The 72,089-nt window shown below is 40.0% G+C and overlaps 1 long non-coding RNA gene across 1 annotated transcript; it reads right to left on the bottom strand.

Annotated features, from left to right (window-relative positions):
* Positions 1–38,859: 38,859 nt before the first annotated feature.
* On the bottom strand, positions 38,860–71,371 carry LOC149919374 (uncharacterized). The gene is made up of 4 exons (XR_016463550.1): positions 71,284–71,371; positions 55,481–55,577; positions 53,444–53,515; positions 38,860–39,700 (listed from the first exon to the last, which is right to left on the bottom strand). It is a non-coding gene; the product is annotated as an uncharacterized LOC149919374 (long non-coding RNA).
* Between the last annotated feature and the right edge of the window lie 718 nt (positions 71,372–72,089).

Here is a 72,089-nt window from a genome sequence, read left to right as displayed (position 1 = left end):
GAGTGAGGTCTTGGGCCAGGTACCACACATCCTTGACTGGTGAGCTAGTTTCATTAGTTGCCTGCATTTAATTGATGTAGCAAAGATGTCACTGTCACACGACAGTCACTCCTATATGCGTCCTAACCCACGTACTTCTGTCTTATGTCTGAGTAGAAGTTACCATTGGGTTCTGGTACAGATTGTGCCAAAGGAGTAAGAACTCTTGGGTAGTGAAAAGATATTGATTTTTCCTTCCTAGTCTGCATTTTGGCTTCATAAACTTGAACACAACCAAAACAAAGCAAAATATATCTTTGAAACTTGGTGGAAGAAGAAATGAAATTCAGTGTTCACCCAAGCATTTCTGCATGGGTCTGGACTGATTCACTCATCTTTTCATCCATGAAGGCTTATGGATGAGAGAAGACACCCTTCTAAAGAAATATCTCAAAGCAAACACGGCAACAGTCTCCCATAATCATGTCCTAAAACTCATAGCCATTTCCAACCAAAATCATTAAATCAAGTGTAATTGCAAGTAAGTAAACAGTTATCTCAGGACCCTTAATCTCAGGGGAGAGTGCAAACTGCCAAATAGATGTCACCTCCAAAGCGGGAATCTTTTCTCCAGCAAGTGTAACCTTACAGAATGTTACTTCAGTTTGAAGATATACTAATTTGTACTCACACTGCCCACTACCAGGGCCTTATTTTAGTATCTCACCTCTTAACATGTATAAGGTCAAGAGACTGATGAGCAAGCTAGACCACTTACCACTGTCAGACCCTCAGTCTTCCTACTGTCAGTGGAGACAAATAGTCACATCTCAGTCAAACAGGCTGTAGGTAATTATTGATAAGGAAGGCCTCCAGACTATGGTGTCCTACACCTGGCCCATAGATATTATCAATCTGAGCCAGATTCCAGTCCTTCTAGCTCAATAACCCTCTCAAGCCAAATCCCAAGCCACAAGACGGGGACATCATGAGGAAGAAATGAAAATCTTCACAGTACAGTAGTCACCAGTGAAATATTCTACAATTCCTGCCTTGCTTCCCCACACGTTTTCCTTTTTTTGTAAAAGATGAAAGAAATAATTCTTTATTAGATCTTTTTACTACACAGAAGAACAAGTTTTGACTCACCAAATGATTTTGGGAAACTGCTTACTTTCATCAAATCATTCCAACAAGACACAAAAAAAGTCAAATGAAATGAATAGAAAAATAAATCAATGCTTTTTTCTTTTCTTTTTTTTTTTTTTTTTTTTGGTAGTGCATGTGAAGTGACCCAGAAAATCAATTATTTGCTGCAATATAGTACTATAATCCTCTCTAGCAGCTAGAATTTAGCTTAAGCTCTGAAGTACAAGGTTTAATATGCTTTCCAACAGTTTTATTGTCTTTAAGTATGGTTTGTATTGTTATCTTTGATATCTGTTTAAATAGCCAACCCTTTCTTCATCTGATTTCTTTAGAGGATGGAGTTCATAAGATGACACTGTCTGTGCTTTAGTGCCTCTCTACCCACAAAGGATTCAGAAAATACAGATTTACTGAATACATTCTTTGCTTCATTCTTCATTTCTGAAATCAGTTCTCTGGAACCCCAGACCCTGAAGATCAGAGAGAAAGTCCAGAAAATGGAAGACTTTCCCTTGGTGGAAGAATCCTCAGTTAGAAATTTGGGCAAGCTTAACCACAGCTCATGGGTCCCAATGGAATGCTGAGGGAAATGGCAGATGTTACTACTAGGCCATTCTCCATCATCTTTGAGAGGACATGGAGAACAGGAAAGGTGCTTGAATACTGGAAGAAGGCCAATTTCACTCCAACCTTCTAAAAGGGCTAAAAGGAGAACTCAGGAAACCATAGGCCTATCAGCATCACCTCCATCCCAGGAAAGGTGATGAAACAACTCAGCCTGGAGAAAATTTCTAAGCATGTGGAGGACAAGAAGGTGTGACTGGGGACAGCTGACATGGTTTCACCAAGGGGAAATCATGATTAGCCAATGCCTTCTATGACAGAATGACTGGCTGGATAGGTGAAGGGAGAGCAGCAGATGTCATTTGCCTTGACTTCAGCAAGGCTTTAGACACTGTCTCCCGTAACATCCTCATAGATAAGTTCAGAAACTGTGGGTTAGATGAGTGAACAGTAAGATGGATTGAGAACTGGCTGAATGGCAGGGCTTGGAGTGTTTGTGATCAGCAGTACTGAGTCTGGTTGGAGGCCTATAGCTACCAGTATCCCCAAGGGGTCTGTACTGGGCCCAGCCTTGTTGAGCTTATTCATCATTGACATGGATGAAGGCACAGAATGCACCCTCAGCAAGTTAGCTGATGATACTAAATTGGGCAGAGTGGCACATACATCAGAGGACTGCACTGCATTCAGAGAGACCTCAACAGGCTGGACAAGTAGGCAGAGAAGGACATCATGAATTTCAACAAGTGAGGAGGAATACCCTTATGTGCTAATACATGTTAGGGGAGATCTACTGGAGAGCAGCCCTGAAGAGAAGCACCTGGGAGTCCTGGTGGACTGAGAGCTGACCACGAGCCAGTAGTGCATCCCTGTGGCCAAGAAGGCAAATCCCGAGGTGCATTAGAAAGAGTGTTTACAGCAGGTTGAGGAAGGTTCTTCTCTCCCTCTACCCAGCCCTGGGGAGGATACATCTGGAGTACTATATCCAGTTCAGGAATCTCCAGTTCAAGAAAGACAGGGAGTTCCTAGAGTGAGTCCAGCAATGAGCTAAAAAGCTGATTAAGGGGCTGGATTAAGGGGCCTCTCTTTTGAGAGCTGGGCCTGTTTAGCCTAGAGAAGACTGAGAGGGGATCTTATTAATGTGTACAATTATCTTAAAGGAAGGTATCAACAGATTGGGGCCAGGCCCCAGACTGTTTTCTTTGGTGCCTGGGAACAGGAGAAGAGGAAATGGTCTTGAACTGAAACACACGAAGTTCCATCTGCATGTGAGAAAAATCTCTGTTGTGATGAGGGTAACAGAACTGGAACAGGTTCACCAGAGAGGATGTGGAGTCTCCTTCTCTGGAGATTTCAAAACATTCCTGGATGCTTTATTTAGATGATGGAAACATCAGGAAAACTGAGGCATTTATGGATAGATGCATCTATATCATATGCTCATTTGAAACCTGATTCAGACCTTGCATGTTTTCTTGCATGCATCCATTCACACTGTCTATTTTAAAATACAACACACATTTATTAAGTCCATGAGTAGCTTCAAGGGAAGTTAATTTCAACAACATTCATTCACATTGGTGGTCTCCCTTTCAAATACCTTCCAGACCTTAATTTGTATGACTTACCGTCATTAATGCCTAAGGTACAGAAACACTGAGAACCTGCTGAACTGTAATGATTCAGTTATTGCACTATGATGATTAATGCCACAAGTTCAAAAAAAAGAGTTTAAGTGAACATTAAATACACGCTTAAGCCTTAATTGTGATAATAACACTTCCAATTGTATACCTGTAAGATAGTAGAGGAAACACAGATTACCTAATATAATCATATATTTTTATCCTCAATTACATTGCAATGAATGATGAAATAAGATGAGATGAGATGATGATGAGATGAGATGATAATGAGATGAGATGATAATGAGATGAGACGAAACAGACTTATCCCATCCTCTGTAAGTTTTCAGCAGTAACCACAAGATACTGTTTCTAATTCTTACATTTAAAATCTAATACTAAAAATCTGATTTGATTTCTTGTACTATCCCATCCAGTTAGGCCTATATCTAGTCCAGCAACTTGTGTTGAAGTAACATATTTCTTCTTGGAAGGTGACTCAATTTAAATCATGTAGTATGCATCAGGAAATGTAAACTCCATCACCCCTTTCTGTAGTTTCTTAATTAGCCTCATTGTTAAAAAGATATGTTACTTACTTCTAAGATTAACATATCTAGCTTTCATTTCTATGTCCCTTGCTGTCTTTTTTCTGACAGATTAAACTATCCGTACATTCTCTGTGTGTATACTCTGTAATCAAAGCTTTTCTCAGGCTTCTTTCTGACAGTCTAAATAAATTGACTTCTTCATTTCTTACACTGTCAGGCATTTTTCCCAGCCTTCCTATCCTTTCAGTGTCCCTCTTCTGTGTCTCATGTGCATCTAATCACCCAACTCAAAGCATGAGCCCCACAGCACAAACACAGACCTCCTGGTCAAGCATTCTTTCAAAGGATTCTTTTAGTTTAGCCTAATTATGGTGGTGTTTTGGGGATGCTTTTTGTTTTGTTTTGTTTTGTTAGTTTTTTGTTTGTTTGTTTGTTTGGAGACAAAACTTATAAGATCAAATATATTGAGCAGAACAATGGTAAAAATCAATGATAGTTGCCCAAGGTGTGAGGAGCAACAGCCACACAGCTCAGCTACAGCCAGCATGGTCCATCTGATCGTGCCATCATCTGCTCCATAAGGGCAGCTCACCTGAGGAACTTTTGGGCTGGTCAGATATTGTAAATTACTAGTTAAAATTAAGCTAATTAAGCTTTGATTTACAGATGTCATTTTACATAGTCATTTTATACTTGATAGAATGTGGTTTGATTACCCCTTTCTATTGCCTTATCTTCAATAGCTACAAATGCTATTAGCAATTGTGCAGTAACTTATTCATTTTTAACAATATAACAATAAAGTCTATAGCATGGTTAACCATGCAGGAAATGTCACTTGCAAATTATCATTTCCAATTATTCAGTATTAATTTAAGGGACACAGTTATCAGTCCAGCTACAATTCTTTTCTTTATATGACCTTTCATTCAATAACTAAAGATTTCTTTTTCTTTTCTTTTCTTTTCTTTTCTTTTCTTTTCTTTTCTTTTCTTTTCTTTTCTTTTCTTTTCTTTTCTTTTCTTTTCTTTTCTTTTCTTTCCTTTCCTTTCCTTTCCTTTCCTTTCCTTTCCTTTCCTTTCCTTTCCTTTCCTTTTCCTTTTCCTTTTCCTTTTCCTTTTCCTTTTCCTTTTCCTTTTCCTTTTCCTTTTCCTTTTCCTTTTCCTTTCCTTTTTTCTTCTTTTTATTTCCTTTTCTTCTTCTCTTTATTTTCTTTATTGTCCTTATTTCCCTTCCCTCTTTAGAATCAGAAATATTGTCCATGTTTCTCAGAAAAAAGAATCTTTGTTTCTCTTGTCTAAATGGCAAACATGAAATCATATAAGTCAAGTTCATTTTACATTTAAAGAAGGCTTCTAAATTAGGGAAGGCTGAAAAGCTATTTTCATGTTGTATGAAACTACAACAATTGATTTAACCATCCAAATATGACTGAGAAACTAAGTGAAGTATCATGTTTGGTTGGGTTTTTTTGTTTGTTTGTTTGTTTTTATGTATTTGGGTTTTTTTTTTAAGAGTAATAAATACTAATCCCAAACGCAATCTATTTGGGCAGCTTTGTGTCCAACATTCTAAAAGTTCTGACAGCTTATGCAGGATCTCCAGAGCATCAGTAATGGCTGAGAAAGATCCTGCTGCTAAAAACCATCTCCAGTGGCCTTCTCTCTTCTGAAGTAGTTGTGAGCACTTAACTTGGAGACACACAGTTTCTCCTGTCTACACTAATTCAGGAGTGTCCCACATTGGTCCCTATACCTTCAGGTCTCTGCCACCATTTCCAAAGTTATCTGTGGTCAATTTGGTAGCATATCTTTACCCAGCAGAACTGTAAAGTATCTAGGTCACATTTCTAGGAAGGATAAAACCAGGCTCTCTCAGGGCTGAACAGAAAGCTTTCACTTCCTAAATGACTGTTCAAACCAGTAGGCTATTAAGAAAGGAGGATACTGTGACACTGGCTGGGTTTTGAAGGCAAAGCAGCTAAAATGGTACTTTGTGAGGGTCCTGATCGTATTAGAGTATTTTAGGCAAACTCAGAGGACATCCACACAGTCAGAAAGTCAAAGTGTTTCTCTATCTAACCTTGCATTCCAGCAGTGGGTCTTAAGCAAAGGGCAACTCTGTCACTGCTAAAATAAATGGGTACCAAAAAAAAAATAAAAGGATATTAACTATCTGGAATTGCCTACCTTCTTCCACTGAATGCAGAGGGAGCCTGAACAACTGGTTTACACCAAATGCTCAAGTGCATAAAATTAAATGATATACACCACCTTTTTGAGTCTCAGTTCCCTATTTATAAAATGAAAATACTAAGATTACTTCCTTCCGTCATGGGTTATTATTAGGATAAACATTAGTGAGAGTTACTTTCAGACTCTTGGAATGGACTTATAAAGTATTGAGAACCAGTAATGCCTCTAGGAAAAGCTTTGTTTTAGCAAAGAAGAATATGAGGGTCTTTCTTCTTTGTTTTGTTTTAACCCAAATGTTTTGCTTTCCTCTTTTCAGGCTCATCTTGTTTCTCAAAGACAGAGATCAGAGATGTAGCAAAGTTGGAATACTTCCTTCTCCTTCCCTTTCTGCTAGAAAATTAGAGGACATTACTTGCCTCCATTACAGGAACAGGAATCTTTCTTTGTCTACACACAAGGAAGAGCCAAAGAGGACTCTGGCTGGAGATTAAGATGAAGCAGAGCTACAGGACAAGCTCCTACGCGCCTGCAGAAATCTGGAAAAATCAAGAGCATCTCAGGCTTATGCAAGAGCAGACTCAAGTAGGGTGTGCAGCAAGAAATTTTGTTAACCCATCAGCAAAGGTTGGCAGGTCCTCTCTGCACTTTCTCAGGAAGTTTTGTATAAACATAAGCTCATTTGTGGTCACTGAGTTTGAAACGATTATTCCCACAAACAGACCAACAGAAAGCAGAAATAGATTGAATTTGTATTTTTCAGTTTGTGGTCTCCCCTGGGTTTAAATAAAAAGAGAGAGCTAACAAAATGAATGACAACATTACACCTGAAGATGATTAGGAAGCAAGATAAGCCACCCCTGTGTTTATCTTTGACAGCCATTACAACATAATGAAGCCAATATATAGTTCAATCAGTTCTGATGACACTTTCTTTCTCTTTTTATGATAAGAACCGTTAGGTTTAAACCTTGCCAAGTAAAACACGCTTAGATATTGGTGGCAGTGATAAGAGTAGCTCTGCCTTTGAGCTAATAATAGTTGATATACCTAGTGGCCATACAGCATTTTGCAAATGTTAAAGATTTTGATTATCATTTTCTTCTAATTTACAAAGATACTTATTGAGGTCTTTATGCAACTAAATGGGACACTAGGCACTAATGTTTTTTTAAGAAGTCCTGTAGGCATTTAGCTGCCATTGTGAGTCAAGAGAGCACTTTAATCCATCTACAAATCCTGCTAGGCAGCTACCAACTAATATGAGGTCATTCATTACTTAGAGACTTCTGCAGCATGCAAGTGAAGGTAATAATGTGCTTCACACTGCCCTAAAATACAATGAGCTTCTAGTCTGACTACAGGGTAGTAGATAGCAAGGAAGCTCCCAGGACTAATGAGACAGCTTTGGCCAGCATGAAATGTGGTGTCTCCACGGAGCAGTTGTCTCCCTTGTGCAATTAGCTCTACATCAGTTAGTGTGGAATTAATTTCACATAGTTTGGCCATCAAAGACTGTTGTTCCTATATAGAATCACAGAATGGCTTGTCTTGGAAGGGACCTCAAAGATAATCTAGTTCCAACTCCACTGCTGCAGTTAGGGCTGCCAGCCACTAGTTTAAGCACTAGATCAGGCTGCCCACAGAGTAAACACATGAGGAGCTAAATACAAATTAACAAGTTCTTTTACCAGATTTACCTCAAATTTTCAATTAACTTCAGACTGGAGGGGAGAATAGGAGCACTGGTTAATGAACAAAGAAAAGCAGCAAACTGTACTTCTCTCCTTAAGCCTGAATGATTTCAGGCTCCCACAGACATCAGCATTAGTACAACTGGAGTGCAAAAGCCTTTCTGGAAGCTTCCTATGGCTACGTCAAGGAGCTAGGATGTTTTTTGGACAATATCCAAAGAGTTAAAAATGATTTTTATTACTAGAATACAAGTTAGAGAAAACTTAATGTAGGAGTTCCCTCCTTTTTTCCACCAAATAAGACAGAGCAGGACTGATGGAGAAGCTGCAATCTGAACTGTGCAGTACGTTACACACACTTCAGTAAATGTTCCTCAGATAATCAGATAATCATAACCCTATTTTTGACCATTTATGTGCCATTTTAGGAAATTGCCAGGATGTTTACTGAGTAGCTAAGACTAGAGAGCATATATTTTTTATAAAGAACATGGGAAAGAAGCTTATGTGTTCAGTTACTTTGAATTCGGAGGTAATTTGCCGTTCTCATTGCTATGTATTGAAAGAAGAGGCAAATACAGAAACTGCCATTTATTCCACTAATGGAATTCAAAATGAATGTAGTGAGAGCAGTAATCAATGCCTTGTTCATAGTGATGGAGTATGACTTAGCTAAACTATGTGACCTTTAATTGTCTGCAAATGTAATTTCCCAAAGTCTCCCATGTACTGTACAGTCACTGTCTCTCTCTGAGCCTCCTTGGGCAGTGCAGCTCTACTGCTTTCAATTCAAAATCACCATTCCATAGCAATGTGACGCTGTCAGGAATGTGCTATGCTACCATACCTGGGCACTCAACAGTGCTGCTCCTTCAGCTCTTGTTCACAAGGAACGTGGCCAGGTACTTACATATCCGGAGGAAGTGCAAACTAAGCTATCTGACAGCAGCGGAGGAAGGGAGGACTGCCCCATGCACTTCATGTGGCAACTGTGTGAAGTTGCACACAAAGGGCTTTGTGTAAACATGTATGCAGGTACTTGACTCCCACAGAGGTGTTAAGACAGATGTCATCAGCATATCCTCCCATACCTAAGACCCTGCTCCACTGTTTAGTTGTCAAACCTCACCCAGTAAGGCTTCACTCAGCTACATGGAGGCAACCATAGCTGACTGTCATGGTGAGTATGAAAATTTAATGCTAAACAAAGCATTGCAAGGGGTTTTTCCCCATGAACCTAAATAAATGTCCACATATTTGTTTCTCCTTCATTATAAGTTTCCATATGAAACTTTTCATTATAGGAGTGATCAAGGTGTTTTTGCTTGAATCTATGAAAAAATAGCCCAAGAGCTATGTTCTGAGCATGGGTCTGGTGTGAATATTCCAAATTGGCCCCAGTCAAATTAGTATGACTTCTGATCCTAACTGGATAAACTTACTTCCTCTGCAGATATACCAGGTTCAGGCATTGCTATAGACAAGGTCCTATTCATGAAATATTTAACTTTACTCACATTGAGTGAATAGAGACAAGAAGATGGCTTACTGGCTCACTGACACCTCCAAATGTAGAGTTTAACCAAGGCTTTTGGAATGGCTTGGCTGTTTGTTGCACATTTATAATATTGAGCTCATCCATCTTACGAGAAAAGCCTCAGCGGATCTTTTCCCCAGTGTGGCTGTTCACATTTCTGAAGCTGTAGATGTGCTAATTCTGAGAGCTCAACTTCTTGGATAAACTTGGGTAACAGGAGATGTTGAGGAGAGAGGGACTGAAGGATACAGATGGGCACGCAAGGGGAGTGAATACGTGGAAATTTCTGATAGTAATAATAAGGAATTTAGAAAGTACTAAAAAAATGAAAACACCTAAAAAGACACAAGCCTTCAATCATCTTTTTGTTTTTGAAGGAAGAGATGAGCTAGCCTCTAAAACAAGAACTCGCAGACCTGCTGTGAAAGACCAAGGAGATGCAATAAAATGAGTTTGATGAAGAAGGTGCTGCTCATTCCATCTCTTTCTGAATAGAAAACAGCAAAAATCATGTAATCTGCCACCTCACCAATGGCCTTGCAGAGGTGCTAATATTAGTGCTCATAAAAGTCATTTATGTATCTAACAGCCCAGAAAAAAGTCACTGAGAAGGAACTTGGCTTTACTTTTTTTGTATGCTCCTAGTTCGTTCTCCACTTCATTACTTCTACTTTCTGGGTGGTTACTTGCAATCCCATGAAGTCTCCAAAATTAAGTACTTAGATTGTCTGCCTTGTAGATGTTGGAATCTGGCTGCTTTCTTTACATTGAGACAATCCTCATTTTTAAAGTTGGAATGCCTCAGATGCTTCTGCCAGTTGAAATTAATACCTTTTCACTTCTGGGCTTGGCCAGAGAGAGTTAACACTGGAGTCTTGGCAACTGGTCATTCCATGTGTGCTAGTACATTTGGCCAAAGGAAACAACCTTCTGATGTTTTCTTACTTTTTGAATTTGTATGGATTAACAGCTAGACAGTTTAAAATACTCTGTAGTAGACACAACCATAAGCAGAGAAAGTCCCCAGCCTCAGTCCCCCTAAAAAATAGAGAGATAGAGAGATAGAGAGAAGAAGAAGGAGAATTTATTTTCTGCCATGGAGTTGGTATGCAAGACAAAGTCCATAAGTCCATACTTACAAAGCTAATAAAGCCTACAATTACTCTTTCAGCTTCCTATGTGCATGGCTCCAGAAGTTAGTATGGGCATTAGGAACTGAATTCAGATCTTGTGGATCTCTGCCCTTCCCCCAGAATGATATGCCACCTCAATATTCCTTCTGAAGTGCTTATTACAGACCACACGAAACCTTTTACAAATAAAAAAATGCACGGTCATGGAAACCAGGTTTTTCCAGCATCTTGGAAACTGCAGTTATTACTTCTGTCATTCACAGCACCAACTAGAGAAATATTAGAATCCTTATAAATAAGAAGAAAGACTTTTGGGAGATACAGGATGGTGAAAAAGCATAAGCTCAGAAATTCAGGCAAGAAATAGCTGCTCCTAGATCAAGATTTCTACCACCATTTTTGGAAGTCTCAAAGCCAATCAATACCATAGATACAATTAAGAGGTTCCTTTGCCACTTATACTCCCTTCTTAGTTTCAAGACCTTATCCCAGGTGGCTTTGCAGCACCACTCCTGAATTAGATAAAAGCAAGTCAGAGGCAATTCAAGCCAAATGTTTCACTGGGATGATCAACATTATTCTTTCAGAAATATGTGAATTCATTTCATTAATATTTTCCAAAATTAGTTCTCTCTATATATAGATATATAGGTATGCCTATATATATATAATTATGATTAAAAAAAAAAAATTTGCAATGGGTATTTTTTCCATATTTAAAACATTCCTACTTTAGTCCAGAATTAGATTATACATCAAAACAGACAAGAAAAATCAGCGATATCGAAAGAAATTGTCAATTCCATTTATCCCTAAACATAATTTGACTATTTTGGCTAGATAGACGTAAAAATTCCTGTATTTTTTGCCAATGGGAGAGAGAAAAAAAATCATTATTTGTAATCTGCCATGATGTAAAAAATCTTGATTCGCCTCTGATTGTTCTACACTTGCACAATTTTCAATTCAAAAAATTAAAAAAAAAAAAAAAATGGAATGTATCAGCTAAATTCTTGTTCCTACAGGTAAGGATAGCGACTTTCCTAAATTTATCTTTTGGGGCCATATACAGAAACATAATTATTCAGCATACTTTCAAGTCCCTAAGCTACTTTCAGGTCTTTTAACAAACTTCAGTTCCCTCCCTGAATTCACATCTATCTCATAGTACAGAGAAAACTTCATCTGATAATGGATAGGAAGATGTTGAGCCAACGCTGCTGATACAATACAGAAAAGAATTGGTGCACACAGTTAATCTGTGTTTATTATTTTTTTATCAAGTCCTTTCCTCTATGCTTTCGGAGCAAAGAACACAAGTATACATTAAAGTGGGAGCAGATTAGAAGAGTCATTTGACTTTGGGAGACTACACGCTCCTTAAGTCAAACACAAATCTAAAATTGAAATTAATAGAATCCAGATAGATTCTTAAAAGTTTTAAATGCCTAAAGATGCAAATAATGTAATCTTTTAATCTATGTTTTAAGTGCATGAGTACTGAGAAGACTGGTTGAGTCAAACTTCTGCATTGTATTCGGGTAGGTAATACAGCAGAATGAACTTAAACGTTGTAGATGTGTCGGTCTCACTTCCCTCTCTCTTCCTCCTCCCTCACTTCTACCAAAGTTTTTTCACCACTACAGCTCAATCTGCTCCTGTGGGACCTCAGATCCCTTTCTGAACTGGCAGAAAAATAACATGGCAAGAAATATGAGTGATTTTCAGCCCTTTGCAGAACAACAGTAACTCAGCACTGATGGGCATGGTTTAATGGGCATGGTGGTGATGAGGTGACAATTGGACTGGATGATATTAATGTTCTTTTCCAACCTTAATGATTTTATGATTCTATGATTTTATTAAAAGATACAGCAAGTTTCAGTAAGCATAGGGAATGGGTTATTTGATGTTGTCTGGGGGTATGAGAAAGGAAGCAAAGGGAGAGAAGGAAAGAGAGAATACCATTGCCATTTCTGCTGACACTGAGCCGTTAGATAAGCAAGCTGTAGCATTGCACCATGCAAAGAGCCATGTAATTGTTACTCACACCCAAGTTTCGGAGTAGAATTCAACCTGAAGCTTTGTCTTTTGACAAAAATAACCACAAAGTTCAAAAGGGTATCTTTTAATGTTTTTAGAAGATGGTGCTGAATAATAGATGTGGCTTCATGTTTGAAACTTTGCCTGTTTAAACATGATATGACCACAATCTTGTTTTTGCACTTGTAATTCAGTTAGAGAAAGGAACATTCTAAGAAAAATAAATCTTGAAATGTTCATTAGTAGCTATGTAAACAATGAAGTCTTTCTATGTGCAATCGTTTTTTGCAAATATTCAGTATGACACATGATATCAAGTGATTACTGCAGAGCCCAAATAATTCTGGATAGATAACTTATCATCACTCTCTGGGAATTCACAGCCAACCTCAGCAATCTATACGTTAGCAATAAATATTTCAGTTGCATCTGATGCATGATGTTTAATTCATTTTGGCCCACTCACCACTCTCAAAAACTGGTGGAAAAAATAATTTCTTCCTATTAGAAGAATACTTAGCTGTTACACAATTTAATACAATGAAGTATGGTACAGGAAAGTCATCATTTGATTTTGAAAGCCTTATAACAAAAGTTTTCTGGCACTTTCCTTGTCCTTCAAAGGGGTTTCAGAATTATGGAAGAGATTTCATTTTGTCTTTCCTCGGTGGATGCTGACAAATGTTCTTACAAAGTGAGAAGTGAGTCGATTGTTAAATGTCTTCCAGGCTTTCAAAGTCAATTTTGTGTTTATAAATTTATATTTCCTTTTTTTCTTTTACAGTTTAAAGATGACAACCAAACCCCATTGAACTCAATAGTCTGTGTCTCAATAGTTCAATGGATGCTCAGCCCTTGAAGATGTTCAGGGTCAAGCTGAATGGGGATCTGAGCAATCTGATTGAGCTGTAGCTGTCCCTGTTTATTGCTGGGTAGTTGTACTAGGTGACCTCTATAGGTGCCTTCCAACTCAAACAATTCTATGATTCTATAATAGCCAGTGAAGGCTGCATCTCTCTACAGCTCCCAGAGGTCTTTACGAAGGACTTAATAGAGGGCAGGAAACTGAGCACCCTCCTACCTTCACTGCAGCTGCACCTAGTCCTGTTTTTCTTTGGTTGTTTGGTTTTATTTATTTATTTATTTACACCAATCATTTGATCTGCCTTCTGAAACCAAGTTTCAGAAGTAAAGCTTCCAGATGAAACTATGCCAAAGGGAAAGAGGAGGGGTTACATTTTTCAAGCAGGAAAATTTACTTCTTAATGTTCAGTCCGTATGTAACCCTTGAACAATGGGCTGACTTTTTTCCCTGCTCTGGCAATTGAATCGTGTTTTACTGTAAATAATGTGCTACAGTGCAGCCCTCCCCCTTCATAACGAAAGAGAAAAAGGAATAATGCGAACTTCTCAAATAGCTGGCTATGTTGACATTATTACTCATTAGCTGCATCAGCACATGTCTATATTAGACACTCGTTAAAATTCCTGCCAAGAGAAAATTTTAATATTCACCAATTTACTTTTTGTAGAGCAGCTGGGAAATCCAGTGATGGGATGAGTGGAGACCTGGAGCTTCGAGAGGAAAACCAATTTTGCAAAAAGTTCATCAGGTTCTCTCTACCTATAAGTGAAATTTCTCCTTGGAATCTAACCTTTACTCAAGAACAGCACCTTCTTCCCAGGACTCTTATACTCTGTCTACTTCCAAACAAAAAAAGCCCAGCTAAAATCCATGCTGAATTTGGCTCTCCCACCTACCATGGTGGCAGAGGTGAAAGAGGTGGTGAATGGCTCAGATCATTTCTTGCTAAGTGTTTTTGTAGTGTCAATGATCTTGAATTCATCACCGTGTCCTTCCCCTAACTTGCTGACTTTGAGGATGAGTTAGCAGCACAGGATCTCTTCATTCTCAGAAGAGAACACTGGAACGCTAAATAGTTAGTCAGCCCATGTATTTCAGCCATTTCATTTAGAATGTCATATATCACTCCTGAGAAGTATCTGTTAAACCCCAATGGATACAAAAAAAAGCAGAGTGTGTCACTCAGAAGCAAGATTTCATGTTGCCAAGAGATTGTGGCAAAACCATTGTTTTTCTCCCCAGTCACGAACAAAAACAGCTATTCAAGGCGATGCAAAAGCACTGCCCTTCATGAACTCTCTTTTTGACTAAGAATATTTCAACTTCTAGGCTGAGTAAAAACCAAAACACATGTTTGCTGGGTTTCCTACTACTACTCTTTAGGTGAGTTCTCCAGCACCTAATATCACTGATGAGTTTGGACTGATGCTTTTTTCTTTGGCAGAATGTCTCAATGAGACACTGATTTCAGAAATTCTTTCTCAGATTCTGTGGGAAAGTCAAATCTCCAGGCCTCCTCTTACCTTCTCATTTCCCCCAACTTAATTTAAACTATATGGATAATAAATTGTTGGCTCACCAGCAATGAAATTGAATAATTCTCTTTTTTTTTTTTTTTTTTTTATGAAATTAGACTTAAAAATATATATCTAAAAAAAAAAAAAAAAGACCAAAGACCAATAACTAGGACAAAATAACACAAGAGAAGCACAGCTTGCAAAGTGAAACCAATCAAGCTTACCAACTGCATTAACAATCTTTTGGGGTCTTTGCAGTTGTCCTGCCCTACTCAGAACCTAAAACTCCAAAGACAGCTATCCAGCTACCCAGTCAGCTGTACAAACATTTACACCTTACAGCAAAACAGAAAATACATCCTTGAGCTGTCTGTGATAGTCACTTGATAGTCTTACAGCAGGAACAAGACGTCAAGTCATGATGATACTGATGGGAACTACCAATACTAATGATAAGACTTCCCAAGAGTTTTCAAAGATCCAGCAGAAGGCTTCTATATCCCTTCAACGTCTCTTCCACATATAGGTCTTATCTGTATAGAATAGCTGAAAATAACTACATTCAATCAATTAAAATTAGGAACTTCAGAGCAGTTATGTAGTCCTTCCCAAGATTCCCCACAGTGACCTGAGAAGTAATACTGATATATTTTCTTTACCATGTTGGAGGAAAAAAAATGTAAATAAAATAAAGCAAAATAAAATAAAGTAAGGGAAAATAAAAAATAAAATTAAATAAAAAGTCAGAGCACTGTTTTCGAAATGATTTAAAATTTATGATCTTGTTCAGCTTTTTAAGAAACATTCCTAATTTGCATTCAGAAAAACAAACCATAATAAAGCATATTTTGAGAAATTATTTTCCTAGATTTAATCAATACAAGTTATTTTGAAAGTTTTAAGTGTTCATATAGAACACGAAAATACTTTTTATACGTATTTAATTAGGCTGTTAAAAGCCTTTAGTTTTTCAGAACATCTGCAACACCAAATTGTATACATAGTCCCATTTTCCATTCTTCCATGTAATTAGACTATTTATTTAAAAAAGGGAGGAAAAAAAAAGAAAAAAAAAGTTTTGGTGAAATTCCTGGGAAAAGTGTTTTTAACGCAAGTATTCATTCTGTACTGTAATAATACAAGAGTGAAATAAAGTGAAGTGAAACATTAGAAAGAACTTCATGTATATGCAGGAGGGATGGGATGCCCCTGGGGAACTCACTGTGGTTGTACAGGATTCAAATAGGGCACTCAACACACATACAAAAATGCTAAAATGTTGTGAAGAGCTTGCCATAAAACTGTCAGAAATCAGAGCAATTCAGAGCAATGATAATTCACAAGAGGCTGGATTTTACTCTCACTCATGCTGGTTTCCCATCAATGTCATGCATTTGACATCTCTAGCTTTAATATCAATTCATATCACTTTAGGAAGAACTAGGTTCTGTGATATTGCATGTTGATGCCTTATTACTTAACTGCAACCTCAGGACCACAATTACCATTAAAATGGCACTTTCATATAAAATTCCATTTTTTATTTGATCAATATTTAGAGAGAGAAAAGTACCTCATGCAATATTTCATGCTTTCTTTCAATTCTTGTTATTATTTTCATTATTACAAATTGACATACAGTTTAAAATCTTCTATTAAGCTTGCAAAGACCCACCTTACGAGTCAAGTTGAACACCAGGCAGAGTAAGAATAGTTGATAAGCTCAGAAGGGTTATTCACATGGCTAGACTTCAATTTCTTTAGTACTGAAGCATTCAAATGTGCAAAGGGACTTATAAGAAAATAAACAATTCCACAACCTACTTCGTAAAGAATGAACAAAGAATGAAGACTTGAAGAATGTTGGATATTAGGAAAAATTTCTTCTCTGAATGACTGTGAGGCATTGGAACAGGCTGCCCATGGAGGTGGTGAAGGTACTCTCCCTGGAGATGTTCAAGAAAAGGGCAGACCTGGCACTGAGGGACGTGGTCTAGACAGACACATTAATGGGCTGATGTTTGTACTAAATTATCTTATCAGTCTTTCCAACTTTAATCTGGGTGATTTTATGGTTAAACAAAAACTTTTCATGTAGTATGGCATGCAGCATTCTCAGATCCATGCTTCAACACTGTGAAACTTGTTGAAATCTTCATAGACTTTATACTGGGTTATCATTCAATGGAGAGAAACCAACGATCCTTGAGCTGTTGCTTCTTAGGACCATGTGGTAAATGTTAGTATTTTCACTGAACATGAGGTGCCTGCTGTGCACAAGCAGGTTGCCCTGATGACTAGTAGCCTCCTACATCTCATACTAGTCAATAGCTGAAAAAGAAAAATCCACTGGATGGGGATTTCTAGAACCATAGGATCATAGAATCATTTGAGTTGGAAGGAACTTTTAAAGGCCATTGAGTCCAACTCCATTGCAATGAACAGGGACAAATATGGCTATATCAAGTTACTCAGAGCCTTGTCCAGCCTGTCTGTGAATGTCTCCAGTGATGGGGCACCTCTCTAGGCAACCCATTCCAGTGCTTCACTGCTCATATTGCAAAAAACTTCTTGCTTATATCTATATCATTATCTATATCCATATATCCATATATCTATATATGTACTTCTTTTTTAATAGATAGAACAGTCTAAACAGTTGTGGGCCTTATCCAAAATTTAATATGTCAACAGAAGTTCTTGGTGGGTTTTGGACAAATTATAATACACTGTTTTCTTCTTCAAGGCTACCATTAGTGAAGCTGATGGCAGCTGGACACAGGTACACAGGACTAGGAATGCCAGTGAACTGAAGTATGTAGAAGCTTTTAACTACATGAAAATGATGCATTACCCAAATAAATATACCTTGCTTCTCAGCACATGCCATCAACAAATCTTATTAGCTTGGGCAGAGCTCCATCCTAACATGATTTCTGGCTTCCAGTTCAGAGCTGGCCTACATCCAGCCAGTGTGGAGTGTAGGCAAAATGAGCTTTATCCATTTGCGCCCGTATGTGTCAGTGTGCCCTAAATGAAAAGCTTTGAGCTAAGCCATCCTAACTGTCACAGATCTTTAGAAACAGCAAAGATCTTTTTTTCTCCCCAAGAAAAATCAGAATTTCTTCCATGTGTAAGAGTGACTTGTGGTTTGTGATGAAGAAGCTCTGTCAAACTAATAGCCAACCAGTGATTAAAAGCCACTTTCCACTTACTGTACTGAGATCAAGCATAAAGTAGCAGCTGGCATTTTTGATTCTGTTACAAATTCAAGGATCCTTTTTTTCATTATTATGAAATGCTACATTATAAACAAACAAACAAACAAGAAATAATGTGCCTCTCATTCAGGAGCTTAATCTCTACACCTGCTGTCATTTTGGAGAAAGAAACGTTGAGAACAGATAAAAAAGAACTGTTTACTGACGTTGCTGAGTGCTTCTAGAAGTGTTGTACTCTTTCTGTTCTTCTGGTGGAATTTTTCAAGATCATTTTTAGTAGAACTCACCTTGCTTCCAGAAGTAGAAATGGGATGTAGTTCTGGAAACAGGCATCTAAATGTATGTGATTGTAATTTAAACATTGAAATCTGCTACAGTTTTGGAAGTTGCAGGCTATCCAAGCCATCCATACATGGAGTAGAAAAGGTACTAGACACCATTTGGGGGCAAGTGAATTGAAATGTGTAAATACAGTCCTACTATAGTAAATGGAGAGCAGGAATGTGATTCAGTTGCCAAAATACAGACATCTTATTTCATCTGAGATGATCTAATACATCAAAGATTTCCTCGTGACACGGAACCTACATTCTCCCAGAGGATGCAGTGAAGGTGAGACAAGACCCTCTAGGATAGCTCAAATAGAAGTAAACACCAACTATTCTACATGTTTAGAGGTCTGCACCTGACCAAATTTGTGCACTGTAGAGTAATATGAAACAGATCGCCAGGCTCCACAGTCTGTCTTTTACAACATCTCTATTGCCACTTAAGAGAAATAGAGTACATATTTCACAAGTGGACTTCCACAGTTTCAGTCTTTAACTGAATCCTGCCATATACAATCCCAAATACATTATTTACTGTGGCTACTATTAAAGCCCTAAAGTGAGACAAGGTGATTGATTCTCCTTATCTTGGACTTCTGCCATAGGATTTGATGAATCAGACTCCAAAGATGCCTAGATCTCCCCAGTGAATAGAAAGAAAGCCTATGTAACTAGACTTTATATATATATATAAAAAAAAACTATGTATATTTAACACTATACATATATATATAATAAAACACTTTGTCTGTTTTTTAGATGACTAAGAAGCCCACCATATTCTCTCAGCTTTCACTGGAATCAGCTTTTACTTAGTGCAGTTTAATAACGTAACCTTCTGCTTCCTCTACCTACAGATGAGGTTCAGCTCCTCATGGAGCTCATTCCAAATACAAAAAAATCTGACTTCTCTAGGAATCAGAGGAGCATACATTTACATACTCCTACTTTGGCATCTGCCCATCCCTTCAGGTGAGATTAACAAAGCATGAAAAAGCTCGGCTAGAAGTGACCTTTTCTCAGAAGACTTTCCCTCACTGAAGCAACTCATGGCTCAAAGACTTCATGAGGCAGAAACACGCCTTCGCAATGCAAAGCCACAGATTTTTGAAAGAAAAATGTTGCTTATTGATCTGTGTATTACTATCCATAAAATTTCTAGCAGCAAGGAATTCTGCTTCTTTGAGACATGGTAAAAGAGAAACTCCTTTCTTTTGCTTGTTTTGACCTTGTCATCTACCAATTTAATAAGGAACTTTATTAACGAAAATTTGAAAATATAGCCCAGTTGTTTCCTAGTTTAATACAGAACAGCTTTACTAACTTTAGCTAAGATGTGCAGAATAACTTGATCAAAGTTGTCATTTTTCATACTCAGAACAGAAGGAGTACCAGTTTCTTTTCTTACTGTTTCTGTTTGGACCCTCCCACAGGAAAAGATTCACTTCATTCACGTATAAAGAAATTCAGTGAAATAGATCAGTGACTCATACAAGATGCACCAAAGTTGTAATTATTTGCATTATGAAATCAAGTTCTATGGCTTTGTTCCAGCTCAGATTCATGTGTTTTTTCCTTCTTTCCATAAGATGCCATCAGAAATTTCATATAAAGGAGTCCTGTTGTGATGTCTGAAATGGGAAAAAGTTGATGGAGGAGTTTACAGAAATAAGACTCCTTTATTCAACAAAGTTCACTCTGAGGCTTACCGAATTAATGTGACTTCTAATAATACTTTCACTTAACTGTGTCTATACTCTTATTAAGGCTTTCTTTGTGCATATGAGCATAAAATCACTTCTCTCAGCTCTATCTTTATACAGAGACAGGAAGGATGGTTTTGTGGTTGAAAGAGTAATGCAGGACTCAAGAGATCAGGGTACAATTCCTTGGTGATTTTGAGCAAGTCGTATAGGTCCCAATCCTGAAAACAGCATTTAACTCTGCTGGTTTAACTTCCGTCTGTGAACAGACCAGATTAGATGTAGAAAAGTGTAGGCAGCAAAGAGGCTTTGATCTCTCCATACTTTAGTTATCCTTCTGTGTAATAAGGATGTCAATTAATCTTCCTTTTGCTATCCTGTTGATTCAATTTCCAAGTACTTTCCAAAGCCCTAACTGATTACTGTGTGTTTATAGAATGAAAACATCATCCCAGCTGGGCCTTGTAGGACCACATAAAGTCACTGGAGGTCCATGATACTACTACTGCTCCTCTGCCTTGCATGCTCTGCTTCTTATTCACATTTCTGTGCCCTGTAAGTCATACAATCATGGAATCAATTAGGTTGGAAAAGGCCTCTAAGATCATCTAGTCCAACCATCAACACCTCCCTACCAAGCCCACTAACCATGTCCCTCAATGCCATATCTACCCTATTCTTGAAAACCTCTGGGACCAATGACTCCACAACCTCCCTAAGCAGCCTGTTTCAATGCCTCACCACTCTTTCATTCTTTCTGAGAATAAATCTTTCCTAATCCTACTTCCCAGTTTTTTGGTCAACTTTTCTCTCTACTGGAAATAGAAATGACTCAAAATACGTGTACTGCAGGGCAGATATTCCCTAGCCATTTAACATGCGATTGCTCACGCTTTTTATTATAGTGTTCAGGGCTAAGCAGACAAAGTTATGTACCTATTTGGTTTGTTGTTGGTTTTTTTTAATCACTATTTAAATGGTAGAAACAGTGTATGCCTTATGTTTAGTTTGGAAAGCACATTACATCAGTGGTTGTTTTTCTAGTTCTATCTTCCTCTGAATGTCCTTTTTGTCCTTTCCTTGTCTTCTCTTTTATAAGAAGGCTTGGAAAGAGGAAATGTTTGAGTTACATTATGGGCTGTTCAGTCTGGCTGGGAAGCAGAGCTATTGTCACTCAGCATGGTTTACTCACTTAGACTTCCTCTACGAATCGACAAATATTTGGCAGTGACTCCAGAGCTGGAGAGCTAGGTTAATTTTTAATAATTCATGGCCTCCTTATATATGTCATCTGGATAATTATTACAGTCTGAGAAGATGAAAAAGAGCAGGAGCTAGCAGACTAAGCCCAGAAAACAAGGTTCCTGTCAAAGGGAGGCCTTGTTTTGGACCACATTTTGACTGGATACATGTGCTCAGAAAGCTCCTTGGTTCAGGGGGGAACCCTGGGTGTCCATTGTAGAAGTAAAACACACAATTCCCATAGACAAGTCTGAGGGCAGGGCCAGTAATCTCTAGTCTAGTATCTCTAGTAATCTCTAGGGCTAGTAATCTCTATCAACAGATAGTTCACCTCACACTCTGCAGCTCTTCTACATTGTTAGAATAGAGGTGTGCAGCTGTCCTTGGATTAAAAAGCAGAAAGCCATTTCCCTCTCTCTGCTCCATCTTGTTGATATTTCAACTGTTTTGCCACTCTGATTGTCTCTTCCACTGAGAGATTCCTATATATGGTGCTAATAGCGTGGACAACAGTCTAGTAGCAACAAGACTAGGGGTTAAAGCCTACTCCCACTGGCATCAAAGGCAAAACAACTTTGAGAGGTATCTCATTCACTTATTTTCTACATAACTTCTGCTTTTCTGCTTCATTTTCTGCATTACACAAACCAAAGTTCATTTATAAGAGAAGAAGCAATGGAATAAAAAGTCTAATAATTTCAGTTTTCACAGAATCATAGAATCATTAAGGTTGAAAAACATCTCCAAGATCATCTAGTCCAACTGTCCACAACAAAACTGATGGTCTGTCCACACATGCCTATTCAAGTCCAAGTATAACCCTTCTGTAAGTAATATTTGCACAGTGATGTCATATCAGAAGCAGACTATAATCACTGGCACAGTGAAATTATTACAAAATGAATTCAGGATTCATTTGAGACACTCCCCTCAGGCTATCACCTGGTTTGCTGTCCTTTCACTCTCCCTGATAGACTCAGAGCTCCCACAATGCCATTAAAATTTTCACAATGAATCACAGAATCTTTACAGTTGGAAAAGACTGTTAAGATCATTTAGTCCCATCACCACCCATCCACCATGACCACTGCACAATACTGTTACAAATTCTAATGGTAAGTCTTAACTTCTTGGCTTTTTGTCTACACATTATGCAGCAAATGCAACAAAATGCACTCACCTCAAAAGAAGCTCACATTAGATTTTTAATCACGCTGAGCGGCTCTGTTACTCACACTGCCATATTTACTGCCACATTTCCCACCACATAGCATTTCTCAGTAAAGTAGATCAAGACATTAACTCTGACTGAAACATCAAGAAAAAGAAATATACAGACAAAATGCTTGTATCTGAATTATAAATTAAGCATCGGGAATAATAGACTCGACAAGTAATTGCAAGGTTTCCTTTACTTCTATAGTGCAAAGTTACACCAAAATAAAAACATTACTGAGTAAAAATAAGATACTTTGCAGCTCCCTACCCTCCAGTAACCAAGGATCTCAAATCTCTTTATAAACATTCTAAGGATGAATTAATTTAGGCTGCTAACAGCCCTGAAAAACAGGTACTATTAATCCTCCTTAATGTATAGGTAAATTGAGGCATGGAGTGATGAAATGAGTTAGTCACTAAGTGAATCAGTAACTGATCCTAGAATAAATAATTCTAAGTAGCTCAGTGCTCTAAAATAAACTGGAATAGAGAAGGTATGGTTTGGCTGGGGGTGGAAATGACATGACAGAGGAGAGTAGGGATTTATAGTAGATGATAATGTATGAAGGCAGTGCCTGTTAAAAAAACCTAAACAACCAATGCATCATTGGAAAGGAAAGAATATATTCTCCAAGGCATTTATTTAGCCCTATGTCAGAAAAAAATTCTACAAGTCTAAGGTATCTGGAAAGATGGCGAAGCTAGTTCAGAATTCACCTGCTATGCCATCTTGAATAGCTTTCTTCTGCCTTTTCAATATAAAGAACTCTGTTGCAGTTGGCCCACACATATTCCCTTCTAGGATCTATCTCTAATTACAAGGCCACCCAAATGTGGCTTGTGAGCTGAATTTCAACAGTGAAAGCAGAAGGGAAAAAAAAAGTATTCTGAAATACTTTTAGGGGGAGAATCAAGACAAAACGGATGAAAGAAGCTAAATGTGTTACCATCTCTTTTAGGTTGCCTTCAAGTTTAGTGAAACTCTCTAAGGAGAACTTGTGTGCACTTTTTAAGATAACTTCAAGGACACTGCTATTAAGGAGAAACAGTTCTAAGGGAATTCATTCAGGTTTTACTTTGCTGATGCATGAGTCTGTTCTCCATTTGTGTCTCTGATGGGGCAGAAGTAGGGCAACCAGACTTCCCAGCTGCAAGACTGAATTCTCCACTCATTGGAAATGTTCTGTTTTCCCATTTCAAAAACTAATTTTGGCCACTCTGGGAGAAAAGACAGGGGAGGAGATTATCTTCAGATGATCAGGGATAGATGCATGCACGTAGCCTGTCTTGAGGGGGAGACATTAACTCTGGAACTGATTAACAAATGAAATTTATGGGCTCTCGAGGAAATTATATCCACTTCAACAAGACCGCACAACTGATGACCACAAGAGGGGAACCTGACCAGTGTTTATCTGGGCTTAGTGCAAGACAGAAGTTGCCCCATATGTTGGTGCAGGGCAGGCTGAGCTCTACTTTGGAAGATGCCATATGAATAGCCCAAGTGCATCATGTTCCCTCCTTATCTCTGAAAAAAACAGGCTCTCCCTCTGATCCATCCCATCCACCCCACCCTTCAGTCCAGCTCCTTCATGAGCTGAAACATCAGCCATGTCTCCGCATTGGTTTTATTCTCATATTGACTACTGTAATGAAGAACAAAAGGTATTTTTTGTATAGGCAGATGCAGAGACCCAAAATTCTCTGCCTGGTCTTTGAGAATCAATTCAGTTCAGACTACCAATTTTGTTAGCTTGGTCACAATATGGCATTAGCTGCAAGACAGAAGTTGCCCCACATGTTGGGGCAGGGCAGGCTGAGCTCTACTTTGGAGCAGGGAAGGTCAGAAGCCACCTTCGGTCCTGATGACCCAGCTTGGAGCTAAACAAAAGACATCACCTGAAGGGGTGAAAAGAAAGCCTGAAGAAAGGAAGGGAGGGTTTGAGCAACACAGTTTTGATCAAGGTTTTCTGTGCCCACTTCAGGAGAGGAATGCAGATGACAAGGACCCTCCCTCCTCGACTGACTGGCTGCTGTGTACAGGATGTTTTGTTCTTTTCCTTTCCTGTTTTCTCTTCTTTGTGGGCCAGTGTTTTTGTTTTGTTTCTTTTCTCCTTTTCTCATTCCAAACCACAGTTCAGGCCAACATAAATTATTTTTTTCTTTTTCTTTTTTTCTTTTTCTTTTCAACTCTGCTTCTAGGGCATACTCTCTAGGAAAAAGAAAAAAAAAAAATTCTTTTCATTTCTACATCTTCTTCAGTCGCCATCAGAGTGTGATGTTGAGTTTGAACCTGAATGTGATCCCACAGTGCAACTATGACATAGAAGCTTTTTACAGCAGGCAGTGTGTTTTGTAGCTGGTACAAAACTACTTGTGATGGGATGTAAAAGCAAGCGTGAACACACCAGCTCCATGCTACATCCTCCTTGGCCACCTTGCTGGCTGCAGATTTGGCACAAAATGCCCACTGTCTAGAAAGAAGACAGTTCAAAGATGATGGTGGCATCCTCCTCTACCTACACTTCTTTCATCCCAGATTCCATAGGCCCCCAGTAAGACACAAAGCAGGCCCAAACCATTGACTTTCATAGAGCCCTGAGGCATCTTGTTAGACCCATAATCATCCTGCTCTAATTTTGCCACTTCTATAATTGCCCAGCTCTGTCCTTAGATCAGATATTTATTTCATTGGACAGATTAGGCCTTGGGTTTATAGTTCAGATGATGAGCAAGAAGCAAGCAAGGTCTGAAAAAGGATTTTGACACAGCTCTGATAACAGAGCTGACACATATTGAGATTCCTCCCCCTGAGAGCAGGGAACTGTTGAAAAGCAATAAAACACAGCAGAAACAGTATGCAAGTTCTCAGAAATCCCTGCTCAGCTCACTTAGGGTCCTCAGGGGAGTATGAGGGAGACAAGTGGAACAACCAGCATCTTGGATGTTCATGTGTTTTCTGACCCTCAGTAGAGTAGAGCCTGCAGAAGTTACATCTGTGTCTCCATCTTGCACAAGTGGTTTCTTGTGACCATTTCAGGCACTGAGAAACAAAGAAGCAGTCTCCCAGGCTGTACCCCCCCAAAAAGGAACTGTGCTTTTAGGTAGCAGCTGCCTCTCCCCTGAGAAAATGCTGGAAGTCCTCTCCTTTTCTCAGCTTCAAGCGGTTCAGATCTGAAACACAGCCACTCCCTCTCCTCCCCCAAGGGCAACCAGAGAAGAAAAAAGACACCTTACCTCATCCCTTCCATCTCCTTTCTCCCTACCTCATGCAGTAATATTGTACATCCTGTTCTCATCACTGAAGTTCATATTAATGAATGAAACAATCTCCTAGAACAATGGACATCCATGATACATTGACCACCTGGTGTGTTTTTGCTAGCTTCACAGGCAGTACCTTTTTTCCATCCTGTAAAAGAATTACTCAATCCACAACTGTGGGTCTGGCTTTTCACATAGCCACAGAAAGAGGCAGCTCTTCACCAGCAAATGTTTACAGCCTGCTTTGCCCCGAATGCTGTCACAAATGCTGCCAGATGAACCCAGATCTCTGCTCCTACGCATTCCTTTCACCATCAAAGCTTACCTCTGCATTTAGGTGCATGAGTAGCAAACCATGCGTAGGGATAGATCATATGCAGTGCGCCAAAGCGTCAACGCAAATGTTGGCCTCAGTGCTTCAAGCGTAACCGTACGCACAAAAGCCCAGTCAATGTGCAAAGATCAGCAGTACTTTTCAAGCCTGTTTTGAAGATGCTTTTGAGTTTTCCCATAGCTGCTACCTATCCTCATGACCACAGTGTATTGGCTCCAGTAGCTTTTTAGCGACTCAGCTTTGCCACAGCTTCCTGCTTTTGAGCATACCCTCAGCATTCGGCTGGAGCTTTGCCAGCCCCAGCTTTCACTCAGGCCTGGTTCAATCTAGTACGAGGTGGGGGATGGTGGTGGTGGCTTTTTGTATTGGAAAAAAAAGAAAAAAAAAACTCAAAATGCTGCACCTGAAGAGCTGTTGTTTCCGATTAATCCTTCTTGCTCCTCTTTGCAGACCGACATGTAAGTGAACCTCTAGAAGATGTACTCCTAGAGACTGTCAGTTTGCTTCAGTAAGTGCTACCTGCTCAACTCCCTCAATACACTAGCCTAGTCCTTGCTGATTTACACCAAAGTTGAACTTAGAATCATAGAATGGCCTGGGTTGGAAGAGACCTCAAAGAACTTCTAGTTCCAACTCCCCTGCTGTGGGCAGGTTTGCTGACCTCTAGATCAAGCACTACGCCTCAAACTTTTGAAAAGGAAGAAATGGGGAGATTCTGAAGGAATATCCATGATAATTTCTAAAGCATTTCACTAATTGGCAGTGCTAATCAACCAAGTATCTCTAGTGAAAGTGGGCCTTTAAACTAGGTCTGTAGTTAGGGCTTGCCTTCACTGCTAAAAAAGATGGCTCTGAGTTTTATTTCTTAATCTTAGAATGACTGACATGCCTAAGTTGTTCTGAGGTAAAATTATAATCAAGAAAAAACATTTTATTTTGACTGGGGTGAATTTGCTAAGATCAGTTCTTAATCCCCGATATCCACCTCACTCCACCCTGCCATGACCTCCTTGATTTTGCCTTTAGGCAAAACTGAAGGACCTCTCCTCCACCTACTTCTGCCCTGATTAGTGAACTGGAGTGGTTTGGCTGTGCTTTAATGTGTTTTACGTTACACAAGTCTAAAGTCGTAATGAAACTGAGCTGTGCTATACCTTAGGCAGAGAACCAACTGTTAAGTAGTGCTTGACCTAAAACTTCATAATTATGCTAAAATAACAAATACAGAAATGAGCCTAAAAACGCCAGGACTAGGCATGTCTTCACAGCATCTCCCTCAAAGGCAGTACAGTCTAGTAGAAGGAACAAGAAAAGCAGATTTTCCAGCACTGGCCTGACTTATGACCCTGGGCAACAATTTCCCCATTATCTTCCCTCGTGGTTGCCTTTTTCCCTACAGCTGAAAGCTTTCTGAGACAAGGACAATGTCTCATCCCAAGGCAAGACCTTTAGCAAGGCCTCTCATGCCATCATAATGGAACAGATTACCCAAGAAGACTCATTCTTGAAGTACAGTGCAAATCAGTGTCCTCATGCATCACACCCACAGTAGTGCTTTGATATGCCTTAGCAACTAAACTCATTTGCCCTTGCTGTCCTGTACATGAGTGCAAAACCCAAGAGTATCATGGGGACTTTTGATCTGGGTATGTGGGTGAAGTGGGAATGAGGAACATGTTCCACCTTCGTTATTTTGCTAAGGTTTGAGTTTTGATTGTTGGACTTATCTCCAATGTAGGACCTTCTAAAGAAAGCTCTACTCTGAGTTTGTTTGTTCATTTTTTCCGGTAGGAGCACATTTTCTTATTTTGCCACAGAAAAAAAGCAACACAATAAGGACAGAGGAAAAAGAAATAGTATATAAAGAAATATTTTGTCCAAAAGTTGATGCTTTGTTAGCAATTGCTTGAAAGGAATACATCTTGACAGCTTCTGTCACTCCTCTGAGATCTCTCCTCATCAGTATCTATCAAAGTTATTTATTGACTAGGAAGAAAATATGCAAATTCCAGTGAATTCTAAGAAATGGTTATAAAGAAAATATAAGAATTTGTTGGTAGTGAATTTATTAATGTTTGCACAAGGAGGCCTCATCGAAATTAATTCTCTAACAATTGCAATATTGATCACATAGCTACAGCTAGGGATTATAGTACCTTTAGTTTGGTATTTCACTGTTCATATAAGAAGACTATGGCTTTCAAACACATCTTTCTGAAAAATTAGGTAAAGTGATATCAAAAGCTTTCAAGGTTGACTGTCCTTAGGAGATATGTTGTGTTCTAGTCAAGGAATAGTCAATGTGCCATATGAACAGTTCATTTAATTAGAACATTTTTAATAGTTAATGAATGAAACAAAAAAATTTTGGAATGAAACAGAAATTCAGAATAATGTCTTTGCCAGCAATTTCATATGAGTCACAAGCAGGCAAAACTCACTGCTTGTTATTATCCTATACTAACTGTTCAAGTAACTCATCTGTTGGCTCAATGCAGCCTCTAAAATGCAGTTTTATAAAAATTGAATTTAGGTCAACGAAAATATTCTGATTTTTTAGCAAGTCAACAGAGTTCACAGTTTAGTAACAAAAATACTGACTTAATTCAACCATAATACAGGTAATTTTTTTCCTCAAATATTCAGATATTGATTTTTAAAACCTTACTGATTCAAATTTCAAATCAAAACTCTTTTAGATATAAATGCCAACATGCACCACAAAAAAAAAAAAAAAAAAAAAAAGAATGGTGCACCTGTTAATTCAACATTTTTTTCTGATAAATCCATGTGTTGATACCATCTCACATATTTTATCTTCTTGCTTTCTTTACATTTTATAAAATTAAAAATAATGAAAAAAAAGAAAGTGCCACATCCACATTCTCTTCATACACACACACATACAAAAAAAAGGAAATAGATAGCTCCAAAGTCCTTGTGGAACAAGTGGTGTGGTCTGCACGATTGCACTGTGTCATAAAGTGAAGAGCTGAGCAAGAGGAAATATTCTCTACCAGCGCAGGAGCCAGAGTGGTGGCTAGTGCTGGGGACTCAGACCAAGCTTTGTGGTGGGAGGAGGTGGGTGGTGAGATGCTTGCTCACCTCAACCTCTGAATTGCTGAATATCTCATCTTCAAAGAGGAAAATATTTGAATTAGTCCTCTCAGGAGAGAAATGAGTGAGCACTGCAATAATGGATACTCTACACCAACAGGATCACATAAATAAGAGAACATTAATTTGATTCCACTTGAGGAGAATTCTTCGAAGAACAACATGAGAGCAAAAGTGCATATGCTCTATCACCAGTATAAAAAATCATCAGTGGGTTTAAACCATAACCTCAGATCTCAAGCCTGATACCAGGACACTGGATGTCTACTTCTCTCTTTCTGATAGATGGAATTATAAAGAACTGGAAATGCCCATACACCCCAAAATGCACAGATCATCTTCACCCAAGACTGGGAATGCAGATGGAGAAGCACAATGCGGTCATCGTCCTCAGCCCAACTGCTGTTTCTATTTTTCACTCTGAGCTCTGAAGGGCACATTTCCAGGCACTGAAGTAGCATCAGCTTGTTCCACTCTCATGCAGCAGTTGACTTCTTCACCTGCTTAAGAGGGTCGCAAAGGAAACAGCTAACTCATCACTTTTGCTTGTCAGTTAAAACTACAAAGAGACCCTGAAAGGTTTTATCCGCTCTCGTCAAACTTCAGTTGGGAACAGCAGGTAGAAGCTGCACTTCGGTTTCTCTATTTCACCACGACGTGCTATAAATAGAAGGCTGTGTGCGGCTTTCTGGCTCTCTGAATACATGCCTCACACCTTCTCCATTTTTTTTTTAACACCCACATAAACATTTGCATGTCACTAGACCCACAGAGACACACATTTTCCACAACATGCATATCAAGAAGAAGAAAAAAAAAATAGTTGTGTGTGCGTGTGCAGGCTGTGTGTGTACGGGTGTCTGTGCACACGTGTGTTTGCACACAGCAAAGTTGGTGTTCATAAAAATACAGCTACAGCAGCTTGCATGTTTTGGCCTTTGGGACGCTTATAATCTCAATTTGCTGTTGTGGATGCATGTATAAATGTTTTTTTTCTGTCACTAGGTTGTGAGTTGGCATTATTAGTATTGGTGCTGTGTGTGTGGCAGTGATGTCCTTTTGCTCTTTCTGCTGTGCAATTTCTAAAGTGCATTAAGACTGGCCCAGTGCTGAGCTGCTTTGCTGACTGCACTGGGATTCCACCAAAGGAGAAGGGGAAGCTTAGCAGGAGCTGCAATCATCTCCTCTGGGCCAGCACTGGGGAAACCAAGCCAAGAAAATCTGGAACTGCAAAGGCAGTTGTAGACAGGAGCACTATGTGTGAAACAGTTGCATATTGCACCATATAGTTTGGGATCAATTATGTGAAAGGGGAGACCCCGGGGCATGCTGCTTGTTTCCAAAAGCATACTTAGCTGCTGACCCGGAGGAGCTGTGTGTGCCTCCTGCAAAGTGCTGAGTGCTGACAACACCGAGAGCCTTCGAGCATCTGAAGGGCTGGTTGGTTCCCTGCCCCGAGTCAGGGCTGCTTCCTGTTGAACAGTTCAAAGAATTAAAGCATAGCGCAGCTGCTCCACTTTCCGCTTACTGTACCCGAGCATTGCTGATTGCTCTGCCCTATATCAGCCTTATCAGCCTGCAGAACGTGCCCTCCTTGGCACTATTTAAGGCTTAGAATTAGGGTGGTTTTTTTTTTTTCGTTCATTTTTCCTTTTCTTTTTTCACAGTTGCAAAAGACAGGAGTGAAAAAAATCAAGAGGCTTGCTTCATTTTTCCCCCACTTTTCTTATTTTTCAAATTTTTAAGCTCCAGAACAGCCCTTCATCGTTGGCTTGAAAGTGTTGGGTTATAAAAATAAAGCGGAGGGTTTCTGTTTAAATTTTTTACTGACAGTTGAAAACTCAGCGATACTTTTCTAGACATTCTGACGTTTAAAAGGTACAGACAGTCCATTTAGACTTGTTTTTCCACTTTCCTCACTGATCCAACATTACATAAAGTGTTTTATGGCTGCACATGTATTCATATGACAGTAACTTGTCATGCAATACTTCTGTCATAGACTGGTTTTCGAAACCTGAATAGATGCACACAAGCTTGCAAGAATTGCTTCCTTTATTGACTCATGCCCAGGCATTGTGGCTTAGGCATACATCTTCTTAAAGGAAATGCGTACATTCATTAACTATAACAAACTTTTGCAAAAGATTGTCCCAAATAACAGTGTTAACTTCCCATAAATGTGAGTTAAATTCTCTCCGAAAGAGAGCAAAAACATAATTGGTTCAGCTGATTTGTTGTAAAATCATTGTAAGTCAGAAGAAAAAAAAAAAAAAAAAAGTGTTGTGATTGCCTTTTCACATTAAAAAGAAAGTGAACATATTTTGCATGCCAGCCACGTGGCCAGCCAACCTAAAAGTTTGCTGAGGCCTGCCTGGCAGATTAGGTCATGATAGACAGCAAAAGGAGATAGCCAGCGTGGTTCTCGGTCATGGTGAAACTGCTGGCGGGTCACTTGATGGCAGAGGAATCTGTAGCAGCCCAACTTTCTGCAAGTGATGAGGCAACATTAGCAGCCACAGGAACTACATGAAAAGTTTCTATGTTCAGCATGAAAAATGGGTTTTGGAAGTCAATTTCCCATGGCATTAAATTGATTGCAGGGGAAGGATACGGAATCACAGAAGCTGAGGCTCTGGTCTATCATTCAATTAAGGAACTGAGTGTATGAAATGTCTTGCTTTGTTGCTTTAACTAGACTGCAAATGTGTTTACAAGATAAAATAAAAGGAAATTGTTGTCTATTTTGTTTAAAATGTCCATCTTTTTGACCTTCCCAGGTCTATCAGTACCAACTGCTGCTATGTTGGGAAATAGCTCTGGAATGCAAAATGAACTTGAGAACAGAAACAGAAAAAAATCCAAGTGAGTACTTTCAGTTTCTGAAAATGGAATTCAGTCTTTTCTAGTAAGTCTAACTTTGCTCTCTGGTATTGCCTCTAAATCCCTCCTGCCAGTATAACAGAAGTTGTAGGAAAGCACCTGCTTATAACCTCCATTCTCCTTTGTGTATCCTGTAGAGAAGGTCCCTCATTACTGATGGAGTTCAATCATACTGTGTAGGAATTTATTCATTTGGAAATTTGCAACATTATTCTGAGGATTTTTTTAATTCTGTCTCCTTTCCAGCCTCCTGAAAGCAGTCAGATCATCACAGACCATGAAGGGAGTGTGTCCAGAGAAAGGCAACAAAGCTGTGAAGGTTCTGGAGCACAAGTCTTATGGGGAGCAGCTGACAGAACTGTGATTGTTCAGTTTGGAGAAGAGGAGGCTCAAGGGAGACCTTATTGATCTCTACAAATACCTGAAAGGAGGCTGTGGTGAGGTGGGAGGTAACCTCTTCTCCCAGTTAACTAGTGATAGGGTAAGAGATGATGGCCTTAAGCTGCACCAAGGGAGATCAGATTGGATTTTAGAAAAATGTTCTTCTAAGGAAGAGTGGTGATACACTGGAACAGGCTACCAGGGAGATGGAAGAGTCACTGTCCCAGGAGGTGTTCAAAAACCATGTAGATGTGGCACTGAGGGACGTATGTGGTTTAGTGGACATGTTGTTGGTTGGACTAGATGATCTTAGTGGCCATTCCAACCTTAATGATTTTATGGTTATAAGGACAGTTGGCAGTTATACTCCAATACAGATGCCCTGATCCTCAGCCTCTAGTCTTATCATGAGCAACACCAAAGGTAATAAAAGTGCAGTGTTGGCCGTGTAGCACAATGCAGTACAAACTTCAGAAGAGAACATGGAACCGTAAGGAAAAAACATCACTTTGGGCAGTATTAGAGACTTAACAGTGTGCATGAGTTTGAAGTACTCCTCCCCAAAAAAGGAATAAGACAATGAGAATCTTACAATGGTCAAAGGAGCAAGTGAACAAGAGTTTTAACAGCTGTTTCATATGCAGCAATGGATCCAGAGTTATGATGGAAGCCAGGCAAGATATCTTCCTGAGGGTCAAACTGAGTAGTGATAAGTAGTGGTTGCTGTATTCCTTCCTCTAGCTTAACATACATAAAAATTCAGAATAAAAAATGTGATTATATCTTCAACTGTTTAGGTTTTAGGCATCTAGACTAAAACAACAGTCTGCACTCTACTCCTAAAGGGTCGTGGCAAAGCACCAGACACATCTAGAAGCCAGTGAAGGACAATTATTTTAGAACAGGTTAAAATTTTAGATTGGCTGAGTATGGGGGTATGCAATGGGTCTCCTTGGCTATACATCCTAAAATAACTGGGATGTAAATGAAGTCCTCATTTCCAAGAAAAGCAATAAAACTTTTCAAATGATGTCAACAGGTGCTAAGGAATGCACTTATCATTAAGAAGATCCCTTCTGAATCACAGTTAAAAACTAATACAAAATAAAATTTCTTTTTCTGCTTTCCCACTTTTGGCTTGCAAACTTCTTCATTTTCTCTTTTAGGACTTCTCTTTAAATATGGGGCCAACAAATGAAGAATCCAAAATCCAAGAAAAAAAAGTGACTGATTTGGGTTTTTTGGCATAGTGTCAGTTTCCTGTTATCATTACCTATATTTATCAGCTAAAATTTATATCCTGACTTTCCTTTCGAAGCTGAAAAATGTTCAGCAGGCCTGTCACTCATCCTTCTATACTTTGAATTCCCAAACAACTAAGTGCAGGGAAGATAAGTGTGGGATGTCACTTCACTTTACCCATCTGAATTATGCATCTCATCTACATTATCTATCCAAACATCACCTGGGAGATAGGTACCTTCATAATATGCCTCATCTTAACTAGCCCGATTGTCAAAATTGCCCAGCCTGAGCCATGAGTTGCCCAACTTCTGCCTAGGATGTTTCCAGTCCTGAAAACAGAGAAAACAAAGAGAGAATCCCCTGAATGATGATAATCTTCCAACTGTGCAAACCATGCCAGCTCATCAGACCCCTCATAAAATGTAGTCACAATGCTTTCTTTGTCAAAGTCAGCAAAAAAACAGTTAAACAGAACTCTATAAATTCAGAGCTAAACTTTTCTTTGGGGCCCATAAGACCCCTCAGCCACCACCCCTACTCAGCAGGTATTTGCAATGCTTAGGCTTTCAGAATGAGGCCTTTGGGAGCTTGGATTTAGAGATGGAACAAGGAAGGCCAGCAAAATATTTATGTCATATGTCTTTTTTTGGGATATGATGTGGAGTCATGCAGTCATGTCATGCTCTTCCAGACTTGGCTGATGCTGAATAAAAACTGGATATATGCAAGATATGTTTCCAACCCTTTGAAATGCAAGATACTGAAGAGTGCTGATTGAACTACACGTTTTGAGGGATATGTGTTTAAGGACTCTGGATGCTCCAAAACAGGTATCTTTCCTGATTTGGATTTATCCAGAAAAGCTCATTAGGAGATCCTTGAGGATACTATGAAGGCCAAGAGAACCTAGAGTTCCCTTCATAGCATGCAAGCAAGGTTATATTCCATGATGTCTCCAAAGTACACCAAACCCAGACCAATGCAGGTAGTCAGAATATTTGGCCTTTTGAAGCCCTTTGGAGCACAGTAAAAGAACAAGATAGATAACCCTTTACAGAACAAGTTTCATTAATAAATATCTTTAATGTCCACAGTTTCCAAACTTCACTTTCCAAAGTCCACCACACTCAGCAAGAATGTGCTGAGGGAAATGTAAACTCTGTTCTTCCTGTAAGCCTGAACTGTAACACCAATAGTTTTCTGGGTATGCTCTGGGTCCCATCAAGCTACAAGGTGTAGGTTGGATTAGCTGATTTCCAGAGCTCTCCAAGTCATTAAAGCAGATTCTCTCTTAATTTAACACAAAACCATCTGCTTTGGTTACATTTTTCATGGCGTGATGTTCATATTTACCACTCTCCTGTTACATGCTATCCTGTGCAAAAGAAGGAAAGAGAGGAATGTATACATAACTTCAGAACAGAGTTTAATGGGAGAGTGTAATGCAATGCAAAACTTAAGCATCCATTAGTACATTACTTTTTCACCATATCAGTGCAATACATTTAATTCCCTTTCCCAAATCTCATTTAAAACAAACCATTTATTTTTTCAACTTCTCCCACAAGTGTTTTAATGCAGGATTTGGACACCTTTCAGAAGAATCCTGTGATGTAATGCATTTGAGAGACATAACAATATATGTGTAGTTTGGAAAAACTTTTGCAACATGAATAAAATAACTACTCATTTCAAAAGGCAAAATCTGACTTGCGGTCAAAGGTTTTAAAGAAGGTGAGGAGAACAGAAAATGCTTTCGTAATTAATGTTGTTAGACTATCACGTACAACCATTTGTGTCTATATACATAGCATAGTGCTAGGTGAGGTAGTAAAAGGAGCAAAGCTCCATACATTTCTTTTCCTCCTTAGAAAGGTCAAGAGTCACATGTTGGCAAAGGAGCAGTGCTTCCAGAACTCAAGCTGTAATCATAGAATCAAAAAAAATCCTGAGCTGGAAGGGACTCTCAAGGATCACTGAGTCTAGCTCCTGGCTGAAGGAGCCCATAGACCACCCAAAAATCAAACCATATTTCAAAGAGCATTGTCCAAACGCATTTTGAATTCCAACAGGCTTGATGCCGTGACCATTGCACTGGAGAGCCTGTTCCAGTAATAATAATAATAACAATAATAATCTATTCCATACATTTCCACACTGTGCTGTAGCTCTAGCTAATGATTTCAACAAGTAAGATTCATCAGAACTAAAATGACAACTGATCCAGTGTGACTTCCTCATCTTAAATAAGATATTTTTAGAAGTCTAAAATGCTTGCCCGTGAACACTGGGCTCAGCTGCCCATCATCTAGAGTCCTTCAAACCTGAAGGTTCAGATTACTCAACAGCCTTTATTCCACTTCCATCCAACTACGAATTGCAGCCATCAAGTACCACGGTCCTTCATGAGGGGACTTCTCAGCTACTACTGAGCAGCATGCTGTTTCAGAGCCAATAGTGACTATACTCACACAAAGAAAGGACCTTTCTCTGTCTGTAGCCCTGCTTTGAACTTCAGGAGAATTAAATGGAAGCCTGAGACACTGAGGTCTCAAGTGAAATACCTCACCTGTAAAATTCTCTGTTTCTCATGCTGTGGTATCAGGATTTCTACTGTGCTTAGTGCAGACGGGTTCATGGGAATTTGCATAAATGCAACCCACAGCCAAGCTAGTTCTGTACTGACACAACACTCAAATGAGCTTTTAGATTTTCACCTTGTTTTCCTAACTCAAGAAAGTCTCAATTTCATCTTTCTAAGCTAGTCAATCATTGTTCATCCTTCTGCTTTTATTTAAAAGCCGAATATACATACTATCCACTGATCAATATTTACCACCTGTGTGTTCAGCATCACAGGATATGCATCTGTGACACCCTGGCCAAATCCTGTAAGTATCATAGTTAATGACAAATGCAAAAATGCTTGAAAACTGGGCCCTCTTTTCAGGAATGTCTAGGTCCCTCTGCATGGTCCCTTCCTTCTATTGTACTGACTGCACCATTCAGTTGAGTGTCATAGAAAACTTGCTGATGATGCGTGTCATCCAACCTGGTCTTGTACACATTCAGCCTCATGAAGAGGTCTTGGACTTATTCTGCTCTTACACTGGGAAGGATTTTGCTCCCCTGATCCCCACAGAATCACAATCACAAGGATTTGACCTGAAGCAAATTAAACTGAAATTACACTTCAGACTCAAATAAGATCTTAAATACATAAAAATTCTCAAGAAATGATTGTAGTGTATTTCCAGGGAAAAAAATAAGGAAAGCAAAAATACAGCAAAATACTTTTTGACCAAAGAAGGACAAACTTGTGGCTGGAAGAGGATGCACTTTCAAAAATATTTTTCCCTGTATCCGGAATCATCTTTGTTAGCTCAGTAAGAATTATAATAATGGGGTGTGCCTGTGAGACAGATAACTATCTGTAAAACACTGAAGTTATGCTCACACTGTATTGCCAAAGCCCTAGAGATTAATTTTTAACAGGATGCCTGATATTCTTCCCACCCTCAAAATCTCTTCAAACACCCTGTACAGCTTCCTTGCTTGCACTTTTTAGGATATGCTAAGAATATAAGACTGAATCAAGGACATTATCATTAACTGAGCAGAAAAACTGGTCTCAGGATTTCAGATAAAAGATCTTATTCAGGACCAGCTAGTGGTAGATCAGTGAAACAAAAGCAGTGGATCTTTCATGGCCTCCATTAGGCTATCTCCCTTGCTCTCATTCTGCCTGAGGTTAGGCTGGGTGATTGCATCTTGCTATCCCCTTTGCTGGTAAACTGCATTCTTCTTCAGTCAATGTTTCTCTTGAAGGAAAATCCCTATGGTTTGTTACCACATGCACTCCCACTTGTTCCGGACAGGGATAGATGGGGAACACTGATACTGCGGTGAGATGGGGAAGGTTCTGTTTTCCCCATGAGCCAAAAATCCTATGCTCAGCACAACAATAGTCCAAGAGCAGCTGGGTCTTTGCCTGTATTAATTTGGAGATGAGATGTTGACAATTTTCACCACTATGCCTAGAGGATGAACAGCATGTGGGCTCTCTCTGATCCCTTCACTAGTGTTGGGACAATATTGTAGGAAGAGAAATAGATGACCACAAAAAACCACCACAAAAACTTCCTTGGGAGTGCCCTTTTATTTTAACCAGAACAAGAAAATACCGTGTGACTTCATTGTCCTTTATAATTGAAGTTGAAACCATTGGCAACATAATACTTTTGTATACATATTTGTGACATAAAAAGTCTCTCCTATGAATGGTGGTTTGATTAAACAAGTAGAGAGAAGGAACAAGTTGCTGATTATATCTTCCTGCTTATCCTATAAAGCTATGACATTAAATCCCAGGGAAAAAGAATGTCTCCTTTGGAAAAGTAGTTACATGAAAGAGCAATCAGCAACATAAACTAAAGGAGATCCTGGTCTCGCTTACATTACTTAACCTGTTGATATGCTGACTCCAGCCCATTTTTGCCTGTTATGTCTCTGATAAGGGAGTCAGGGTTTTTCACCATGAGGTGCTGGAGTGACATCCGTACTCTGACGTCCAAGGTGCTCATCCAACATGGCCATTTTCTAGCTCTTGTTTTCCATACTGCTGAACTCTTTTCTACTGCTTCACTGGGAAAATATTCTAACTTCTGCCATATGTGGAAAGAAAGGAATTCACTGATCAAGTAATGGATTTCTTCACGAAATCACATGTTAATATTTTACTTATTTCTCCATGTCCCATTTCTAGCAACAGGTACAACAGGGATGAAGACAGCAGCACCTTCACCTTGTGTTATTTATGGAACACTCCAACTTAACCTATCTCTCTTCCTTAAACTGGCCCCCTGATATTCATCTCAGATCCACACTACAGATGTCCATCTGTGGGTAGATAGGTAAAACCGCCTAACAGTGTCTACGGTCTGCATAGGCCTGTCCAAATCACACAGCTGCAGAACCCCAAAGCAGCTACCCTGCACCACCATAATACTGTGCCAAGGAGAAAGGGGTAGATTAATGTGTGATTTATTACTTCTTTTTTTTTTTTTTTTTTTTTTTTGGTATGAACACATACATATTCACAGGAATGTGGTGATGTGCAAGGACATCACTTGCTCTCCATACATGAAGAAGCACCTTGGAGCTGAGTTCCCTGCAGGGCACCCCTCATATTCAAAAAAACTTGTCATTTCTCCCAAACAAGGGAGGAAGGAAGAGCTTGTGGTTAATGCAGCAAATGGAGGCTCAGGAAATCTATATTCATATCCTGGTTCTACCACAGACTTCCTGTGTGACTTTGGGCAAGTCCCCTAATCTCTCTCTCTGCCTCCCTTCCCTCTGTGGATTAAATAGCTCTCAGTCCTAGTGGGATTCAGATCTTAAATGGCCTTATATAACAAGTGAATACTTATACATGTGGACCAATCTTTGCTTATTTATGTGTGATCAGCTAAAAGGACTCAAAGCTTTACTGTTCAGAAATAATATCCATTATCCACATTACACCCCACCAACCATGTGTTAATTGACTTGAAAAGGTAATTCTGAAGTCTTAAATGATAAAAGTCTGTTGTTTGAAATGGGTCTGATATTTTCTTTGCTTTGTGTGCATCGCTGGTTTACTGAGGTGGAGACCAGGACAATTTTTTAACTGTGCTTTATTTGTGATAAAATTATCCATGATGAGAAACATCACCTAAACAAAACTAGTCCCTAATTTATGCTTGCAAGGGTACCTTATTGTTTTAAAAAAGACATCCGGATTAGACTGTCAGCAACCCAATGTATTGTCTCTACTACATTCCTACAGCTGACCGAAACCATGTTTTCACATGTGCTTGTTTCAGGACAATCAAGGGTCGTCTTCTCCATCCAGTTACTCCCACTTCACCTACTCCTGCAAAAGTGTAGAAGGTGTATTAATCTTCAGTATGGCATTTGATTATTGGACGTTATTTGAGACGGGTTGGCTTTATCACACTGTCTAATGATGTTTAAAGCAACTCAGGAGGTACCAAAATCAAAAAGTGGATTTTCATCCAAAGCTTTTCCATTAGAAAGTAAAAATGTGACAAACTGGTGCTGTAAAAAAAAATAGAGAACGGGTTGGCAAGTCCATCAAAACCAGATGTTCTCACTCTTATAAGGTGAAAAAAGGGCTGTGAGGTTTGATTTAAAACATACATTCTGTTCTCACATCCCTTTGAAGCAAACATGTTGGATAATTCGAAGTCTCCCTCTTACACAAACATCACAAACATTTCCTGTTGGTAACTATAAAAGGACAGTCAAGCTAAGTAAACAATCCTCTTGATAGTTGTGTCTAAGCAGGAAAGCCCTGTATTCTTCACCAATAGTTCCATTGATGACCACAATTGTTCTGGTTATTGTTTGTATTCATCGTAACACTGATTATAGCAAAAGATGAAAACAGGAACTTCCTTAAACTTATGAAATGCTTGCAATAGAGACTTGAATGTTGCTGGATGTTTGTGTGTTGACTGAAAAAGGAGGAGCCAGTTCATCAGCTTTTGTAGACCACTGTCTTCACCGAAGTAAAGCTAAGTAGCTGAAGGCCTTCGTCAAGGCATGCTGTGCTACCCAAGAGCTCAAAATGCCCTAGATTTCTTCATCCACCATTTTCTTGTGTCATGAGGTAAGGACAAATTGAGGTTAGATAAAATTAAATAATGAGACCAAAAGAATATAAGGAGTTCATAGCAGAGTTTGGATAGGACACAGGCTTCCTGTCCCATTGTAAGAGTCCCATAGAAGTGCTCTTAAGGCATTTGCTGTACTCAGACAGCCCATATACTGTCTCCTTTTCTGTATTCTTCCCTTTCATTTATTATTTCTATCATTATTATCTTATTAGTCTACCTGATAAGGAGCCTATACATTTCTTACAGATTTAATTTACCACAGAGGAAATCCTTAATCAGCCACTGAGTTATAAAGAACCATCTGCCACAATCAGTACTAAACACCCATTCACAGCATTTTCAACTCCTACTACACCACCAGTGGTCAACCTCTTCAACATCATGTGAAGAAACATACCCACCTTGGGTTAGATACTGGAGCTATAGCTTTGAAGTGGATGATGTATGCTAACATCTTCCTCTCCCCAGCAGAGCCCTATAGTTTATTTTGGATTCTCAATTCTGTGTTCTAATCAGTCCTCAGAACCAAGGCAGACAAACAGTAGATATATCACTTATAATATCACGTCATCCCAAATTGTGCCTGGCTTGCTATTTGTTCTTTCTCCCCATATGACCAAGATTAAACCACAGATCAAACTTAGAATAGTGAACTTCAAATTGTCCAATCAACCAACTTACCTTCTTTATCTGACTGGGTTTCCCACAGCTTAATAATTTTAATACAGTGTCTCAGGATAATGCAGTATTTAACAAGACAATGTGTTTAAAAATGCCTCAAATGTCTGAAAACATTACTTGGATTAAGCGCAGAAATTTGATATTTTGTCATCTACTAAATTATGCTTGTAATATTTTTGTCTGACAACCCTGAAATTACATCAATGGCATAGGGAGACACAGCTTGGGAAGAGAAGGATCTTCTGTCATAACTGCAAAAAAGAACCAAAAAAAAAAGCAGTAAAAAATGTAAGGGGATGCTGTAAGAACCAGTAAGTTCTGCTTCCAACTACAAACCTGAAATTGTTATGAAAGGTGTGTTATCAAGGAGGCGGGGGACCATGGTCATTGTTGTCATTTTCTGATCCAATAATCTATATATCCTGAGCTTGAGAAGGGAATCTCAGCTTTCTGGGTGCACGCTGAGACTCATGAATGTAACAGTTTGCTCCTCGCTTGCCCTAAGATCTCCATGCCATATGTAGATGAGATTCTCAAATTTTCTACACCACTTTTCTAAATCTCTTTTCTAAATATGTGTATGTAGACAGGAACCACTTTTCAAGAAAGGTGTTCCAGAAGAGAGCAGACAGCTGAAGGTCAGGGAGATAACTTCCTGAAAATCCCTTGAATCGGGTGGATAGGGACCAGCCTTCACATTTGTCCTGCCTAAGACTCAGAGAGTATTACCATGTTTTTTAAAACATTGTCAAGCTCAGAATCAGCATAGCATCTAGTGAAAAAGGGGGCAAAAACTATTCTAATGAACATTCTGTTCAGCTTGCAAAATGATTTGTGTTGCCTGTGTGTAAAAGTTTTTATGTGAAGTTGTTTGGACTTGCTAAAAAATAGTTCAGTTCTTTTTCCAAATGCATTGACTTTGTTATCATGTATGGCCTCAAGGAAATCCCTTGTGATTACTCTTGGTTCTCCGTCTGTAAAAAGCCAATCACAACTCTCCCATTTCCATGTGAGTTGCAGATGCCCAGTGTGAGGAGCAATCCCTAACATGTACAGTAGCTGCACCACAGAACTCCAAGAGGACACCCACATCCAGAGTCCACCACAAGGAGAAATTCAGGGAATTGCACATCTTGGAAAGGACCCCCCAGCCAACTCCATGTAACTCAGAAATTGTTGGGAATTTAAAGCCCAGCACATGAACTCAGAACTTTTCAGCCCATCTCTCAGTAAATCTGCAGGACTCAGCTGCCCAGCTTGAACTTTCAGCGCTCACCACTGCAGCTGATGGCTGTTATCCTTCTCTATAAACAACTCACAGTAAAACCAGCGCAGTCAATAGAATAGCCAAGAAATCTTAATGTTTCTCCATCATTTAAGTGTGATTTGCTTCCACTATAAGCCATTCCATCCAGTTAAGTGGCTTGCTGTTACTATTTTACCCCAAATGACATCACCATTTGGCTTTCTCAGCATACCTCTTTGGCTCTAACCCCCCTTGGCACTTTTCCCTGTAAACAGGGCCTGATTAATGTTGCAGAAGAAGGACTGTGAATCATGTATTCCATTCTCTTATGGGAAGTCAAAATGTCAATTTTTCCTAGTTTTGAGTGCAGAGAATTGGGATATTTAATGCAAAATCCCTAGCAACAACACAGAAACTGCAGTCTGAGCCCACAGCTGCAACCTTCCCAACATACTTTCTGTAACAGCAGCTGATGAATCACCCACTAGAAGACATGCACTTAAAAAAAATGTGAAACAGCATTCACCGATGCTGCCTATTATTACCCAGCCCCAAACACATCACAAGCATAGTCTTTGATAAGGAAAGAGCCCTCACACACACATCCACAAATCTCCACAAGGCTGTATAAAGGCTGAATGGAAATAGTCCGACAGCCACAGATGTTCCCTCTTCAATCCTGGGTGGCAGCATTTTATTGCCCACAGTACCCATCACTACTAGCATTTCCAGCTGGTGGTGAAAAGTCAACACTTGTTCTGAACTTTTGCTTTACAAATGCAAGGAAATTTAAAACACAGGTTTGCAGAAAGGCTCAGAGACCCCACTGCAGTCTATTCTCTTTCCTTCCAGGACTTTTTTCTCTGCTTCTCAAAACAAAATGACAAATAAAAACTTAAAGCTTAATTTTCAATCAGACTGTGATATGGGTTGTGTGCATAGTGAGCTTGGACACAATGAGAGAGTTCCAAGAAAGGATGCTGTATAGGAAAGGCTCGGGAAATGTGTGGAGAGTAATGCTGTTCTTAAAAAGCACCTTCTTGACAAGTGGTGCAACTTGCTCTCTGACACGTTTTATTTCCTGCTAGTGATATGACTAACACTGTAACAAGTGAACCTGAAAAACAGTCAATGGTTAAGGGAAACAGAGGGCCACTTCTCTGCAGGAAGATAATTTCAAACATATATTGAATTTACCAACTTAACAGGTGTGGATGACCAATTCCTGGAGATTGACAAGAGCATCCAGAATGACTTGGGACAGAGCCCACTGATATGCACTGGAAAGGGAATTCTCCCTAAGAAAAACCTCCTTGACAGAAATTAACTGATATCGAATATTAGATATGTACATGTGACAAGTGGAGTCATTCATAGATAACAAGGTCAAGAGCTGAAAAGCAATCCACTTTAGCCTCAATACTATCACTGAGTATTTCTTGAGCATTATCACTGTTCATTCAGGATATGACTGTATTGTGTCAGGTGCTGTAGAAACACACCAAGCATGCTTGACTCAAAGGTATTTCATATGTCAGTATAAATGCAGAATATATCAAATGCTTGTTTTATGGCTGTGGCATAAAGATTTGGGCTGGGATGTAACTTCAGGAAGGTCCTAGAGGAGAAAGGAAAGAGAATTCCTCCCTCTTCTATTCAGTCTCCACCTTCTTGCAAGATTGGAACATCCTGGGTTTATGAAATGGTTGGAACATCCTGGGTTTATGAAATGCTTGTGCAAACCTACTAGAGAGGCAGGCAACTTTTTCAGAGCACACCACATGTGCTGCATTTCATGTGATGGAGAGAGGTAGCCCAGATTTTCACCCTCTCACTGCTATGGATGTTGGTAGTCCTAGCTTTTCCTTTAGCCTTGCCTATCAGGAAATCCACTTTACTACCCTTGCACCTACTTAGAAAACCATCCTTCTCTTCCTTTTTTCCTGATCAGCAGCCAGTCCAGACTGGCTACATAGGATTGACATCAAACATGATTTTGCATGAGGACGCATAACTCTTGGTACTAAGAGCAAATAAAGCCCACAGCAGTATTGCTGTTCTGTGTCAGTGATGTAACTGTGCTGCTCTCCATTTGCATGACACCCAGAGTAAGAGAGGCAGCGAGAAATGCAGCCACACTTGAGTGGGCAGAGGTAAGTATCCAGTTGACTCAGCAGCATTCTGCACTAGGGTGAAAATCTAAGGCAGCTGGAGGGACAAGAGAGGAACTCGCCTGACGAATGAGTTTGTTATGTAGATATCTTTGTGTGGGGGAAAAAAATAGCTGTAAGGTTTTCTTCAGCAACTCTGTGTTGATAGAGGTCTATGGAGATAGAAAGAGGGGAAAGTAATTATTAAATCATGGTTGCTATCTTCAGTGCTTATGCAAGATGGGCCACACACGTCTTAATAGTGGAGACACTTTGGTATTTATTTATTTATTGTTATTGATATATAAGAAGTGATTTGGGAGACATATGGTTTGGAAGGTACTATGTAACAGAAAGATAAAACATATTTACCTTTGGTTGAAAGGTAAATAGAGCTGAGAGAAACAGAAGGGATGGGTCCATCTCACCTACTCTTCAACCTCTTAAATTCCAGGGCAGAGACAATCATTGAAAAGAAAGAGACAGCATCAGAAAATGACTCCTCTGATCCACAAGTGATAAATCTTTAACATTCCAGTGCAGGTGCAGTGGTGCCTGTGCTGTGCCAGAGCTAATTGCAAGCAACCAACCAACACAGCCCATCAAACTGCTGTGGTACAGGTTTTCTGTGATGTGAATTATGCCAGACAGCACCCCATCCTTTCTCCCAGTCACCCACATCACCTTAGTTAATTTGGCTGTAAAAATGGATGCAGAAGTGAGCAACAAGAAGGAAGGTGAGAAAGGTGTAGGACGTCTCACAGCAGTCCTGGTGCTGATCTGATATGGTGGCTGTGTCTTTGCCATGCTTTTTGCCAGCTCTAATATACTGTGGCAGGCAATGCCTTTATGAAGCACTGTCATGAGTGCTTCCATGACCCAGAGCAACTGGGTCAGTTTTGAGAGCCATTTCTGAGCACTAATTTTAATGGCAGCAATTTTAATAACCAAGGTATCTTTGAATGAACCTGGAACAAGGGGGTGTTTTGCAACCCTCTGGATTGTTTTTGACTATTGGTTGCTGGTAATAAACTATTAGAGAACAAAAAGCAAATGAAAAACCATACAAGTAATTATATAGCTAGATGAATGTTTCACTTCAAATATTGTTGTCTCTGTGAAGATATACAGCATGAATGTGTTATTGCAAAAAGAAATATGCATTGATCTCTTTACCAGGAAGCAGGTATGACTGCATTATGTAAATATTATTTCATTTACTGTCAACAGTTGTAGGCTTATTTTCACTTTGCAAACAGATGACAAACATGCTTGTAGACATACAGCATCAGCCTTAAAGCTGACAAGGATTCCTCATTTTGCAGTCAATTTTTGAAAGTGAAAAGGCCAAATGCAGTCTTAGTGTAATGACATTCACTCCAGCAGGAGACAGATGCCAGATTCTCCACATCGGTGTAAATCAGATGTGCTCTATGAACTTCAACAGCCTAAGAAGAGACTGTAAAGATGCTGACTTCAGAGGTAAGTTTGGACCCCAAGGCTGAAGAACTGAGTGAGTGAGAGCTCTGAATTCCCCCTTGGTGGGAACAAATGCAGCTCAGCAGAATTCTACAGAAGTTAAAAACCAGTCACAATATTGCCTGATACGTCATTTGAAAACTTAACTAGCTCTAATGTGGTTGTTAACATCAATGAAAAACAGAGGTAAGATCAGAAGACATAGCAAACTGTACAGTTTCCAGCCTGTAGCTCAGAGACCACGATGGAAATGGCTGCAGGTCCCTCAGTCAGTCCAGTGCTACCCTCTGGCATGGGTTGGACTTGCTGTGTGAGGATTACTCTAGCTGGGATCTGATCTCATGAATCCCCACAGGTTTACTTTGGCACTCATGTGCTACCAAAGGGAATCATTTTTTAGACCTCTTCCTGCTCACTATTCCCCACATCTCTTGCAAGGAATGGTAATTTACCCTTCAGGATATTTTTTATTGGGAGGGGATAGATAGGGGATAGCCAAAGAGTGCAGCCAACTCCAGACCTAAGACGCTGCAGAATTTAAAAGGCTCCTATCAAATCAACCTTTGTTATCACAGGCTGAGATCTTTCTCTTTTACGAGGGCTACTCTTACAAAATGGGGCAGTCCCTAGGCTCAGCCTTAAACTGTTCAATGAGGCTTGACTGGTTAAAAGGTAACGCTGTTCAGACCTGGCTCTGTCTTTAGGTCAGAGTGTAAAAAAAAAAAAAAAGAAAGAAAGAAAGAAAGAAAGAAAGAAAGAAAGAAAGAAAGAAAGAAAGAAAGAAAGAAAGAAAGAAAGAAAGAAAGAAAGAAAGAAAGAAAGAAAGAAAGAAAGAAAGAAAGAAAGAAAGAAAATCAAACCTTCTCATATTTTTGCTTACTTGGTTTTGAAATGCCCTACTAGAGCATGATACTAACACCATACGTGGGGTTTTTAAAGACCTAATCTAACTTCCAGGGTGTCCACTTCCCAAAATGTACCTTGTGAAAGAAAATGAGATGATAAGACATACCAGCGTGTTCATCATGCCAGGATGAAACAAAGGGAGTTAAAAGGAGGGGAGCGTGAGCCAGAGAGAAAAGAGAGTGCTATATCATGGATCTATCATCTTTTATTCTACCCTCCAGTATGTGGTACATTTGGCAAAGCCACAAGGACTCTGTGTCTCTGTCTCTGATTGAAAATTCTGCTTGGATATTTGTTTTCCTGGCTATTTTGAGCCATAGCCTGCAAGAGGTGCCAGAAATAAAATCTGGCACAGGCAAAGAAAACCTACATGACACTTCATTCTAATGGGATATATGGACAACAGAGCAGCCACCTCCTGAGGGAAAACAGTGAACTCTGTTGACTCTGAACTATAGGGAACTAAAGAATGTTTCTGATAGACATCTATTTGAGCCCATTAGGAGTCTTTAGTCATCTACACATGAGAAAGTAGAATTCAGGTTGAATAGAGATTGCAGTGGAAAAATTCTGTTTGAAGGAAGATAGATCATGATCTGCTTATCGTGCTTTGGTATAACCCCTGGACAACACAAGAGAGTTAAGAATTAGTAATAAAGGTTGTGTTCCTTATCTTGACCATATATTCTAGTAGTTTAAATACAGTGAAATATTCAAAGCGTTTGGTGCTTCATCTGTTTCTTCACTTCCATCATCACTCATCCCAGAAAAGATGAGTAGACAATGAAGATGTCCATGGTCCTGAGAGGGCTCCAATCTATGCCCAGAGACTCATTTGGAGCACAACAGAAACAATGTACCTATAGAAATATAGATTTTCTTGCCTTAAACAAGCAGTGATTTGCTCATTATAATCTTCAGGAATGGGATTTATCTCACCAGAAGAAGGTGTCTATATGGTTACAATTTATCTCCCTAGGATTTCTTTAGAGCCTATGGAGAGAAATAGCCATTCCTGCTCTTCGAGTCTTTAAAGTTAGAAGAAATTAACTCTGCATGTAACTTTTGAAAAGTAGATCTCAAAGCTCCCTATTTACTCCCATTAGTTCCTGCTCTCTTGGAACCCAGAAAGGCCTGGAATTTAGAGCTATCACACATACAGGTGTGAGACATTTATGTCAAAAATACCAGTCTCCAACCCCTCAAAAGATCTAGTCCATATACCTATACAGAAATTAATGATATAAATCATCCTCTTATCCATCCTTGAAATATCTACAGTCAATGCCCTTGCTGAGGATATCACTCCAACATGAAGCAATTAATTATTTTTCCTCTTCCTCTTGCATTCCTTTCTTATTTGTATCAAGAGAACCATGATATGTCATAATCATTTTACTGAGACCATGGAGGTTTCTCCCAGCCATTTTGATGTCAAGAATGTAGTTTGGAAGAATGCTGATCCCTCCTTTTTCTTGACAGATCTAGCAATTTCTGGTCTGAAAGTGACAAGTATGTCATGTACAGTTGGTGTTTGCAAAAGGGAAGCTAAAAACAATGAAAGCCTCAAGTCTTTTATGGCCACTTCCAAGACAATGTTGACTAGAGCAAGACCTTTGCACTTTTGCTTTGTAACATGGACTTGTCCATATCACATGATGGCAGTTGGCAGAGCTCAGTAGTGTCAAGAGGCAGCATAACAGTTTTTATGATGGAAAGTCCATGCATTCTGATCTTAGTCTATGCATGCATTCTTTATTATCACTGAGGTTTATTCCTACCACTACCTTTCTTTACCTTTCTCTACTGCCCATTCTTTTACTTCGTTCCTTCTCTCTCTAGCTCCTTCCCTTCTATCAGCAGGCTTGGAAAACATAAATAATAAGTTGTTGGAAGATAATGTGTATCATCACACTGTACAGCAATGATTCAGAATAGGTCTTGGGAAAACAGAATGGCTTGATCCCTCAGGGAAGAAGAAACAAGGAGTCAGAAAGGGATCATTCAGCATTTGAAGAAAAGGCAGCTCACTGGTAACATTTCTCTCTTCAAAAAAAAAAAACTTCTTAAGCCCACTGTGACTTGTGCATACAAACAACAGGATTTGCACTGGCAAACATCACATACTCCTGAATATGGAGCATAGCTAAGTTTGCAAAGAGTCTAGGTTGGAAAGCAGAAGCCTTGCCCAATAAAAACAGTGAGGAATTCAGCAGGAAGCTTCTCTTCCAGGGCATTGGGTCAACTGTGAAATAAACACTGCTAATGTGGGAAATTTTTACCTGCTATTCCTATACTTTCATGGCAAGGAAAATAGAGTGTACAAACACCTACTCTAGGGCAGGACTTTACTATTTAGTTATTTTTAACTTGGTGATGAGGCTGGTAGAAAGCAGAGTAATCTGAATCGTATCTGCCCCAAAAGTGAAGACCACAGATATGTAATTTTTTTTCTCTCTTCATATATATAGCATCTTATTGGATGAAAAGTCTGCAGTAGACTCAGCAAACAGTTCCTTTTCTTGAAACATGTCATTTCTGCTCCCTTAGAGGCCTCCCATCCCAATCATACACAGTCTTGCTCCTCACTTCTTTGGACTGTAATAAAATCACACCTTGAGACAACAGAGCCATATGATTCCTAGGCACCAACTCAGCTGGCATCTGTTTCCAGGGCACAGCTAGGGCATACCACGGTTCCCGAGATGCTGCAGGAAGCTGTCCTTGCTTGGGTTATGGTTCAGTAATCATAAATTTTAATTATGAGATGAACAGAGTCAAGAGGTCCTAAATGCTCTGTGTTCTTTGCCCCTTAAGAATGTAGGGCTAGCACTTAGCCTAGATGTGGATTAATATTGTGCTTAGAAAGAGCTGACCTCAAGGCAGAAGCTGGTGGGCCATCACAGAGCCAGGTCTCCGCTGGTTGTGTGCTTGACTTGTTTTTTTTTTTACCACCATCACTTTATTCTTCCCTTCTGCAGAGACCTTTGGACTTCAGAAAAAATCCAACTGAGTTTGCTGAGACTGTGGATATGTCAGGCCTGTTCAGTGGTCTCAAAGAGGTGCTCAGCTTACTGCATGGGCAAATACAGTGCTGTACTTAATATCCAATTCTTGAATTTAACAATTTCCCTTGCCTGCAATCTGCCATGGGTCTCCTTATTCTCTCTTCAGCCTCGAAGCCCCAGTGCTTCCCCCTCCATTCCCCAAACTCCCCCAGCCTCCTACCTCACTGAGGTTCAATCAGTGCTGCAGACCCCCCTAGGTACACCCCGCCAGTGATAATCACCACCGTTCTCCAGCTGCTTGCACTGGATTAAGTACTTCAAGGCAGCACTGAAAGCCTGCCTCCACATATCCCATTCCCTCTACTGGGCAGCAATAATCCCTCCCCAGCTTCCAGATCCCCCTATGCCTTGGCTGGGAAGCAGAGGGCTGGAAACATGCTACCAGTGCATTAATCATTTCCCAACCATGACTGCAGAAGGGGATTATAATTCCCTTGGTATAGCAAGGTCTCAATATTATCATTTTCTATTCGTCCTAAACCAAAGACATGCTAGTGTGGCTGAACTTTTCTGCTTGTGTGTGTATGCATATAATGAGAGTACTACAGTGACATCAATTTTATTTTTAACTGCAGAGATATGCGTATTGAGGTTTCATGTCTTTTTGGGTGTATATGCTTGCCTGTGTATATACATGCAGTCATGTACATACAGCTCTATGGTCAGAATTATATGTTATTTTTCAACCATAATAATAAAAATAGTCCTGATTCCTTTCAAGATCAGACCAAGTCCCATTGTTATTGCCTTCCTGTACTCTTTGCATCCAGAGCCTGTCAATAGCCTACAGATAGCAGCAGCCCTTCCCCAGTCCCAGGGTAGCTCTGGCACTAGCACCTGTGGTATTTCAAAGAAAGGTCAATACAGGCACAGAGTCATAAAAACAAGATGGTCATTGTGTCCAGACAAAGTTTTAGGTCTATGTTGACTCCAGGGGCTCAGACTGGAGAGAACATAAGCTGTCACCCTTAATTTTAACCACATAAAATTGAGTCTAAACGTAAGTAGTTTTGAGGTTTTCTCTGTGACTGACTGAAGGAGAAAAACATTTGTAGAGGGAAATCCATTGTCTGTCAGTGCTGGTGTCTAGCAAGGCTGAAGCACCCTCTGAATTTACTCATGTCTCTGTGAATCTTAGAGTCATAGAACAATTAATATTGGAAAAGACCACTAAGATCATCTAGTTCAACCATCAACCTATTCCCACCATGCCCATTAACCATGTCCCTTAGTGCCATATCTACCCCTTTCTCCTACCTATCTACCCCCAGGAATATTGACTCCACCACCTCCCTGGGCAGCCTGTGCCAATGTATTACCACTCTTTTTGAGAATAAATTTTTCCTAATATCCAACCTGAACCTCTTCTGATACTACTTAAGGCTGTTATCACTTACCCTATGACTGTCACCTGAGAGCAGAGGCCAACCCCCACCTCATCACAACCTCCTTTCAAGGAGTTGCAGAGAGTGATAAGGTCTCTCTTGAGCCTCCTCTCCTCCAGACTGAATAATCCCAGTTCCCTCAGCATCTCCCCAAAGATCAGTGCTCCAGACCCGTCACTGCATCGTGTCCTTTCTCTGGAGATGCCCCAGGGCATCAATGTCTTTCATGTAGTGAGGGGTCAAAAACTGAGCCCAGTACTAGAGGTGTGGCCTCACCAGTGCTGAGTACAGAGGGGTGATCTTCTCCCTGGTCCTGCTGACTCTGTGAATATGATAATCCAATGGGATGATGCACCAGCATTCCAGGTATCTTCAGTTCCCATTCTGTGGGATGCTAAGAATCTCCCATTGGCATTTGCAGGACACCCTCAGCAACTTGCAAGGCTGAATGCTAAACTCGTCTCATTCCTCATGCTGAGCAGAAACTGGGTTGCCAGCCACAACACACCTTGCTGTAGCAGTGTTTCCCATAAAGCTTCATCTCTCCTTTCCATTTGAATGCATCACTTTTTTGTTGTTGTTGTTGTTGTTTTTAAATAATGATGCATGTTTTAAATTTCTTTTTCTGCAAAGAAATCCTGAGATGAGCTGGATGTGAACTTACACTTCTGAAGACAGGAGGCAAAGAGAAAGACCTCTGAATGTAATTTTGCAGCAGTTTCATGGCTTTAAACCCAGTCTTGTAATTTTGAAAAGCTTGGCTTGTGATTTTTAGACCCCTGGGGTGAGCAGTGCTGAAAGCATGAGGTGTATTCAAGTTCCTCTGGATGTCACAGTTCTGAAGGATGCCCCAAGGAAATGGGAGGGAACAGGTAGGGCACAAACTGAAGGGCAGGATGCAAGTGAGAAATGTCTCTTCTCTGCCCTTCTGCCTCCCCATTCAGCCCCACTTCTGGCACAAGTTAACCTCTCTTTTGAGAGGCAAGACTTTTGTTTGAGCTGACCTTCAAGCAGATGTCCCTGGAAAAAGGTAACTCTGGGAAGAAATGTCACAAAACAGAGCCCCGCTATTGAAAAGCAGGTCTCTGAAAGGCCGAACAGATGGCCCTGGAGCCTCCCAACTCCATGGTGAGGACGCTTGGCAGCAGAATGAACGCTGAGAAGAAAAAAAAGAAAGAAAAAAAAAAAAAAAAGGAGCTGATTTCATCAGCTGCTCTGTTAGGGCCATGTAACTTTGCCTTGGGTTTCTGCTTTTACCACCTCTTTTCCTGGAAAGCGCAATAGCTCTTTAAACAACCTCCCACAGACAAAGCCCTTTCATAGGCTTACACTCATCAATCAGGAAGCCTATTACCTATATTTCTTTTTTTCTCCAGGCCTACTTTTGCCTTGCCAGGGTAATCAGCTGCAAGACACTGTCCTGGACCTCTGCACATGTTTTCTTTTAGAAATCATCCCACAGGAGAGTGCATGCATGTCTGGGAGTGAGAATGTACATATGAACCAGTGCACATGGAGGCTGATAAAGATGCTGCTCCCTTTTTCAAATGGTTAAACATTTACAAGAGACTAGAAGTGTTATTTTCTCCCTCTGCTCCAGGTTTTTTCTGCCTCATGAAAAGGCTGCAAGGTTGCCTTAGGCAGACATATCATGAGGACATAGAGCATGCCAGTAGGATGCATGAGCCTGTGGTTTGCTCTTTCAGGGTGCTGCTTATTTTTCCTATACTGCTCACCTTTCTAGTCTGCTCTGCTACTGGTTTTCTCCATGTCCTTAAGCAAATCTCTTGATATTTACATTTCACCAGTTGATACCTGAAAATTTTCATGCACTTGAGATTTGGTTTGTTTTCTGTTGCAAACATAGGGAGGGTTGGAAAGCATTCTTGCTTCTCTGGTATCATGGAAGAGTTAATTTATTTCTATATTAAGATATAGATGTGGAGGGGAGGCTTCTGAAGGGAGGGTAGTTAGTGCAACTAGAGGTTTAGATGAGAGAAAGCAATAATTAGACAGAGGGGGAATCTCATTCTTCAGCTCATCCATGTTAGGTGAATCATACCTGCAGTCTGGTGGGCAAACCAGCAGCATAGGACTCTGCAATGCAGGGAGTGCTCCTTTCTCTGATGATGACCTGTGAATCATACAATCACAGAGGCATTAAGATTGGAAAGAGCACTAAGACCATTTAGTCCAATCAACCACCCATCCCCACCATGCCCACTAACCATATCCTTCAGTATCACATCCACCCTTTTCTTGAACACCATCAGGGATATCAACTCCACCACTTTCCTGGGCAGCTGTTCCAATTCCTCACCACTCTTTCTAAGAAGAAATTTTTCCTGTTATCTAACCTGAACCTAAACTTTAGTCTGAACATATGGTCAGAGCCCTTGTCTTCCCAGCCCACAGCATGCAGCGATGCCTCCAGTGCATGAGATATCCTCCCATGTGAGCTGCAGTTCAGTGCCAAAATGCCCCCAAGAGAGACTTAATCCCTATCACCAAAAGAAAACTCTTGTTGTTGTTGTTTCAGCCCATGAAACTGTTGTTTGAATGATGTAATGATGTTAAGGGTGAGGCACTGAAACAGGTTGCCCAGAGAGTTGATGGATGTCCCATCCCTGGAGACAAAGTCAGGCTGGACAAGGCTCTGAGCAACCTGATCTAGCTGAAGGTGCCCCTGTTCACTGCAGGAGAATTGGACTACGTGACCATTAAGGGTCCTTTTCAACTCAAATAATTATATGATTCTGTGATTCTGTGATTGTATAATTCTTTGTCAGATAGCCACTGGTTGGCTAGCACTACATTTATTCCACGCAACTTTTCAATGGGACCTTAATATTTTACCAGAGAAAGCAGAAAAGGGAAAAAAAAAAGTCCTCAAAAAGAAGACCAGAGTAATAAATCCCAAAATTACTACCCATAAACTTGTATTTTTAATTACAAATGCACAAAGAGCCCAGAGAGACTGATAATGAATATAAAATATGGTTGTCATTAAAAAAAAAAATCTCTGTCCCTTCTATTTCAATTTACTACACTATAAATCACTGAGCTGCTTTATCAAATATTCTTCCACTTTAATTGTTTTATCTTGCTTTTATGTTAAATTTCAGTAAGTTACTCTGGGCACTAGACTTCACATTATAGAAAAAAATGTCAGTGGATTGGCCTCAATTAGTACAAAATTCAAACATTGATTTAGAGCATTAGCCATATTGAAGTAAGCTCCTGCAATTTAACTACTTCAGTGAAACCAAATGAAAGAACAAAGTAAGGAAAAGGAGGCCTTAAGTTGGATTAGAGAAGTTAGCTGTCTGTCTATTGTCAATTTTTGGAATGAGTTTCCTTCATCTTCAACATAAGAATAATTTTTTCAGTCTTTTGAAAACTCTCTGTTATCCCATGCAAACTAAAACTCCATTTGGATGTAATTCTAAATTCCTCAGCCTTGCCTTGGTCCACTTAAAAATTGCAGATGCTTGTCTGGACTACTCCGATCTTTCCCATGAGAAAATATATCAACACAAAGTCTATAAAAGTCTGGGCTCAAACTCCAGTGTTTGCCATGAAGGGCATTACCCTCGTATTGTGAAAAGACAAGAAACTGTCCCTTGTGAGTCATTTTTGTTCTGTAAATAGGAGGGGAATGTTTCTTTTGTGTTTTGTTTTGTTTAATTCCCTGTTATCGATTGATACCTTCTTGAAAAAGCCGCAAGGGATACTTTATTAGTGTTACTGATAAAGCACTGCAGTTGTGATTTAGGGATGATCTTGAAGGATGTAGATGTACACAATATGGAAAATTACAGACAGAGGTGTGAAATGTTGTCTGTACTTTGCATTGCTGACATTTGCCCTGGTTTTGGCAGCTAACACAAGGTAACTACTTTTAAATCCCTGACTTGCTTATGTCTCTGAGCTTTTTATCTGGGAAAATACCCACAAGGAGGTCACTGTTGCAGATCTGGTAGTCTAAATCCATACGTTTCTAATGGGCAGTCTTCTTGGAGAAAGTGTCAAGGCAAGAACCAGATTTGGAATGACGCATCCTTTACATGTTCTACCTGCCAAAGCAAGAGATACCCACCAGATCTCAGGAGCAACCATGTTAGCCTCCAGCTGGGCAAATCTTTTTTCTCATGCATTTTGGGTTGGATGAAATGGTCCATCCCTTAACAATAAACCTGCATCAAGTGGAAAGGGTCAGAAGATCAAATGCTGCTTGTGCAGCACTCAACATCATAGAGCTGGAAAAAGACCTAGAAATGTATGCAAGCACATGTCACGCTCACCTACCCCCGTGCAAATGCACCAAGATAAGCAAAGCCATTACGAAGTTCAAACCCATGAGTCAGGAAGAGTGGAGAGCTTAATTTCAGACAGCTCTCTCCAAATGTTACATACACACCAGGTCTGGACTTTAACCAGAAGTGATGCACTGAGGTGCTTAGTTCCAGGTTCTGCTTTTTTTAAGCCACACAAGTACAACCGTCTGCATCAGGGAAGGATAAAGTCTCCACAACATTTACATGGAAGCTTTTGAATTTCAAAGATCTTTTTTTAATAAGGCAAGAATGAGGAAGTCTAAAGATGTGCATATCTGCTTTACAGTTGTTAGCCTAATAAATGCAAATATTTCCAGTAGCAAAAGGTTTTACCCTGCAGTTTTACCTGCTAACATTTCCTTGTTTTGAATTATGTAGATCAGAAATGGAGGAAAAACACAACACTGGTTCTAAGGGTATGGAGCTGTCATCTAATTTTAGCTAAATGTTCTCCAAAGCAGAAAGATGCGTAACTGTGGGGTAAACTGTGAGTGAGGTTTTTATTTTTTTAAGGATTTGTTTACAGCTTTCCTAGCCAAACTAAGGGGAAAAAAAAAAAAAAAAAAAAAAAAACAGCAGGAATGTTGAATATTTAAAAAATTTAAAAGGATTCTTGTGTGAAAAATACTGGGTCTCAACTTCCAAAACTACTTGGTTTTCAAATATAGGTCAAAAAATTTCACTTGAGGGGAAAAAAAAGTGTGCAATATGCGATACGCTGATTTCATATTTGAGGTGCTGTAAATTATCCTTGACCACAATTTTTTAAGGTAGTTAGAGATTTGGGGTGTCTTGGGGTGCCTGCTTGCAAGTTCCTATCTTACATTTTTTTTCAGAATGTGGATTTCAGAAAGGGGGCACTCAAATCTCAAAAATCAAATTAGAGACATCTAAGTTCCATTCTTCCAGAGATTCTGACAATCAGTAATTGTGCTTGGAAATTCAGACCTTTGTATTCCAAATTCCAATAAGTTACTCATACCATTTTATTAATCCAGGAACAGGTCACAACCTGAAAGAAAAACTCTGTAGATGACAATCTTCTTGGTAGTACATAATAGAAAGATCAAAGTTATATTGCCATCATTTGAAAATAGGTCTGCATTAAAGTCAATGAGATTAAAATTAGTTTGATAAGAGAAAGTTGTTAAGGATGATGGATAGTGGAAATGCTTATGTTTGATAGGTCACTACATCAGGTCTATGGCTGTTGTTGCAGCTGTTATCATGGTTATTGCTGTTGTCATCATCTCTAGCAATTCCAGCCAAGACCTGCCAACATTTCATTAGCTGCTTTACATGTTTACAGCAAGATACAAGATCTACACTGTGTAGTTGCAGTCTAATCTCTCTACAAAGAAGTGAGTGGTCCTTAGCTCATATAACTTTAGACATTGGTGCATTGACTAGTAGCCAAGATTCCCTTTATAGATGCTGGAGAGATAATATGACCTTTTAGATTGTGATTCCTCTGCTAAAAGTGAGATGACTACCTTAGGATAAAACAATCATAGAATCATAGAATCATTAAGATTGGAAAGACCACTAAGATCATCTAGTCCAACAACTAACCATGCCCACTAAACCTTGTCCCTCTGTGCCACATCTACACATTTCTTGAATGCTTCCAGAAACAGTGGCTCCACCACCTCTCTGGGCAACCTGTTCCAATTATTTCATCACTCTTTCTGGGAAGAATTTTTTCCTAAAATCCAACTTGTGCCTCCTCTGGCGCAACTTAAGGCCATCACCTCTTACCCTATCACAAGACAACTTGGCCAACCCCCACCATTCAGATACTTGTAGAGACAATCTGTATTCATTGAGTGTTTCTTTCACCCCAGTGACTAAATAGAGAATCCCAGTCCATTCTCCTCCATGTTGTAAACTAAACATAAGTGTGATGAATTCCATGCAGTGCATTAGACTGAAGCAAGACAATTGAGAGACACTATCCCCTTGAGATTTATAACACCAGTCATTCTAAAACTTGTTAGCAAAGTCAAGGGTCAACAGTTGAGCACTCAGCCTTAAAATACAGTGTGTAAAATACTAGAGGCAGCTTAGAGGTCCATCTAACTGTCCTATAAAGCTATTCTATCTACGTAGCATGGCAGCAGGGAGCTCCATGTTGTATTCACCTCCTCAGCCAGCTAGCTGGGGTGACAGCAAATATGAAGACACTGTCACTGCCTTCAGCAAGATTTTGTCACCCATCAACTCTCATGAAGACTTTGTTGCCATAACTCAACCACGATTTTTCACCAACTTCTAGGTTGCAACTCATTAGCTCCTTGAGGCAAATCTGTCTTCCCCGTATATAGTTACCCATGGGTATTACACAAAATCCCACCCCACAGGAATGAGCATGATTTACTACTAAACTACATTTTTTCTTTGCCAAAAGAAGCGCCTCAATATTGCGCGTTTTTCAGCCCTCCTATCTCAGCACTTCTGCCTAGGATAAGTCACATAACTGCAGGAACTAAACAGGTTCTGCACTGTTATTTGTAAAGATGCTGAAACAGTTTGAGAATCTCAGAGATAAAAGCTCTAGAAGTGCAACATATGATGATGCAGTGATCCTCAGACTTAACACATCAGACAGGAGTTGTAAAGGCCATATATGGTAGCAATTACCACATCCGTGCATATCTAGCAAGAAGAATCTGATATTATAAAAATTAACCTAGAGGACATTACACATTTATCTCCCAATGGAGTTTTATGATCAACAGACAGATATAATATTTGAATAACTTTCAGAAAGATTTGTTCTTCTGGCAATGCTCATATTTTCCCTCCTCTAACTAAAACCGGTCGTTAAAACAAGGTGTGAGGCAAAAGAAGAACTGACCTGTCAAGATATAGGAGTTAGAAACTTCACACTGATGTTATTAAAGGTGATTTAAGAAATGCAAAACAATTATTTCACAAATGCATATGTTAAAACAGTAAATTGATATATCAAAACCACAACCTGAATATAGCAATTTGTCTTTTTTCTTTCTTCCTTCCCCTCCCTGTTATAGTATATTCCACAGCTGCCTTCCAGATAATGTACTGATTGCAACTTTCTTAATTTACGGAGTCTTTAAGTCTAATCTCATGAGCCAGCCTAAAGGGTTTCTTCATCCATTGAAATGCCAGAATAATTGAAATTGTCTTCAGCTGACAGTCAGGCAATAATGAACATTTTGCTTTGCTGATTGCATGTCAAGGCCACATATAGCACTGCTAACAGAGCTAATCCTGTGGATCTTGAGCCAGGCTCCCTGGCATGGCACGTGCTTCAGTTTTTTGGCTCCTCTTTCCATGAGTGGAGAGACCAAATGCACTGGTGAGCAGCATAGGGTGACTTACTTGCTGTTAGAGCAATGCTACTGCAGCTTTTCAGCAGCACTGTAGAGGCAAATGACAGTCTGGGAAAGGTTTTATTTAAAAGTTTCCCTGAAGGGAAAAAAGAGAGGGAGGAGGAAATGCACAAGTAGTAAGTAAAAAAAAAAAAAAAAAAAAAAAAAGAGGGGGCTGGGTGGAAATCTGTGGTATGGCATGAAAGAGGCTTCTGTGTGAACCCATTCTGAATAAACTCAGACTTACAGCACAACCACACATGGATATTTCCTATTCCAAAGTCAATGACTGATCAACAGAATGTAAAATGGCGGCAAGAAAAAGTATTGCTACTCCGCTAAAGGAAACAGAGCAGCTAATCATGTTGTTGTTTTTTGGTTTGTTGCTTTCCTTTTTTTAACCAAACAACCCTGATCATCACTGTTTTGGAGCAACAGAGGTTCCTGGAAGGCCCATTTAGCAGTGTGTGCAAAGTGTATCACAAGGGATCAGCCTTAAGCACACAGCCCATGGTGTAACTAGAAGAAAATGTCACTGACAATGCATTGTTCTTGACAGCTGTGTACAAATATAAAGAAAATATGGACAAGGGCGTGATTCTGAGATGCTGGGTCTATACATACCCACCTTTCAGCCATGCATAGCAGCACATGCACCTTATCAAGGATGTGCCCCCAATACAGTTATTTCCGTAGTAAAAAAGGTGAAGTCTGTGTTCAAGAGACAACCACACCATGCATGGGCAGCTGGACAAACAATGTTGCAGGGTTTGTGATGACTCATCCCACCAGGAAAATATAGATAAAAAAGAGAACAAAACACTGTTCCTCCAGCCTAGAGTCCTGTCAGTGACAACTCATTATTCTGAGTAAAGTATAATAAAATTGAAACCTTGTCATTTTCCCCCAGGGAATTTTCAATTTCTGAATTTCATAAGCCATGAGTGATTATTTTCATGTGAAGGACCTCAGTGTTTTTTTCTCCCATGAGTCTATCCTACCATACTCTGAATCAAAGAAAACGATTAATATCCATAAAATCCTACAAGGAATTCCACAGTTTAAGTGACTTTCCCCCATATTTTAGGAGAATTCAGTGGTCTTGTTCTGTGATATCTGACCCTGAGCCCACACCACCATCTTCCCCACATCTTAAAAGTATCAGGTCCTAAGCCACACGTGCCCTGAATATTTCATCCAACAGAAAGCAACTTACTGTGACTACATTTTGATCTGATTTTATTTCAGCTATACACAGACAGTAAGACAGAAACAGAAAGCTTTGTTAGAGGGGAAAGGAGGAGGAAGGAAAACACAAAACAGCTCCTATTGGGAAGAATGAACGTGAAACTTGGGGCGGCTTAGTTCAGCAGCACAGCTTCTCCAACCTGAGCAATCTGGAAGATGGTGCATTTGACAACCAGCCAAAGCTTTGGCTTTGACCAACCAAGGAATCAGAGAACACAAGTCAAAGAACAGTCCAGGAGAGCAGCAGTCCTATATAATACATGCAAATATCCAATAATCCAGGTAGAGCCCTGAGAAACCCCACCTGAGCTCATGGCTGGCCATGTGTGAAGCAGGAGGCTGGACAGGGTCCTCCTGCAGAGCTTTCCAAATTGACTCATCCAGTGATCCCGTGATCCAGGGAGTACCAAGGCAGCCTGCCAAGCCAACATCCTTGGAGGCAAGGAGCTCTGGCAGAAAGCTACTGGGGAGTGGGGTTGGGAAATAGTCGTTGACTCTGGGAAAGCCATCACACAAGGTTTCTGCAGATAGGTCAGCCTTTAACTGGGATGTCCTGCAGCCTTCCTGCTGAGGAACAAAAAACCTCTCAAGAAATCTTATAGAGAATTCACTCTTTCTTCAGTGCTCCTGTGAAATCAGCAGTTAGATCCTTCATTTCCATTCAGCTTTAATATCACACTTAATCATATGCCTTCCTCCAGCCAACTCCTCGCCCCAAGCAGCTTCACACAGCTCTGGGATTGGATGTTATTCACTCACCAGTTTGCCAACTCTGTTGCCAGTGTGAATAGCCCACAGCCCACCTCAGCTGGAGCAAACCCAGTCACGTTTTACTTTTTCTACTAGAGGCTTTTTGGTTTGGATTGAGAGCTGCAAGTAAGAGAATGCTTACAGAAGTTGACCCCACCAAGTCCACCAAGGAATGGTTCCCAATGGGGTCAATGACAGAGAGAGTCTATTCCACTGGCAAGGCAATAACGAGATAAACATGGGCATACAAGCTCCTTAGTTCACAGATGAGCTTTTCCAAGATAGAAATTGAGTAAGAATTATCTCTAGAACTGGACCAACAAGAATTTGAGTAAATGGCAACATGCCATGTCCCTATCAACATCACCACCCAATTTCTCCTGTAACCCCCGTTTTCCCTTGTCATTCACAGGTTAAGTGCTAAGCTAAGACCATCCTTGCAACATCCTCCTGTGAATGTTTGTATCGGAGACAGTGTGAGTTCACCCCTATTTGCATTTGATATTTTCTTCAGCTGGTATCTGTCAGGAGTAAATCTGGGCCCCAGGATCTATAATCCTCTCTTCTCAGGTGCTCTGAAAGTGGTGGGAGAATAAAACAGATGCATGAGGAGGGGAGACTCATTCACAGCTAATGAGGAGATAATGCTTTTGGGTAGCAAACTGAGGCCACAGATAGTGCCAGGAGCTTTCTGCTGCTGGGACATCCTGGAGGGAATTCCTTCACTAGCTCTGCAGACAATTTAGGCAAGGTCTGCTCTCTAGATATACTGCTTCCTTGTTGGAAAAGAGAGTACAGGGCATTAAGGAACATAAAATAGTTGAATAGTTGGGGACAATTAAAATTTTCTTAAAGGTTCCCCGCTTATAGAGCTAATAGGTTAGAATTAAACTTATAGAGAATCCCATACTGGTAAGATCTGTCTTTGCCCAGAGATAAGTCAAAGTTTTTGCTTTTTTAATTGCACCGTTAAGATCACCTGGATCTAATTCCTTACCATGGGCAGGAACTCTTCCCACTAGACCAGGTTGTCCAAACCTCCATCCAATCTGGCTTTGAACACCTGTGGATGATACATTCTCAGCCTCTTTGGGCAGCCTGTCCCAGTACCTTATCACCCTCATACTGAAGAATTTCCTCCTAATATCTAATCTAAATCTACCCTCTTTTATTTTATAGCCACTGCCCCCTGTCCTATCCCTCATAAAGAGTCTCTCCCCATTTTTCCTATGGGCTCTTTGTAATACTCATGGTACAAGGTGTTGCACCTAGACAAGGTATGCTGTAAGCTGATGATCCCCTCCCTCTGGCATCCCCCCTTCCCCCCCCCTGGCCCCCACTCCCATTGGCCAGAGTAGCTTAAGCTTAAGCCCGAAAATTAGCTTTATTTTCTCACAAGAATTAGGGTCTGGAACAACTCCACCCAAAAGAAAACTGTCCTGCCCTCCTGCAAATTAGGCAGATGGATCCCTCAGCCATGTAGCTCCTGTCTGAGCCCTCCTTCACCTTTCTGAACTGGAAACCTTTTAAATCTGTGATTTGGGAACTAGCCCCTCTCCCCCACGTTTACCTTCCTCCTTCCCTCAGGCTCATTCCCATTACTTTTACCTAGCAAATAGGGTCAGCTGTCTTTATGGGTCCTAAAAAAGCCCCTACTCTCTGCTATAGTGAGATTATAATTATCTACACAAAAGATAGATGGAAAACAGAAGAGAAGGAAATTACCCCAGGCCACCAGCACAGCCAGGAATGCGATCCCAGCCCCTGGGTACCCTCTACCTCACCACTGGTGTTTCCACCCCCACCTCTTTTACCTTCAGCCTGGGTTGCAACCCTAAGGGTGCCATATTTTGCATATCTGTATATTATAACCCATAACAAAGGTTACAGTTGAGTCCTTTTGGCCCTTCAGTTGGGCTGTCTAGTACTCTACTATGTAACAGCACCAAAGTAAGAAGGAAGATGTTGCTCCACAAAGGTAAAAGACATCGAGACATCTCTGCACCTTAGCTGTAGGAGTAAGAGCAAGCAATCAACAGACACTCCTGATGTCCCGATTGGACTCAATTTAACCCAACAAGTGTTTAGAGTCTTTTTGTTTTTTCTGGAATGAGACCGTGGTTATTATTCAAGGCTGTAGGCCATGACTCTGAACAGCTGGCTGATCAAAACTGAACAGGATCTCAACAAACAAGATAGGAAACTGTAAACACAAAACTGTCGAGCATGTGTGCTTCTTCTTAATGGATTTGCCTTTCCTTCAGATTTTGATTTGGAAAACTCCATCCAGAAAGATTCATAAAGTGCTGAAGGTCCTTGACATACACTTAAAAACTCCAGGGCAGATCTTGCAGCTGATATAAATCATTGTCAGCTGCAGCAGCTTCAGTGACCCAGGCCTTGCTTCAGAAAACAGCAAGAGCTAGTGAGAATAAATCAGTGAATTTATCAGTGTGTCCCCTTCGCTTAAACACAAACACACTTGAACTGATGGATTAGTCCTTTCATATTTCTTCATTATTGTGACTCAATTGCATACATTTGTGCTTTCTCTGCTGTATAATAGATACAAATAATGAACAGCTGTAGGAATGCAAATATAGGTGACACAGTTGCGTGTAGTCATCTATACACACACACAAGATATCTGCAGCCAGCAGCTCAGTCCTGTGGGTCTGTTGAACTCACATTCCAGTTGAGGATTAGGTTTATTCCAGGGGAATAAGACTACAGTACACCATTTCTAATACAGTTACGTATATTCAAGATCACAAAATAATATGATAACCAGATAATATACAAAGAACTCACTTTAATCCAACATGCATGGAGGTATGAATGAAATTAATACACCATCTGAACCCACTGTGGCTTCATATTAAAAGCTATACCCTACAAGAAGAAAAAAGAGCAACAACTGAAACTATGCCCAACATTCTGTGATTATACCTGCACAGGTATATATATACATATACACACTGAATGTATATAACAAGTAATGTACAGGGGCCACTCCCCAGCGAATCTCCAGCCAATCCTCCAAGCAGCAGAAGAGAGAAAGACGAACTCCCACCCCCTTTAAACTCCTTCTGCATGATGCCATATGGTATGGAATATCTGTTTGGCCAGTTTAAGTCAGCTGGCCTAATTCTGTTCCCTCCCAGCTCCTTGGGCCCTTCACAGTGAGTGGCCTTGGCTCTGTATGATGCTGCTTAGCAGCAACTATAAACATTGGTCTGTTATCAACTTTGCTTTTCTCCTAGAACCAAAACATAGCATCGTACCAGACACTCTGAAGAAAACAGTTCTCTCCCAATGAAACTAAGACAGTGACCCAGCTTGGCAAAGGTAAAAACTCAAGAGAGAAGGCCAGAATGCAAAAGGCATTAACTTAACCGGGAAACATTTGTGCTTTGCTGAGCTCCAGAGGCGGGGTAGCTATTTCTACAAGACAATACAGCATGTAGTGGACACACCTGCCTTGAAGAAGGCAGGGAATGACTATCACGGAAAAAGGATCTGGTTTAATTACAGGGTCAAATGAGAAAGAAAGGAACCAACTGCAAGAGAAAGGCAGAGAAAAGAACCCTGAATGCCTGGGATAATTCTGACCAGCCATATATGAAAACGTATTTTATTCTTGCTGCCTGAAGTAATGAATGTTTCATTCCCAAGGGCCTCTGAAAAGCCTTCTCATCCATTAGCTTCTAGAGTCATGTGTTTTGGAGTTCACTGCAGGCCAAGATGTCTCTGATGATAAAACACAGGGCATGGTCTCAGTTCTGTGAAGGGCTAAGAGTCAGTGAGCTTCGGTGTGTGTCAAGAAGATAGGAACAAACAGTATTTTTTTTCTTCCATGGGCCAACAAAAGGGCTTATCTGGACCCCAAATACTGACATAGGAAAGATATTTTCCAGAGGGGTGCAGGGCCTGACTGGGATCTTTTAGCTGTGGTCTGGCTCTACCTTCCCTCAATCTCACATCTGGACAGCAGCTCATCCTAAAAACGGCGCTTCTCAGCTCTGAAGGATTTATTTATAAAGTCATTCCAAATGCAAAACCAACAAGAGATGTCAGAGCCAAATTGTGTTCACAGGGTATTCCTTACGGAATCTTGTCAAGTGGGCTGCTTCCTCAGTTTGACTTTGTGTGGCTCATTTCAGTGATGACACTCCAGATTCATCCATTCATAACTGAAAGAACTGGGCCCTGAACTTAAAACTAGAGCATGCAGCAATCAGCGGGAGGCACAGCAATTGCAAATATATCCAAGGAAATTTTAAAAATGCAAATCAGCATTCCCATAAGCCACTGCCATGGTCTTTGGGGTAGATACGCATTTAGGTGATTTATAAAGCGATCATTATTTACCCAGTAAGCTGTGGCAACTCCTTCAGCAGCTGCCATGCTCGACTGACTTAATACATATTTAGAGTATGCAGAGTAAGAGTGGGCAATGCAAAGCAGTGCTGAAACATCTCAGTATTAGATACCTCGGGGGGGTGTTTCTCCATATGCCAAATTAGACAATATTGTGGATTAGTCACTTGCCAAATTCCTTTTCTTTTTTTTCCTCCTTCTTCGCTTTTTTTTTTTTCTCCTTTTCTTTTAATCCGAGCTGTTTGAATTAAATAAGAGCCAAAAAAATATAAGCATCTTCATCCAGGAAACATCTTTGCATCAACAATTTAATATATTTGTTTCTAAAGCAAAACATTTCTTCCTCGGTAGGTTGGAGCAGGCAAGAGGAGATGCAGCCTGACACCTGACACTTCATTCTGTCAAATTTTAGTTCAAAATAGAGTTTGTTCTCAAACTCTAACCCTTCCAGGAACAAAAGCCCCATGAAGTCCAAATGTTAAAGTTCAACAGAAGCACTGGCAGTGACAGCAACTGCAATATTGAGCCCAGTGCTTAGCAAGAAGGCTCCGAACCTCGCTTCTTTTTGATTGTGCCTTATGTAGGACAAATCCAGATTAAAGGCTAATTTCTTTCTGACTTTGCTGGGTTTGGAGCCTGTCTCTTACCCCGGCTTTGTTGTGCAGTGAGGTAGAGTGTAATTTTCTGACTCTTCCCAACTCTTTGGTTTGAGACAATAATCCACTCTGTCTCCTCTTAATTAAAGTAAATAACCCAGGCTCACAATAGCAGTTCAGAAAGGGCCTTAAGTCTCCTCATTCCCCCAGTGCAAGGAGCTAATTGATTTTCAAATGATAATGGTGTTTACATTAGAAAGCCCACATCCCTCTCTCCCCCTTCCTTTTTCTCTTCTTAAACCTTCTTCCATCTCATGAATATCAAATGGCCAGGATCCCTCCATTGTGGCCACCAGCTCCTGATGTATGTGGTGTCACTCCAAAATGCTTAACAAGCTAATGGAGTGATTTCTGATTTACATGCTCGACTCTTGTGCCCTGTTTGTTATCCACACACCGAGGACCTGCAGGAATGTCCCTTTTTTTTCCTTCCTCGTCCCATTGTCCAAGGATACAGAGGCCACAGTCACAGGCCTGGAGGCAGGACTCCTTTTCGGTTTAGTGGAATTTTAAGGGTGAATGAGAAAGGTCATTTAAATGGAAGCGCAAGAGAAAGATGGAAATATACGAAAACAGGAAAGAGCCGCCAGAGCTGCAGGAAGAGAGAAATGAAGAGAAACCTGCAGCTGCAGCAGCAGAAGTGCAAATCAGGATGTTCACTTTGCAGGTCCAGAAAGAGTGAACGGGATCTGAAAAGTGTTACTTTCACAGTAATTTAGCAAAAATTCATAAATCCACTATGTAAATATATGCTGCCTATCTCATGTATTTGTGTAAGGAGATGCAAAAAAAAAAAAAAAAAAAAAAAAAAAGTAATAAATACATCAAACAACTGTAACTCAGATTTCCAAGTCAAGCATTCAACACTTTGGAAGTTCCAGGATTAAAGAGGCTGTTCTGCACATATCCATTCTGCAAAAGAAATGCAAATATGCACTCCCTCACTTCTCTTCTCATAAAGCCTAAACTAAGATGTGCAGAGGCTGGACAGAGCACTTAGTAGTCAACAGTTCTGGATTTTGTTCTTTCTTCCCCATGAAATGCATCACCCTCAGGACAACTTTTTTGTGTGTGTTATCCCAGTTTTGCCCCCAGACAGAACGATTCATTTCCAAATGGGCATTCCCTCAATGCCCATCAGTCCTGCACCTGAAGGCACTGAAAATGTTTGTCTTTCTTTCTGTAACACTTCTGTGAGAGGGTTCTATAGGCCACATTTTCTCACATAGGAATATTGAATAGTTATGTTGAAAAGTGGTAGCCAATTCGGGTTCCTCAATCTACAGCCATTTTCCAGTGTTCTTTCTCAGGACAACACCATGCTGTTCAGTGGAAGAGTTTCAGCTTCTTTAGGATCTCTCCATTGTGGGGAACATGCAATAATCAACTACTTCTACCAAACTGATGCAAACCAGTGTACCTGCAAGGTCTTTAAGTGAAACTCTCCCCCCATAGGCTGTGACAAGATCTCCACATCCTTACTCTGCTCACCTCTGCTGCAGGTCTTTCTGTGCTTTGAATTACGTGATTTGTGGGATGGAAAATGTATTATATCTGTCAGAATGCATTTATCCCACAGAGCTGAATCATGGGGGCAAAGGGAAATATATTTCTCATCTAGGGGAATCAAATTTTCCTTTTTTGTGTGCCTCTGTTATAACTTTTGGCATGCAAACTCTTGTCTTTTTTCTTCTTGCAGACTAAAAGTAAAAATTAGCCACCTTCCAAATACTTTAAATTTGACATCAACTTCTATTCTTTTCTAAAGTTTATGTAGAAAAGTTATTCCATTTCGGGGGGAAATCAAAAGAAAGCAGAATTTTATTCTGTATATGATAAAAATAGGACATTCAGCCAATGTTTAAGTGCTTTTCTTTGACTCTTTCTACTTCAGCACAGCTTTTCAAAATATTAATCTAAATGAGACTTTTTTGTTGTTGTTTAAAATGTTAATGATACCTTCTAAATCAGCTGTGTTTCCAGGCTGCAATGGTAGGCCCCCACTCCTAACTCATATTATTTTAAGACAGGGCAGGGTGTGTGTGTGCATGAGTTATTAAATATACATATAGATGTAGGTTAAACAAGTAAAACACTATATATGTATATATTTGTAAATATACACGCATATACATATGTGTTCCCCTCACATTGACTTAATGCCAAATGTTGTTATTTGGGCATTAGATTATAGGCTCAGGGTTTTCTAAGATTAACTAGCTCTTCAAGTGGCTTGGGATGAAATAAGACATCCCCTGGAACATTCCAGTGAAGGCCAGTTGTTATTCATTGAACAGCCTGACTGTGAGAGGCACAGTCGTACACATCCTTCTCCCTCCTCCTGCCTTCCCAAGCTCTTTTTTTTTCAGTTTATTATTTTTTATGTTAAATTGAAGCCTCACCATATTTATAAAACTCCATTTCGGAGCTCTCCTTGATCAGTACATAGGACCACATCTTTGCCATAACCCATGTGACCCTGGGCAACTCAATACCTCCAGATCCCAGTGCTTCACCTGCAAAATAAGAAGTAGTTCCTTTTTCCTCTTCTTAATTCTGTCCATTAAAAATGCAAAATCTTCAAAGCCAAAGCTGTGTATTAATATGCTTCCCCAACCTAGCGTGATAAGGTTCGGATCTTAATTGGGCCCTGCAGGTTATGCCACAGTACTAATAATTAATGACACTAATTATTTGGTGTGCATGATCACTGCTTTTTTTTAATAGGCACTTTTGTTTTCTATAATGTGTGAGTTACTATGACAGGATCTCGCTGTTGCAGGGAAACTGAGCATGAGGTATGGACTTCCTTACACTGAGCTATCTGACCTCTAGAAAATAAAATCATTTTCCAAAACACAAGAAGCATGAAAAGGAGACAAAGATGAGTCTTGAGGTTAGAAAATGTAGAGACCTTTGGCTTCAGTTTCATCTGATGAGAAAATAGAAGAGGGGCAGAGGAGCTTCCCTCCAGCAACACCTCTTAGAAAAGTGATGAACACCACAGTGACAAGTTAACACTGCCCTTTGCTTAGGCCTTGTTTCATTCTGGTATTGCCTGTTCTATCTAGAGTCGCACCTGAACTGGAGCCTCTCCCTTTCTCATCCCATTGGTGACAGTGATTTATTCTCTGGCCTCAGGCAAATCACTTAACCTTCCCCTGCCTTGTAAAATAGTAGTGGTCACATGCACTTCATTGGTCTTGTACTGATTAATGCATTAAAGCATAATATATATTCTCCAACATAACACGATGTTACCATCAGTACACAGACATTATAAATATTTTATGTACATCTCTCTCTCTCTCTCTATATATATATAATAATTTTCTAGCTCTATTTTCCTTCTCTCTCCAAAACCACCACTAAAATCTAAGGGGATTTATAATCTCACTGTAACACCAAATTTGCAGTTGTCCCTTGCAGGAACGTTGATCCTATCTCAAGCAGACAGCCATGTCTCCCAGCCACTACCTCTGTCACTCCCATCACTGCAGTTCCAGCTGCCAGAGGACAAGATTTCTTCAAAGGGAATCTAAAGGATCTAGGGTTCATTTATATAAAGGATTTGCTTATAACTGATGCACTACAGGATACAGAAGACATTTATAGCTTTTGTTTGTGGTTCATTTCTATGCACTTTTAAGCTTTGAGAGATGGGAGTGTTGCCTGATATTCTCCTACACTAAAGCTGCTCTTTTTAATGCCATACAATAAGGTAAAGTAAGGGGTCACTTCCTCAGATAGGGCACATTTGCCTAGCTCTTTTGAAGTCAACAAAGTAAAGAAGATCATCTTTTCAGAAGCCAGTGTAGCTCCACCAAATAACCCCAGGTGCAGAGTAGACATTGTGAAGGGAGAGAATCAGCCATGGCTTCATCAGCTGGGTCTAAACTAGGAGAGCAGGACATTGCCACTGGATATACCCAAGGTATAAACTTAAAAAAAAAAGTCAGCAGATACTACTAGAAAGGATTAATCTTTCTTTTGTTTAGATCTATGAAAAGTAGCTATTCACATAGCTGAGAGAGCCACCTCCAGTTCCATCAGCAACACAGAAGTGGATATTTTTAGGATACTATTCTTCTGCAGATATGCATCAACATGATGATAAAAAAAAAGTGTGAGTAGCTCACAGACAGCCATAATCTATTGGATATTAGGAAAAGTTTCGTCTCAGAAAGAGTGGCGAGGGATTGGCACGGGCTGCCCAGGGAGGTGGTGGAGTCACCATCCCTGCATGAGTTCAAGAAAAGGGCAGATGTGGCACTGAAGGACATGGTTTAGTGAGTACAGTGGAGCTGGCTGATGGTTGGATTAGATGATCTTAGTGATCGTTTCCAGCCCTAATGGTTCTATGATTCTATTAGAAGGAGTCGGGCATATTCTACCCCAAGTGTCACCGCTGTCCTTTAGAATAGCTAAACTCAAGAGTAGGCTGCTGATGGCCTGCACTGGATCACCCTCCCCTCCTCATTGCTTTCCATCTATGCCCAGAACAAAAGTATGTCTCCATGCCAAGACAATCTCTTCAGACTTTCCTCCTCCAAACAACCATGGTACTCATGCAAATTATGCATCTGAGTGCCTACCTATACACAGATAACGTTGATTACAGAAGCTGGAGTTTTCCTCATTCCTTTACCAATCAGTGGAAAACTGGGAAGACAGAGCCACAAAAATGATCCAAGAGATGGAAGAGGGGAGATTTAGACTGGATATAACAAAGAAGTTTTTTTACAGTAAGGGTGGTGAGGCACAGGTTGCCCAGAGATGGGATGGATGCCCTGACCATGGAGACATTCAAAGTCATTCAAAAACAGAGCTCTGATCAACCTGATCTAGCTGTAGGTGTCCCTGTTCATTGCATGGGAGTTGGACCAGATGATCTTTAAGGGTCCCTTCCAAATCAAACTATTCTATGACCCTGTGACTCTATGATTTCTCCCCTTTAATCTGATTAAAAACAGTGCACACTGGCACTAAAGACCACCTGAGCTATTTCAAAATCTGCTTTAGGATGTTGCAGTGGGTTGTAAGAGGTGCCAGTGCGCTACACTGACCGACCTATAATTACTGAGAGGGAGAAGCAAGGGAAAAAACCAGATGACCCTCTGACAAAGCAGAGATCCAAGAGAAAGAGCATATGAGAGACGTATTTACTTATATACTTACTGATGGAGCGGAGAGTGGCACTGCTGAAAGGTGGACCTCACCCATTACAAATAGATCCATCAAACAAAACCCTTCTCCCAGCTACCCCAGAAACAAAGCTGGAAGAAGGGAGAGAAGCAGAGGGGGAGGGAAAGGCAGATAGACTGCTGAGGAAGGACGAACAGGACAGGAAAACCACAGAAACTTTGGGGGGAGGGGGTGAGAGGGATAACAGCAAGAAGCAAACATTGGCCTCGATGATTTTTAAGAGACAGAGGAACTCAGAAGTAATTTTCATAAACTTTTAAATATAGCTTTAAATATTAGTAAAGCTTAAGCCAGTGCACACAAAGGCAAGTTCCCTTTGAAAGAGTTCCAGAAAACCATGAAATGCTGTTGATAAGACTGTGCCAATTTGTAAAGCCTGCCACAATCTCTGGCTCACGTTTTCTCTCTCTCTCTCCAATTCTCTCCAATTCTCTCTCTTTCTCTCCCCCCACTCAATTTTCCTCATTCTTTCTCTCCTTCCAAAAGCTCACTGCGCTTTGTGAGTCAGAGGAGCTGCAATGACAACAACAACAACAACAAATTTTCATTGCTGAAGCCGGAGCATCTTCTCTGCAAGGAGAATATGTCGTAGTGTCTGCGTTTGATTGATTCAGTAAAAATAATGTCAAAGTGGCATTTGCAGAGGCAGATAAAAGATTCTGATGGAAAGTGCTCAGTGGGGATGGCATAAGTAAACTCAATCCAGTTTCTTAGCTTTTATTAGCAAATTGTTTTCAGCCTTAATTATAGGTTTGCCAGGGCCTGACACTTGTCAGTGT

The sequence above is a fragment of the Phasianus colchicus genome, chromosome 1 (assembly GCF_987193195.1).
Source record: "Phasianus colchicus chromosome 1, bPhaCol1.hap1.1, whole genome shotgun sequence".
NCBI classification, from domain to species: domain Eukaryota; kingdom Metazoa; phylum Chordata; class Aves; order Galliformes; family Phasianidae; genus Phasianus; species Phasianus colchicus.
This window is presented reverse-complemented; position numbering and strand designations above follow the sequence as displayed.